This window comes from Neoarius graeffei, chromosome 2 (assembly GCF_027579695.1).
Source record: "Neoarius graeffei isolate fNeoGra1 chromosome 2, fNeoGra1.pri, whole genome shotgun sequence".
Lineage (NCBI taxonomy): Eukaryota > Metazoa > Chordata > Actinopteri > Siluriformes > Ariidae > Neoarius > Neoarius graeffei.
Window position 1 is genome coordinate 66,175,566 of NC_083570.1, and position 71,671 is coordinate 66,247,236.

At 41.0% G+C, this 71,671-nt stretch overlaps 2 protein-coding genes across 5 annotated transcripts; both read right to left on the bottom strand.

Moving 5' to 3' along the window:
* Positions 1-4,145: 4,145 nt before the first annotated feature.
* On the bottom strand, positions 4,146-28,448 carry api5 (apoptosis inhibitor 5). The gene is made up of 14 exons (XM_060914733.1): positions 28,156-28,448; positions 27,129-27,290; positions 26,931-27,024; positions 21,401-21,466; positions 21,062-21,213; positions 15,182-15,388; positions 14,933-15,037; positions 14,647-14,736; positions 13,441-13,619; positions 13,255-13,348; positions 9,721-9,777; positions 9,534-9,622; positions 9,129-9,268; positions 4,146-4,935 (listed from the first exon to the last, which is right to left on the bottom strand). Exons 1-14 carry the CDS (start codon positions 28,225-28,227, stop codon positions 4,859-4,861), a joined length of 1,584 nt encoding a protein of 527 aa, XP_060770716.1. The 5' UTR covers positions 28,228-28,448; the 3' UTR covers positions 4,146-4,858.
* Positions 28,449-36,284: 7,836 nt separating this feature from the next.
* Positions 36,285-46,551, bottom strand: prr5l (proline rich 5 like). Of its 4 annotated transcripts, none has more exons than XM_060914735.1 (9): positions 46,382-46,550; positions 43,506-43,658; positions 41,546-41,626; positions 41,278-41,326; positions 39,552-39,609; positions 39,237-39,328; positions 38,953-39,087; positions 38,508-38,628; positions 36,285-37,583 (listed from the first exon to the last, which is right to left on the bottom strand). In XM_060914735.1, exons 2-9 carry the CDS (start codon positions 43,616-43,618, stop codon positions 37,237-37,239), a joined length of 996 nt encoding a protein of 331 aa, XP_060770718.1. In that variant the 5' UTR covers positions 43,619-43,658; positions 46,382-46,550; the 3' UTR covers positions 36,285-37,236. The 4 variants fall into 4 exon arrangements, 3 of the variants coding, with proteins under 3 accessions (XP_060770718.1, XP_060770719.1, XP_060770717.1); XM_060914736.1 differs by having other exon boundaries at positions 36,285-37,586; positions 39,237-39,325; positions 46,382-46,549; XM_060914734.1 differs by having other exon boundaries at positions 36,285-37,586; positions 46,382-46,549.
* Positions 46,552-71,671: the final 25,120 nt, after the last annotated feature.

Below are 71,671 nucleotides of genomic sequence, written 5' to 3' on the forward strand. Positions count from 1 at the left end.
GAGTGGCAACACTTTCGCCTGTAACATCATTTGATTTGCTTGGACATAGGTTATGATATAGTTGCGTGTAAGCATCTAAAAGGGCCTTTTGTCTCACCTAACAGCTGACCAAAAGCATAATCAGCTCCTAATTTATTTCTGTTTTCATTATAAGCGGCATGGCAAGAAACTTTGTTTATTTCATATCATCGGCCTGTCTTGTGTCTTTGGAAGGGAACATCGAGAGTTGTTATCAACACAGAATGGACACCACCTACTGTTTTGCTCGCTTAAGTAGAACAGGTTTCGCCGTTTTTTTTTTTTTTACAAGTCCCATTAAAAACATCATCCAAAATATTTGCACTGGGTTCCTCACACATGTTCCATTTTCCTTTGTTTGATGTCCCCGCTCCCTCCACCCCCCATCTGTTCAGTTGTTTCAGTTCCTCTGACATGGCCATGGACGTTCTAGGAGACGAACACGAAGCTCTGGTGCTTTCAGTTGGGCAGGACGAGGGGGAGGGGGGGGGGAGCAAAATTGATGAGGGGGTTCTTTGAATTTCAAGCTCAGATTAAGAATCTCCGCCCTTATAGCCATCTCTCTCTGTTTATTTTTCCGTCTCTCCTGCCTAAATGATGTCAATGGAAGCCGAGCTATAGAGCTATTTATAGAATCTCCCCCTCCCACCAGAATCACATGATTCAGAGCCCAAGCACAATAAACTACCTCAAGAGGAGAGTGTGCATGAATAGACAGAGACGGTGAATATTTATGAACGGGCAGACGGGTGTCACATAATGTTCCTTGTCCATAACATGTTAAATTTTGTGCTGGAAACTGATAACAGCGACTGAAACACTGGGTGTTCCCACAGTCATTTTCCTCATCCCTCTTTGTTGCATATGTTCCATTAATTGTTCATTCATTCATTCATTCATTCATTCATTCAATGGTACAAGCGATGTGTTATTTTCTCAAGCAGATCAGCAAAACACATAGAGCCTTCTTAGGGGTGATCGAGAACTAGAATAATAAAAAAAAAAGAAATCCCAGGAACTCGCTTCCATTATTGATCCCTTGGTGTGCCATTGTTGGAGATCCTTCCCAGTTAATCCAACCTGCTCTCCACATTCACATGCAGGCCTACTATTACGTAACAGATCTAAGTCTACCATTCCTGTAAAACACACACACACACACACACACACACACACGTTTTTAGTAGAGACAGTCCTCATTCCAGATTAGAAATCGTCGTCAAATAAGATTTATCACAGAACATACCCACCTTTCTTTATTTCACCGGTACACACTCAACATCGGAACATGGAAGTAGGTTGTGTATACGTTAACTTATATCTGATTTACGACACGAACGTGAATCTTGAATGTACTGCAAGCATGTTTAGTATAATTACAGCACTAGTAGCTTGAAAGGCCATACGTGTTTAGACCACCTCTTTTTTTCTGGTCCCTGGTTGACATGTTAACACTCACTGGTTTCTATGTTTAGTAAGCCTGCCAGTGCTGTTACTATTCCAAGCATTGGACTTGAGGGGGCGGATGCTATTCGTTCGCGAAAAAGAAGATAACATAACATAGCCTATACTCTTCCTGGTGGATCTTATAAGCCATACTCTTATGTATCGTGTTTTTACAGGTTGCAGCAGTAGCCTAATGAACTGCTGTGTTTCATAACGGTGCACACAAGCAGTGCTGCATTTCCATCTTCTCCAGCTGCCACTGGGATGCTACGAGGATGGAGTTTGCAATTTGACAGCAAACCACAGTGTCTAGTAAATACTGTGAGCTGACGAAAAAGCAACTGGGCCATTAGGTGTGTGAAATAAATAAAAATAATAATAAAGATAAAAATACACATGGGAGTATTGCCTAAGCACCAGTATACACTCAGTGCCATACACATACTGTTTAGTAATAATGTAATGTACTCTCGCCTACATCTAGGCCTACGTATCCTATGCTTTTTTGTTGTTGTTTGGTTTTATTTTTGTTTCATTAAATTTTTAAAGCGCAGTTGCTGTTAAAGCTTGAGAGTAGACTCCATGTTTGCCAACATCTGAGCCTGTACCCACCTGGGATAAGCAAATCGAGTTCAACAGGGTTAATAAACTGTAAAGAGGGATAATCTGTAAAAATCATTTTCATCAAACATTACTCCAGTCTCACTCACAACACAGGGTGATAGGATTTTTGTTTTGTTTCATGTACCAGTTTGAAACATGCTTTTCTTTGAACATTTCCAGACTGGGTGTCAATGGTATTTATGAAGTGCTGTGGGAAATACCTTGTGTACTTTAATAAGCGCATACTAGCATGCTTACACACACGCATGTGCTGTTTAGTATAGTAGGATGCGGTTTCGGATGTAACTATGGTCACGAGTCTCCATGGTAATGTTTCAGTTATCACACAGCGCCACCTACCGCCATCACACCACATATGCTAGAGGAGACCTGGAGAGAAAACCTGGACAGAACTGGGCTGATTTTTTTTCTTTGCTAATCAACAGATTAGGGGGAGAAAAAAAAAAAGTGACAAACGTAGTCTACTGGAAGGAAAAGCTAGTGGGCGAATTATCTCACAGTTCCAGTGAAAAACAATGAGACAAAGCGTGTTTGTTTACTATGTGCAGCCTACAAGTCCCATTTTTTATCGAACGCATGAGACTAATGATTTTTAAAATCACCCACTGTACATGAAAATAATAGCTACAAACCATGATACTGGGTCTAAAAATAAACACATCCTTTCTTAGCAACAAAAGAGACGTCGTGCACAAGTCCTGGTAGGCCATCTAGTGGTGCGAGGTGGGGATTTCTCCTGCTTAAATAAAGTTGAGGGTCATTGCAGGGCCACAGTTATTCAACGTGATGCTTTTTTTTTTTTTGGTACTTTGTAACGACTACTTTGTTTGCTATAGCATGCTTGATCATGTTAGAAGCAGCAGGTGCATTGATTTATTTTTAAAGATGAATAAAATCTAAACCTCCTGAGAAGATAACATATGCTAGAAGAGACCTTTATTTATATGCTAATTTAATTAGTGAATAATATGCAACTCATCAAATAACCTGGTTAAAAATCCTGAGCTTTAGGAGCAAATTGTGGTCCAATACGGGAAATCTGTGACGCAGGGGAATGGTCCCCCCCAACTGAGCATTTAGCAGTTAGACTGGACTTAAGAATGAATAGCTAACTCTGCCTCTGGTGAAAAAGACCTCCCATGGACTTCCACAGGGAATAAAACAATGCACAGCAAGTCAGACATGATTATGCCAAAATTCAGTGATACATCATCAGCCACCAGTTATCCAATCATTTGCAATACTGATGAACAGCATGATCATGATTTTAACAACATGCCAGGAAACTTATGTTATCCATTCAGCACAGATCTGCTTAAATCTTCAAGCTCCCCCCCCCCAAACCAGCACTACATAAATTTAGCGCCAAAAAAGTGGTGTAATGGACATTTGCATTTCACCTTCAAGTCTGCTCCTCAGGAAAACAGAACACACCACTTTCATTTAGGGCCTAAAATAACCGGTAGCTTATTCCTGTAAATAGATAGTTCCAGCTAGCAAGCTAAGGCAAATACAGCCTCTAGGAAATGTTAAATCTGTTAATATTGTATTTCAAAAAATATCCCAAGAATTTGTGATTGGAACATTGTTTATTCTTGTGGCTGTAAACAATTTTGAACATTAAAATGAGTGCATTTCTATTCATCGCAGAAGCCTATGAGAGGTCAGTTTTGCCACATTTTACCTTATATGCACAATGTTTTGAAAAATAAATGTAAAAATATTGCTTGAGAAAACCTTTAAACGCCCATCTTCAAAGAGCAAAAATAGACAAGAACGCAGCAACATATCTTGTACGTTTTAAGCTCAGTTCGCATGTTCATTACTTCTTTTTGAAAAAAGGTGGAACAGAAAAAAAAAAACACAACAAAAACGAGAACCGTGGACTTTGTGCCTGCAAAATTAAGTACACAATTAAGCAGTGCTCATTACAGAGCAAAGTTTAAATTTTTGTTTATGGTGGTCAACTTTTGCACCCTTATTACCAAGCAGAACCTGCCACCGTCAAGAACAAGCAGAACAATTCAGCTGACGTCAAGCTTATCAGTTATAAAAACTAGAAGTACCAATAGTTTTTATTCAAAATACTTAAATAACTATTCCAACTGATGTAAAATATGCATGCAAAAAAGTGAAATTCAAAATAGAACCTCAAATTTGAAAAAGTTACCTGAACATTTTAAGAAAATCAGTCAATATTTGAAGCTAAATTATGGCAACTAACATCCATCAAGACAAATATCAAGGATTACATCACTAAAAATACTAGGCTCCCTTTCCTTATACATCCAAAACTGCAAAGCCCAAAGTGACGGCATAGGAGGAGATCTGGTATAAATGTAAATAGCAATTTCCAAAAATTACCAGTGACAGGAAATTTTTTTTTGACTGGACTGGTTTATAATAAAAATGCAGATCAAAACAAGTGTATCTTACAAAGTCATTTGAAGACAATATCCAACAAAACACTGAAAAACTACAAAAAAAAATTACAAAAAGATCTGCCACCATACAAATACAATCAAAAGTACATATTACACATTTGCCTTATTTAACTTCCAAAAAAAAAAAAAAAAAAAAAAGCACACAAACTAAGTATGATTTCAATACCATATTAAGAAAACAGAACAAACCTGGGAAGGGATAAAATACAGTAAGTGGTAAATGGGGAGAGGAATAGGACTGATGCTGTCAGAACAGTAGAGATGCTGGCATGTGGCAGACCTGCAGCTGTGTAGATGGATGTCTAAAAATATTATATAGTCCTCCTTCAGTAGATCCGTCCTCGACTTCTGTTTCCTCGTCCAAAACCTCTGCCTCGGCCACCTCTGAACCCACCTCTTTGCTCTAAGAAGACAGGATGAATTGTACAGCTTTCAGTGCACACACCAACTCTGATCTGCTGTCCTCAAACTCTCATTCAAGTCACTGTTCACTGCATGCAGCCCTGCAGGTATTTACTCGGGTATGAGTCATTTGTTTGGTACAGTTTGTTTAACTCCGACAATCAAACTTGACCCCCATGATGCCCAGTACCTTTTTTTTTTATAAATAATTTTTTAAGTGACATTTTGACCATTTAACAGGCACTAGTTAACTGATACTGTACTAGTGCATCTCAAACAGTTAGAATATCATGAAAAAGCTTAATATTTTCCATCAGTTATTTAAGAAAGTGAAAAATGAATGTATTCTAGACTCATTGTGGGTAAATTAAAAGGTTTCAAAAATTTTTTTTTTTAATTTTGACAATTATGGCTTACAGTGGAAAAACCCTCAAAATAGAGTATTTCATTTCGAGTTTGAGTAAAACAGTAACCAAAAAAAAAAAAACCCCACGCGGCGTCTCTTTTGATTGAGTTCAGTACGCACAACTACAATCATGAGGAAGGCTGCTGACTTGACAGTTGTCCAGAAGACAATTGACACCCTCCACAAGGACGGTAAGCCGCAGGTGGTCATTGCTGTAAAGGCTGGCTAGAAAGGGAGCATAAGCAACAGGGATGACCGCAGCCTTGAGAGGATTGTCAAGAAAAGTTGATTCAAGAACTTGGGAGAGCTTCACAAGGAGTGGACTGAGGCTGGCGCCAGTGCATCAAGAGCCACCACATACAGACGTCGTCAGGAAAGGGGCTACAACTGTCACATTACGAATATAATCAAGACACTTCTGAACCAGAGACAATCTCAGAAACATCTTACCTGGGCTAAGGAGAGAAAGAAATGGACTGTTGCTCAGTGGTCCAAAGTCCTCTTTTCACATGAAAGTAATTTTGCATTTCATTTGGAAATCAAGGTCCTAGAGTTTGGAGGAAGAGTGGAGAGCACAGAATCCAAGGTGTTTGAAATCCAGTGTGAAGTTTCTGCAGTCTGTGATGATTTGGGGTGCCATGTCATCTGCTGGTGTTGGTCCACTGGGTTTTATTGAGTCCAAAGTCAACGCAGCCATCTACCAGGAGATTTTAGAGCACTTCATGCTTCCATCTGCTGACAAGCTTTATGGAGATGCCGATTTCCTTTTCCACCAGGACTTGGCACCTACCCACAGTGTCAAAACTACTACCAAATAGTTTGCAGACCATGATACGAGTGTGCTTAATTGGCCAGCCAACTCACCTAACCCCCATAGAGACTCTATGGAGTATTGTCAAGAGGAAGATGAGAAACACCCGACCCAAAAATACAGACAAGCTGAAGACTGCCATCAAAGCAACCTGGGCTTCAGTAACACCTCAGGAGTGCCACAGGCTGATCGCCTCCATGCCGTGCTGCATTGATGATGTAATTCATGGTAAAGGAGCCCTAACTAAGTACCGAGTGTATAAATGAACATACTTTTCAGAAGTTGGACATTTCTGTATTGTAAATTCCTTTGATTGATCTTAGGAAATATTCTAATAATCTGAGATACTGGATTTCTGATTTTCATGAGCCATTAGCCATAATCAAATTTAAAACAAAAAAAGGCTTGAAATATTTTCACTTTATATATAATGAATATAGAATATGAAACGTTTACATTTTTGAATTAAAAATGAATATCGTGGATGCAAAGTTGAAAATGGGGGGGAAAGAGCTTTCACAATATTATTATTGTTTGAGATGCACTGTGTACATATGTCTAAAAGTTAGATCTGATGGATTTTCTACTTCACATCAAGTCAACTTCATTTCCAGTGACAGAAGTGAGGGTGCTGCATCAGCACATGTCACCAGGGGGGTGGGGGAAAAAGAGAGAGGAAAAAAAAAAATCCACTGGGAAAAGAGGGCACCAGCCAAAACATTACCAGAGTGATATGAAGTAAGTGGGCAGGACTGTCCATTATTCCAGATTTGTACATCAGTTGTCTCATCTGCTGCTTTTTTCTTTTTTTGGGGGGGGGGGGCAAACATTTTGGAGTATTACTGAGGGATAACATGCTAGCATACTCCAATTTTAAAATGCAGAACTCTTACTCCAAGTATGTAAAGGTGTGTCATTTAAATTTTTTTTTTGTATTTTCCATCTCATCCCTCAGCTGTGCAATTACAATTCCACAGTTTGAAAAGCTCTGGTTTAATGGTTTGTTTCCACTGTAATCATCTTTGTGTACAAACATGACCGACCGGGAAGCAGCTTTGAATTCTCATAACATTAACAAATTAAAATGGGTTAGAACACTTAACTGTGGTTTGGTTTAGTGTCATTCTAGCTTTTTTAATAGTGGGAGCTATCATCAATAAGTCACTCATTTGAACATTGATCTATTTAGCATTTTGGAGGTTTTCGTGTAATTTTGCATTAATTTTATCTTTTACTTCTTACCCTAGGCTGACACTTGCATGACTTTTGGCCATGATTTTGTCGTGGCAAGTCGTGCCATTTTGGGGCACGAACTGGGAGGCTCCCGCACGGTTCACGACTAGTTCACGCATAGTTCACGACGAGTTCACAAATGCATGCCCGTCCACATTCACGAACTGGCACGACGAGTTCACGCATGGTTTGCGCATAGTTTACGCACTTCCCGCATTGGCACGATGAGTTTGCGCAATTCGGACGGTGTCGTGCCGACTTGGGCATGCCTGTGTCATGCACAACCTCATCCTCATCAGATACCCACACGCAATTTCAGAAGTGGACCGCGAAGATCCGGACACACATGATCTGATCCCTGGTGGATGGAGGACTGACCGACACCTGCAGGGGCTGCTGCCTCTAACCGGCCATCATACCCAGAAGGATGCAAAGGATCAGCGAGACTACCTGTCACATTACTACATGTCCCCTGCTGGTGCTGTCCCTTGGCAAGAAAGAATGGTAGTAGCTTCATGAGCTGCATCCACAGTTGTTCCATTTTTCTCCCCCCCCAAAAAAAAGTCATGAAGGAATAGAAAATAAGAGACATTAAAGAAAAAAGCAATAAAAAAAATTGCGAATGGCGAGAAGTGTCCGGGAAGCCCTATATATACACCCCCGCACCGACGCGAGCGCCACTGTCGCGCAGTAGTCGTGAACTGCTCGTGAACTCGTCGTGAACTACTCGTGCCATGCGCAAACTGTTCGTGAAGTGCGTAAACTAGTTGTGAACTGCTCGTGCCATCAATGCGTGACCGTGTCAGTGGGAAGGCACGGCCACGCTGCGACGCGCACCAATTCGTGAACTACTCGTGAACTCGACGTGAGCTGTTCGTGAACTATTCGTGGCAATTCGTGACAGTCGTGGCATGGCGCGCACTTCCACGCACTGGCACGCATCCTCCCGCATCGTCCCGACGAGTTCACGATGAGATCATGAACAGTTTGCGCATAGTTCACGACCCGGTCGTGAAATTTTGTCGTGACCAAAATTTTGAACATTTCAAAATTCTCGTCCCGACATGGCACGCAGTCACGACGGGTTTACGCACACTTCACGCCAGTTTACGACTAGTTTGCGCACTGGCACGACTCGAGTCGTGCCAATGCGTGCCACGGAATCGTGCAAGTGTCAGCGTACCCTTACATTGTGCTGCTAGACCTCCTGACATTCACCAAAGTGAACAGCTGTCTTTTGAGTCTAGTTTTCTAGTCCTAGATCGTCATAACCAACACTTTATATAGGTGTGAATATAAATACGTATGACAAGTCCCATACTGTGAAATTACCACAAAAAATGCTGAATACTGTGGCTCCAGGTTGTTTTATAGCTGAGTGAAGGTACCATTTGCTTAAACACTGAAGTAGTGCCACCTTTTTACCCTCATCTGCTCTAGGTTGTTACATATTGGATGGCTCAGCCAAAAACATTTAGAAGTACAGTAGCATATTCAGGTCACAATTCACATCTCAGTTTCTGGTACACCTAAAAGCAGAGACACTTAACTAGACTTGAAGACATGCATCAGCAGTAAGTAGTAGCACGCACTCGAGATGGGATTCACAGTTGATATGAAGCCAGCGCTGTAATTTATTTCAAATTACATAAGATGCACTGAGGCAGGACATCCTCCCATTTTTTTTTTTGTGTGGTTACAGTTCACAGCACTTAAAGTGTAATGTGCAGGTCGCCAAACTCACCATAAGAAAAGTTCCCAATACTAGCACTGTATTTTCCACTTGGGGGGTTATATATTTGCCGTGCATCCCTCCTGGGCAATGGGGAAACTTTCTTTCCAATGGCTCCTGTAGCCGGATCCTCTCCAGAAGAACGTTTTTGTCTATGGGATACATTAGAGATGTGTCGGACAATAAGCCCTGATGTCTAGCATTGCGCATATATATCTGTGAGTGTTTAGTCCATGTCTATTTCTTATCTAGTGTGTTTATACTGTTTATATTGTTGATTTCAGTTATTCTATTTTTTTATTTACTGCATTGCCTGTTTGCACCGTGGGTCAGAGAGGACTGAAATTTCATCTGTGCTGCATGTCGAGCATGTATAGCATATTTGACAATAAAGTTGACTTGACTTAAGAAGCTTACCCCACAACAGCTGCTGCCTCAGTCTTTTGCACTGGTTTCCAGGACAAAGTAACAGTGCTCTTGTAGGATGGAGGGTTGTGGAAGAGATCCTAAAACAGCAACGAACCAGTGTAAAAACCAACAAGGTACAGCAATAGCTTTATTATTTCCCATTTACTTATCAGCTTTTGCCCATTTAAAGCATTACCTTGATTAGGACATTGATGTTGTTGGTAATTTTCAAAGCCACCACTTTGATTTTATTCTAAGGGAACACAGCACAAGTTTCTGAAAACCTGCAACCATGTTAAAACTAAAACACTAATTTTAATAAAATGTACAACCCTGCTTCCAAAAAAAGTTGGGACACTGTATAAAACCAAAACAGAATGCAATGATTTGCAAATCTTTTTTGACATATATTCAATTGAATACAACAGGGAAAATAAAAAAGTTAATTAAATGTTTAAACTGATGTACTTTTTTTTTTTTTGTAAATACACACTCATTCTGAATTTGGTGTCTGCAACAAGTTCCAATAAAGTTGGGATGGGGCAACAAAAGACTGGGAAAGTTGTAAAATACTCAAAACACACCTGTTTGGAACATTTTACAGGTAAACAGGTCAATTAGTACTTGGAAAGGCTCAGTCTTTCACAAACAAGAATGGGGCAAGGTTCACCACTTTCGGAAAAACAGCACAAGCAAATAGTTCAACAATTTAAGAACGTCTCTCAACGTAGAATTGCAAGAAATTTTGGGATTTCACCAGACATGACTATATAAAAAGATAGAAAAGAAAAAAAAAGAAATCCAGAGAAATCTCTGCATGTAAGGGCCAAGGCAAAAAAACCCCAATACTGAACACCCGTGACCTTTGATCTTTTAGATGGCACTGCATTAAAAACTGATGAGATTGTATAAAGGAGATTATATTACATGGACTCAGGAACACTTCAGAAAACTATTGTTGATGTAAACAGTTCATTTCTACATCTCCCATCGTGAAAGGCATATCAACAACATCCAAAAACGCCACCAAATTCTCTGGGCCTGAGCTGATCTGAGATGGACTGCTGCAAAGTGGGAGAGTGTGCTGTGGCCGGACAAGTCCACATTTCAAATGTTTTTTAGAAATTATGGACATTTCTTCTTTAGTCCAGAGGAAGCAAAGGACCATCCAGATTGTTATTAGCAAAAAGTTCAAAAGCCAGCATGTGTGATGGTATGGGAGTGTTTGTGCCCATGGCATGGGTAACTTGCACAACTGTGAAGGCTCTATTAATGCTGAAAAGGTACATACAGGTTTTGGAGCAACATGTGCTGCCATCCAGATGATGTCTTTTAGAGACATTTTCGCTTTTTCCAGCAAGACAATGCCAAGCCACATTCTGCATGTGTTACGATGAAGTCATGCTGATCTAAAAGAGTGCAGATGCTAAACTGGCCTGCCTGCAGTCCAGATCTGTCTCCCATTGAAAATGTTACACACATTACGGAGTGCAAAATAGGACAGCGGAGATCCTGAATTGTATTTAAAATAAATAAATAAACAAACAAATAAATAAATAAAAATCACCCAAGTCATATCAAGCAAGAATGGGAAAGAATTTCACTTTCATCCATCCAACCATTTTCTGCCGCTTATCCGGGCCTGGGGGAAGCAGCCTAAGCAGAGCAGCCCAGACTTCCCTCTTCCCAGCCACCTCCACCAGCTCCTTCTGGAGGAATACCAAGGCATTCCCAGAGCCTAATCTAGGAATTTGAAAATAGGGGACAGATCCCTCACTAGTTGTAGAAACAGGGGACAGAAAATATTAACATGGGTAAAAATATCCCTCATTTGTTCTAGTTAGTGGGGACAGAAAAATAAGTAATACATTGGTAGATATTTTCAAGAGTACATCTATAAACAGAACAGTTTTATTAATCTTTACTTTTAGAATATCATTAACATAATACTAAATTGAACTTTCAACAAGAAAAATTAAACAAATTACTCAAACAAAACAAAACAAACAAACAAACAAACAAACAAACAAACAAACAAACAAACAAGCAATCATGTAGAATGTGTAAGATTACCAGGACTACAAAACTGCAGAAAAATAGGCTTTACTTATCCAAATGCACCTGTTGGTTCAAAAGTTAAAGTGCATAGAACCTCACAGCACAACATGAAGTTACCTTAAAATATAATATAAATGCCTCAGCTTTCATGTAAGAAAAAAAACAAAAACAAAACTTAATACTAGTACTGTGTGCAGGCAGTCTCTCCTGAAGACTAAATTAAACAATAATTATAAACTAATAAAATAAATGGCTCAGGCTTCATAGAAGAAAAAAAAAATTTGAACAGAATCTCACAGTATGATGCTGAAGCTGCCTAAACAATGGAAAATAAAATACCATTTTGGCAAAAATGTTGGCATCCATTAATTTCTTGTATTAAGTAAAAAAAAAATAAAGTGCACACAGTCCTTCACTGTAAACACAACACACTTTCAGTAACAGAATTTAAGCCTATATAAACACTGACTCGCACATCATGCAATGTTGCCAGATACTGCTGACGTTTTCCAGCCTAAATGTGTTCAAAACCCGCCAAAATGCACTTAAAACCGCCCAATCTGGCAACACTGCGCACATGCTGCTTCTCTTGAACGTATACACGGAAGTAAGGCGGAAGGTAGTTTGTCGACGTCACCGCAAGACGACGCCAATGATTGGTCAAATTTGCGGGAAAGTTGCGGTGATTGGATAGAATTGCAACACCGCCTGAATTCACAGGGATTGGTTGAATTTGCGTTGATGTTGCAAATCGCGAAATCCTGGAGGGTCTAATTGTTATGTTTGGATGAGACAGAACGATATGCCATGTGCTTTTGGGTATTTTTAAAACAGTTCACACGATTGGTTGAGATACACTGTCTTCCGGTTCAGTGACCAATGATATAATAGTTCACAAAACTGTTTTACCCACTAAATAAACCATTCGGAATACTTCGGTCCTTTCCGATTGGTGTGTAAACAACGCTATATTTACCGCAGTGCTTGCTAGCGGGTGCTGACAAATTGATACGCGCAAGATTCAGTAAAACGTGACTACACGCTCTCTACTTATAAATGCGCGACAAAATGAATAGATACGCGATATCACTCTCGCGCCCAAAAAGTGGATGTGCGACAGACAGATAAAAAACGCGTATTACGCACCCTAGATTAGGCTCTGCATTCCCAGTCCAGCCGAGAGATGTAATCTCTCCAGCGTGTCCTGGGCCTGCCCTGGGGTCTCCTCCCAGTGGGGCATGCCCAGAGAACCTGATCTTGAAAAATTAAATGAAACAAACCTTATCAGAAAGAAAAAAAAAATAACATCCGGGTGTAGAACACTCGTCTAAACCTCTAAACTTTCAAAACTTCACAATTAGTGTCTTCAGTTCCCAAATGCTTCCTGAGGTTGTTAAAAGAAGAGGTGATATAACAGTGGTAAACATGCCCCTGTCCCAAATTTTTTGGAATGTGTAAAGAGGCATCAAATTCAGAATGAGTATATTTATTTAAACAGTTTGAACATTAAATATCTTGTCTTTGCATTGTATTCAATTGAATACAAGTCAAAAAGGATTTGCAAAATCACTGCACTCTGCTTATTGACATACAGCAATACCAATTTTTTTTTTTTGGAATAAGGGTTGCACTAAGCTAAAGATGAAGTAGAAGTTTAACCATTTAACAGTACCTCTTCAGTCTTTAGAGCATCACCAGTTTTGCCTTGCAAGGCCACACGGAGTTGGCGAATGTACACCTGGAGTCCTCGTGCAAAGTACTGCAGCCTATAGATCAAACATCATTAGTGAAATCACAACTTGCATGAGATAAATTACATGATTGTCAATTTAATTTGGCAGCCAGGACACAGACAGACCTGATCTTGAAGTCTTTTAATTTCTCAGCATTGACCTTGTCAATAAGAAAGTCTGGTAACTTTTTGCCAAGCTGGTGGAAACTGTACAGCAAGCACTCCACATAGCTGAACTGGAGCTTGGGTTCATCATTCCCAGCATTTTCCCCATTCTCTTCCTCAGGAGGCAACGGCATGAACTCCTAAACATCAAGTAGGAAAAGTAGCCCATCATCTATATGTTCTACTATTAAAGAAGAACTGAAGTCATTTTTAAACTTGCTTTATTTCTTAATTAATGTGTTATTCAATTACGTTTTCGGTTTTAGTAACCTTATATCGTGACTCATATTGGCAACCAATTGCAATTAAATATTATACTTATCGGCCTATTCGGTTTTTAGCCATGTTGAATTTAGTTCGTTTGGTCCGTGGCAGGCGTCATTTATCCGCGCGATCTTCACGAGACTTGTGCGAGACTTCGAAACGTGAAGTGTCAGCCAGGTGTCAGTGCCGCCATTTTGAAAACTGTTTCCCAAACAAAATGTTGCACAAAAACGAGTTTAAATGACGATTACTGCCTACTTTTTTCAAACTTTCCTGATTGCTATCAAAGCAAACAAAACTTCCAGCTTGATTACGTCAGCATTCAAAAGAGGGCGCGCGCGTCTTTTGACAACGTTGGCAGATGTTGGTCACTTTGATTTGCGCTGTACATTTTACTTCCGTCCTACGAAGTCTCGCACAGGTCTCAACGAATCTCGTTTACGGACATTGCTTTGACATATGGACTGCTGTATTACAGAGCATATTTCAAACTCATAACTTGCTGTAGCAGTGACAAAATGGCCATCAAAAATTAATTCCTATATTTAATAAAATGAGAGAAATAGAATTGATAAAATTTGCCTTAAGTTATCCTTTAAGAACATGCAATTTAAAAGTTTAAATTTCACAGATAAAAAGGTGTCTACAAGTATCCAATATTTAAATGCAATATTTTATGCCCTCAATGCCTCTTCAAATTACAATTTAAGACCCAATTTATAGTAATGTATTAAAAACAAAAACATTTTTAAAACAACTGGTCAGGAAAACTATAAAAACTACAGCAATAACACCATGTTAACACATCTTTCTCATCTGAGTAATCTTGTAAAATCCAATGTGAGGTAAGGCGATACTTAAAGTAATTTCACACTTGAGTTCTACAGTTGATTATGGTTTTACCAGAAGTTTCTCAAACAGCATCATGAGGTTGGACTCGAGTTTGTCCATGTCACCACAGAACGGACTCATCTCAGCCAGCAATTTCAGTACCTGGAGAAGAATGATATCAGTATAGAAATAAAATGGTTCATTTTGTTTTTTAACCATGCATATATTAGTTACTACATATTGTAGAAACAAGTGTAAGAAGACAAATTAGTGGAATTGTAATGACACCATGCTTATCAATTTAAAAATCTGAAATAATTCTTTAAAAATCAGATTTGCTGAGATATATGATGCTCACTTCAAGCTGGATGTCCAGTTCTGCCACTGGGCTGGTGAGCATGCTGAGGTTAGGCAGAACATGTTCACAGAAGTACGTCACAAATCGAGTGGAATGCACATTTTTCTGTGGGGATAAAAAGAGAAACCAGCAATTTTAAACAAGACAGTAATATGACATTTCTGGTAATTGGAAGGGGGGGGGGAAAGCAGCATAGTACAGAATCTACTAAGATTTTGAAGTGGTCATAATTGTGCTATAGTAGCTCACCGAGAACAGTGGCAGTGCCTGGCGTGTGCACTGTAGCAGGCGGTCCACACTGTCAGCATCAGCAGGGTTGAGGGCCTGCTCCAGGAAAGCCTGTTCCACCACCAGCTCCACCAGCTGCTGCCTCCCGCTTACTGTCTGCAAGCTCTTCATGCCGGACAGCACCCGCATCAGAAGTACAAACTCCTCTCCAGTTACATCCTCCAAAACCTGCACCGCAACACAGTATGAAATGGCCATCTGACTTGGGTCAAAATGCCTCTAGAAATCCAAGACCAGTTTGCAAATCCAGACTTCGCACTCCTCACTCTCATAACTGCAATAATTTCCTATTAATTTCACTGTAGTTACTGAATAAATGAAAGATGAGGAACACCGACAGAGCAAGATGCTGCCACTACCATGCTTCACCACGAAGACGGTATTAAACGGGCAATTGGCAGTACCTGTGGCGTTCACCCTAAAAAGTTACATTTATGCCTGATCACACCACAGAATGTTTTTCCTCATGCTCAAAAAGTCCTTAAAGCTCCTCCCACACGCACAACTCGTAAGTGGCTTCAGTCTCATCACTACCATAAAGGCCTAACTGATGGAGCATTTCTGAGTTGGTTGTCCGTTCAGCAAGCTCTCCCTTATCTTTGGAGGACTTCTGAAGTACTTTTAGTGAGACCACTGGGTTCTTGTGCACCTCCCTGACCAAGACCCTTCGGAGTTGGGCTGGACTAGCTCTAGGAAGAGTCTGGGTGGTTCCAAACTTCTTCCATTTCATAGTCGAGCCCACTGTGCTCATGGGAACATTCAAATGTTTAGAACTATATATACACACACAGCTCTATGGAGAGGTCCTTGGATCTCAGAGCTTGTTTTTTGCACCCCCCCACACACAGGTGTGTGCCTTTCTAAATCATGTCTAGTCAATTAATTTGCAACAGGAGGACTCCAGTCAGGTTCTAGAGACATCAAGATATTCAAAGCAAACAGGATACAGCTAAGTTCAGTTTGAAGTGTTTAAGCAAGATGTCTTAATACCCATCTCAACATTTCAGTATTTGAGTAATAAGTTGGCAAAAATTTAAAAAAACATTTTTTACTTTATCAATTCCTGTACCAAACGAATTAATTGCCAAAAAAGTAAATTTAAAAGTAGACGGACTTTCAATTTCATAAAATCGGTGACATTTAGTTCCCTCTGCAATTTGGTCATTGTAATACATATTTATTTCTGTAATATCTTTAAAAACAAACAAAAACAAAACACACACCCCAGGCCATTCTGTGGCTGGGAAGTTATTTAATTTGGGATTCCCTAGCAAATAACGTGCATGAAATTGCTCGCTTCAAGTAGTCAAGCAGACGGAGGAAGTCTGTGCGCACATGCGCAGGTTTACCTTGACCACGCATTGACAGTTGCATCATTCGGTCATTAAACGAACAGCTGATCACACCGAGGTGCTCGCTGACCGCAAATATTTATTAGTTTGGTCCTGCGTTTCCTTTCCTTCGCAACATAACGTCTTTTCTTCTCGCTTTCCGTTACTGTAGTCAGTCTTTCGCGTTTCATTCGCACACTCATTCTCCATTTTTCTCTCCTGTTTCAAATTTGTATCCCACAATGCCTTGCGCGAACAGGGAAAGCCCACCATGTGATGCATGATGTAGTATCTTGTATTGTGTCACGGTGAAGCAAGAAAAAACAAACAAAAAGCCCCGAGGATTTAGAGCCATGTGACCCTACATTCATTAATTGTTCTATAAAAAACAAACCTTATAAAATTGGAAGTCTGTGATTTGAATTCAGTAGCTTTCGGTCCACAAAGCAAAAATAAGTGGGTGTCGGGGAAAACTCTTTTTATGACCTACACTTAATCTGAAAGTCAGTCTACCTTTAAGCCACTTTTAATTTAATCCAACATGCTAACGTGCGCAAAAACTGAAGGGATCCAGCCCTCTCAATATATTTCTGAGAAAGGGGCAAGTAAGAAAGAGCAGTAGGCAGAGGTTAAGCCAGGGATCCCAGCAGCAGAGATGCCTACCCCAAATTTTGAATTTCAGTATTCTTGAAAACATTTTTCAGTATTTTGGAATGACTTTCAGTAACATTAATTTATGCGCATTTCCATTATAAAAGAGGTGTATATACCAATATGTTTAACATTTAAATTATTAAAAAGAACTGTTTTGTGTGAATTGAATAAACAAAACGCGAGCAGCCATCTCAACTGAATTTCCACTCAAATTTCTAGAGCATACAATATATCACATTTTTATAAATACAATAGTGTTCCCTGTTTGCAGACATTACGGTTGACTACCAATCATTGGTATTGAATGTAACTCCTCAAAAGTATTATATTATATTGCCTGGCAAAATGTTCTACCTGTTAACGGATTCTAATAAAATTAAAAAAAATATTTCTTATTTCATGCCAAAGAGAGTCCGACATTGTTATCTTAATGTCCCAATATATAAATACTTCAGCATAATGCTTCAGAAGAGACGTTGAATAAAATGACATTTATAATTGTATTTAAAACAGTGGAATGATCAATTTTTTGCCACAATCCCAACAGCACTAATCATAAAATTCTGTTTTTGATCATACTACATGTACATTTGCACTTGTAACACTGAAAAGACTTTGAATTAAAGAAGTACAGCCAGTGTTTGATATTTCAGTGAATAAAAATCATACATGTAAAAAGAAACTGAATAAGTTTAACTCACATTTCATGGCACTAATTGGCAAGTTCAACTCCAAGCATAGGTCAACCATCACCGCTTCAGCACGCGTCACGTTCCGTGTCTTTTCATCCACAGATTTCGTAAAAAACTGCTGGATACCCCCAGATTTACTTTCCGCCTGACACGCCATTTCAGCATACTCCATACGTTTTTTGTAGTTGACATGCCGCGTGCAGTCATCGCGACCACCATGAGTGATGTTAATGTCAGTTCTACACAGTTTGCAGTGCGCGTATCCATTGCCCTTTTGACTGGGTGTAATGCACGGCCATTCTACCGTATCGAAAATAGCGCGAACAAATGTGCGGAATCTGCGCATGTCACACACAGCATGTGTGGTTGTCGTAAAAATAAATAGCCGTGAATCGCGCATGGATTGAAAAAGTCGCTTGGACATTTAAAAACAACTCACTGGAATTTTTTAAGACTTTATAATAATTCCGTACAGGATAACACTGTTTGCCGTAACATCGTATTTACGTAACTTTTCCGTACAAAATACGGCCAATCCGTACTAATAGGCATCTCTGCAGCAGTAATTGAAAAAAATAGAGGAATGTAAGAAACTATCAGCATGGGGGGGCTGCAAGCCCTTTGCGGGGTGCAGGGGCAGTGCCCCTGCTTGGGGGTACAGGGGGCAAAGCCCCCTGAAGCTGTTGAGACTTTAACATTTAAAGATGCTATAGAACATTTTTTTTACATAGATTTAACATAGAAAAGCAACAGAATTTAACAATAATGTGTATATTTGATGCCATATTTTGTAATCTATGACATAAGTGGCAAAATTTTTTTTATAAAAATTAGACGAAAATGTAGCTTTGAAGAATATACTTGCCTAAATATTCCACTGATTTTGTTATAACAATAGATAGTTCATCTCATTTGTTTATTTTTTTGTTTCGAGTTAATGTCAATACTAGTCTAATATAAGCCACATTCATTTTTCAAAAATCATGAATATGAGCAGAAATCAAGGATCCAGTAATATTAGATATATACATATGTACAGCAAATATTGGAGATATTTGATTTAAACCTCTCTCTTTTTGAAAGGTTTCACTGCAGAGGAATTTAATGCTCTTTTCTGGGGTGCACTCTGATCTTTCCTCCAGTTTTCTCTGCTTTTGTTTCTCTGATCTTTCCTTCTGCTTTTTCTGATCTTCCTGCAGTGCTCTTTTGGATGGTTTCTTGGCTACTCTGTTCGCATGAGCTTTTGTTTCAAGTTCTGTATTCACCACATTCATTAATTTCTTCTTGGATCCAACTTCCTCTCTGGCTAAGCGCAACTACGCTTTCCACGACATATTGAATCAAGTTCAACGCATTAGAAACAAAAGCATGAACGGAGTTAAAACACGTTTTCTAGCAAATGGGCGCAGCCATATTGTTTTCTCATTCTATCGCGTACAGTAGACCCCCGCCTATTCATGGTTCAGTATTCGCGAATTCACATATTCGCGGGATTTTATATAGAACATATCTCCTATACATTCGCGGAAATCTCAGCGATTCGCGGTCATTTGCGGCGAACATATCGAACGTTTACGCACTGCTACATTCTCGGAGCTGAATGCTCGCTCGCTATTGGCTGAAGTTTGAATGGCGGGCTGCTGCTCATTGGCTGATACGAATGAGCGCATTGTACAGTACAGTCTCGCGGTTCCCGTAGTTCAGACTTGTTCACGTGTTGTGCGTTCTTGGTATTTTTGAATAACTTTTACGCCCTACAATGGCTCCTAAACACTCTGCATCTTCTAAGGCTCCTGCCAAGGAACCTAAGCGCCAGAAGAAGGTAATGACGCTGCAGGAGAAGGTAGGACTTTGATATGCTAAAGGAAGGGAAGAGTTTTGCAGCAGTGGCTCGTCACTACAGCATCAACGAGAGTACTGTGCGCTACATAAAGAAGAAGGAACAAGCAGGTTTTTTTTGAGGGGGGGTGTTTACAAGTATTCGCGATTTTGGCTTATTCGCAGCCATGTTCGGTCCCTAACCCCCACGAATACTGAGGGCTTACTGTATTTACATCAATTTAACTTCCGAGTGCTCCCGAATGTCAACGAGAACAAACGAAGCCAACGAAAACATCACTAAAACAAGCAAACCAAATCAGAACATATTCTGCTGGTCATTTTACTTGAACATTATTTTTAACGGCTATACAAGAAATTAAAAAAAAAACAAAAAAAAACAAAAAAAAACACTTTGGCTAGAAAAATAGTGGAATTCCGCTAAATAGCGGATGTCTGGGATCCATGTTAAGCATAAGCTGAGCGGAGGCTGCGTTAGCCGCCACCGCGATGTATATAAAAAAAGCGGGGGGTCCGGGGGTCCTCCCCCAGAAAATTTTAAAAATGTAGATGATAAATGGTGAATTCTGAGTGATTCTGAATGCAAAATTTTATTTTTATGAATTATAAATTATGAAGTAAAAACTTATGAATTTCAATTCTTTGAAAAACCACTGTGAGTAGCCGGCAATGGAGCGTTTATAGGCGGCAAAATCGCCGGTTGCCTGCAGTTATTGAGAGGACTGGGGATCTGAATGCTTTTTGAACCCACAGTATATACTTTCCACATTTCTTTTAACCAAGTCAAACATGTATTGAGATTTTATTACACATTAATGGACTAAATATTCTCCACTAACAGAAAGTGATGGTGTGAAATCAACTTGCCCTTGTGATTGCACACTAACAAGAATCTTGGGCGCACAGATCCAGAGACAACCTGAAAAATTTTTTTGTAGAGACACAAAAATAGAAAACTGAACCGAGATGATCGCACTGGCCAAAAGATTACTAACGTGAGATAGGAGCAAAGAACCAAAACCACCTATGCAATAGTCACTCACTCCATATTAATATTTCAACTGGCTCATCTGCTTTTTTTTTAATTGGGAGGAAAGAGAAAGAATATTTGAGTGATAACTTGTACTAGTGTTCCCCAATGTTAAAATGTGGACCTCAAGGTAAATTGCATGAAGATAGGCAAGCCTGCCATGGTTGAGAACTGGGTGATGATTTTTCTTTTTGCTAAGGTATAAAGGCCCCAAGAGCACAAGCATCCATCTCAATCCAACTCAAGGAATACTTTCTGAAGACAAGTCATTTAAACTTGTACCAGGTTATTCTACCTTTTTTGTCTCTGTGAGGATATAGTCCTCCACTTCCTTGGTCAGGGTTTCTTCTGGCAGTGTCTTCAATTTGGTGGAGAGGAACTTAATTGCTCTCTCTCGTACAACATCCTCTCCCTGTAGAATTTGGCTGAAAAGACCTCCAAGGGTTCCTGAGAAACAAGATTAGGGAAAGTTGGTACAATGCACTATTTCACAAACTATCAATAGAAGAAAGTAAAACAATACAGACCAACTATTCACCTATTTATATTCTTATTTACGAATTTAAAATTTAACCAGGATTTTACAACCCGCAAACAGCTTTCTATCAACCCCAAAAGAAAACTTAGACAATACCTCTGGCTTCGATTTTGAATATGGAAATCAGTGCACTGTTTACTTGGTTGAATTCTGCTGCATCATCTGGAAAGGGGAAGAAAAAGCCCATCATCAAAATGGCAAATAAATAGGGCACACAACAACATGACCTTTATGCGATACTGTTAAAGGAGAACTGAAGGCAAATTTTATCATCAAAATTCTCTCATTTTATAAAATGTAGGAATGCATTTCTGACCGCTATTTTGTCACTGCTATAGCAAGTTATGAGTGTTTGAAATATGTTGTGTAATATCTCAGTCTGAGTGTCAAAGCAACGGCCGTAAACGAGATTCGTTGAGACCTGTGCGAGACATCGTAGGACGGATGTAAAACGTACAGCGCAAATCAAAGTGACCAACATCTGCCAACATTGTCAAAAGATGCGTGCGCCCTCTTTCGAATGCCGACGTAATCAAGCCAGGTTTCCGTGTCCGAAATCACTCCCTTCTCACTATATAGGGCACTGTCCGAAACCTTAGTGAGGATTGTGTGTGAAATGTGCCCAGCATAATATGTATTTATTATTTTGAAAACCCACCAGCCGCCTGATCTGGCACGGTTTAATTGTGCCACAGTAATGACGTAAATACCAGCATGACAGACTAGTCCTTATCCTGTTGTCTTTCCAACTCTTCTCTATTTGACGTTGGTTCGAAGTCGTATGGAATAATCTCCATCGCTGATGAAGCTGGCAAACCTTGAAATTAATCTAAATTGGAATGATATGGCAGTCTGGCTGCTGTGTAAACAGTTTTCAAAATGGTGGCGCCGATACTTCACGTTTGAAGTCTCATGAAGCTCGTGCAGATAAGCGACGCCTGCCATGGACCATACAAACTACATTCAACATGGCTAAAAACCGAAAAGGCCGATAAGTGTAACATAATATGCCAATACGAGTCACGATATAAGGTTAATAAAACCGAAAACGTAACTGAATAACATGTTCATTAAGAAAAATTACTTCAGGTCCCCTTTAAAGTGCATATCACGAGTAAATTCAGGAGCAAGATCAATGTAATTCTCCTATTTTATATTAAACTTTAGTCAAATATCTGTCACATTTTGCACAAATTTTTTTTTACCTTGCGCAATACCAGAAAAATTCAGTTGAAATCAAGCCATTTGAGGCGAACTGGTCCGCCTCTGAAAAAACTTGGCATTTGGATTTCCCGGGAAACATTGATTTTCGTGACATCACGTGCGGGACGCCTCCTTCTGAATCCTACGTCAGCGCTGGTTTGTTTATGAGAAAATGACCTGGTGGTTTTCTGCAAATTTCTTCAACGTTATCGCGTAGTTATTAAAATGGTTAACAGATGTATCATAGGAGGGTGTAGCAACATTACATTCTTCATCCAAAGGTGAAGTAACATTGCACTCAGGTGACAATTCCATTTTTCAATGCAAAATTGCTTGCTGCTAAACTTGGTCTACACAGGCTGTGCACTGAAACCATGCAAGCTCGCGCAGCCTGCTGGCGCTTCTGCACGTGACGTCACGAATCTGGCTCCTGACTCCCTTGGGATTTTTCCAGACATGTTATTTTATTTTTTTTCTTGTAGACAGATGCCCTTGTGCAAAATTACCCTTCTGGATGAGTGTGTAAAGGGACATTCATATTTAAAAAAAAAAAAAATTGGTCCAGGATATGTACTTTAAAGTCTCAGATTATACAATACAAATAATCATTCCATGCTCGATCTAAATCACAGTGCTTTAGTACACCTTCATGTTGCCTACAATAGAAAGCACTCATCGACATGATAAAAGCAGGGACTTATTATGAAACCATGACATACTAATACACTTGTATCAAGGACACCCACCAGTTTCTCAAGTGGCACTGATAAAGTGGGCATCAACACACTACCAGTCAAATGTGCAAGTATACATCTATAAAGGTTTCTTATGTGTTCGCTGGACTGGCTGTAAAACTGCTGCACAAGCCTGCTGGTGGTGGCAGAAATTCTTTACACTTGCACAACACAGCATTGAGCAGCAACAAGGGAATGACGTTCCTGACCCCCTAATTATGCCCTTTTAATCATGCAGCCCAATGACGACATATTCAGCCACTGTATAGCAAAACCGAGTGGCTGGGGGTGTCAATTCCACAAGACAAAATTATAGTCATGAAGAGAAACATGTGTAATCAGTTTGGCACGACTGATAGGAGACTGACAACACAAGGTCATTTTTTTCTACCTTGCTGTTAGACTGGTTTGAGATAAAAGTCCTTTTTTAGTAATTTTATTGTCGGATTTGTTTCTTTTGCGGTTTAGGTGAATGTTTATATATATATAAAAAAAAAACCAAAATATTTATGTGAAAACTTAAACCTGTAGAAAAAAATACATACAGTAATGTGTAAAACGATGTTTTTTAAAAAAAGCAGATGTTTAAAATGTGTAAAAAATGTTTTAAAAAAGCACAGATGTTTAAAATGTGTAAAAAATGTTTTAAAAAAGCACAGATGTTTAAAATGTGTAAAAGAAAAAATAAGTGTACAATCTTTTTTTTAAATACGAATGGAACATTAAGTATAGCAACAACAAAAATTGTAAGGGGGGGGGCTGTTGTTTATTTGCTCTCGGGGGGGGGCTGACTCTCCCACACTTTGAAAACCCCTGATTTAAGCAGAAAACCACGTGATCGATGAGACCTTTGTGATTCACTAAAAGGTTCATTACTTGAACTTTCATTCAGCAGAGTTCACTGTTAACCTACTGCTAAAAGAAATGTACAGCATGTTTTTATTGCTTCAGCACATCAGTGTTCTACTACTTTGCATTATTATTTGCATGCACTTTGCACAATGTTCCATTTTAAACAACTTGTGTAACCATTTTTTATATTATATGGATGCAAGTGGGGCGGCACTGTGGTGTAGTGGTTAGTGCTGTCGCCTCACAGCAAGAAGGTCCGGGTTCGAGCCCCGTGGCCGGCGAGGGCCTTTCTGTGTGGAGTTTGCATGTTCTCCCCGTGTCCGCGTGGGTTTCCTCCGGGTACTCCGGTTTCCCCCACAGTCCAAAGACATGCAGGTTAGGTTAACTGGTGACTCTAAATTGACCGTAGGTGTGAATGTGAGTGTGAATGGTTGTCTGTGTCTATGGCCAAGTTTACATTAGACCGTATCTGTCTCGTTTTCTTCGCGGATGCACTGTCCGTTTACATTAAACCGCCTGGAAACGGGAATCCGCCAGGGTCCACGTATTCAATTCAGATCGTGTCTGGTCCGGTGCTGTGTAAACATTGAGAATACGCGGATACGCTGTGCTGAGCTCTAGCTGGCGTCGTCATTGGACAACGTCACTGACATCCACCTTCCTGATTCGCTGGCGTTGGTCATGTGACGCGACTGCTGAAAAACGGCGCGGACTTACGCCTTGTATCACCTTTCATTAAAGAGTATAAAAGTATGAAAATACTGCAAATACTGATGCAAATACTGCCCATTGTGTAGTTATGATTGTCTTTAGGCTTGCCATCCTTCCACTTGCAAGTGGTAAGTGATATGCGCTGGGATCACACACACAGCGGCTCAGTCCCGAATCACTGCTCGTGCGCTCCACTCGCGCGCTCTGTGAGCTGCGCAGGGCCGGAGAGCGCACCCTCCAGAGGGCACTCGCTGTTCAGGGCGGAGTGATTTGGAGCACAGGATGCCTGCAGAGCCGAGCATATCCGTGTATTGGCGTTGCTGTGTGCATGCAAATCGTGTATTGGCGTTGCTGTGTGCACACTAATCGTTTTAAAAACGTTAATCTGACGATCCGCTGATACGATCTAATGTAAACATGGGCTATGTGTCAGCCCTGTGATGACCTGGCGACTTGTCCAGGGTGTACCCCGCCTTTCGCCCGTAGTCAGCTGGGATAGGCCCCAGCTTGCCTGCGACCCTGTAGAACAGGATAAAGCGGCTACAGATAATGAGATGAGATGAAATGGATGCAAGTGTTTTACTGGGAAATACACCACTCATTTTTTATACGAGTGGCATCTGGGACACGGAGAACCAAAACCGTGACATGAATTTTTATGTGCCACTCATGAGAAAATCAATTAATTATTTTGATAAATTTGCACAGTGTTTCTGAATGTGTCTAAAAAGAAAATCACACACTGGCTTGAAGATAGGAAGTTTATCTTCTTGTGTTGAAAAACTTTGATTTTCCATATGAAATACATCACGGATCTGAGTGACACATTCTGATATTTCACTCCGATGACCTCACTCCCAGTGTTTCCCCACTGACTAGACGCGTGTTGTCAAAATGCCAAACCAGTTCAAAACTAAAATTCTTTGGATTAACTTGCGTATTTTTGTGGATGTATCCATATAAAGAAAATTACACATTGCCACGAAGATATGAAGTTTATATTCTTGTGTTGAAAAATATTTTGCTCACTCATGATATATACATTCACCACTCAAAGATAAACTTCATACCTTCACACCACCATGTAATATCCTATACTTGTGTAACATTGTTATTTTGTGTCTACTCTTACTCTCTCTCTCACACACCCACAGTCACTTTGCATGCTTTTATGCTCAGTATAATAGTGTCTGCACAAGAAAGGGGGAAAAATGGGTACATAAACAGAGGGGTAACATTTATGTTTGTGTTCAGTATGTGTGTGATGGACTGCGAGTGCTGCCACCACCGTAACCACAGAGTAACGTGAGGAACCTTTATTGATTTTTGTTCCGGAACAGATTTTTTTTCCTCCCTACTGTTTGGATTGAGGCAGTTCCTTTTCCTCACACATTCAAGATGAAACGCTGATGTGAATCAAACAAACAGAGGCCTCATCTATCATCAGTCACGTCGTTTTCTGCTACATGATACACGCCTTGAAGCGGGGCTTCGTCCGAAACACTCCCTTATACGTGATACACACTTCAGACCCTCGGCTTCAGATGGCTCATCACTAACTGGAAGTCGTTCATGTGAGCCAGTAGCTCTTTGCAGCAAGATTGCTGGTGGTGAGTCTTGGGCCATGAGGGTGTCGGAATAAAGTTGAAGTCCAGGCAACTTTATGGCAATGAGCCATGACACGGTTTGGCAGCAACCAATTGGAATTTAGAAACTCTCCGCTCTAAAGAATAGTAGAGAACACAGTCGGGTAAATTTTGGTTCCATTCAAACGGTTCCCAAGTAGCCTGGCATGGCAGAGAAATGGATAATTGTGGTGACGGGTTTCCTTATTATTTATGATGTGCCCCTCACCCCTACCCGGGCTCCCTGATGGTATTGGTTAGCAAGTTTTAATTTTTAAGTTATATAATTTTTCTTAAGATACAAGTTACAGGCTGACACACGTTTCCTTTGTGGCCCTTTTAAAGTTTGCGAGACGAACCATTCTGAACCATCTTGTTGCCGCTTATTTCATCTATGTCACAGAGCATCCATGAATTTACCAGCGTGGTCGGCAGGGCAGCCAGAGAGAACTTTAACACCCTCACCGCGTTTGGTGTGAACATATAACTTCCTACAAATACCTGTCTGCAATAGCTGTGTGAGGATGTCTGCTACTCTGGGTAAATTCTCTCCAGCTGCAAAGCGGGGCAGTTCTTTGATGGCCTGCCGGCGAATCTGCAAAAGACAAAAATGCAACAGTTAGGTACTGATGTGTGTTGCTTATAACAATTAGGGATTTCTCTCTCTCATATAAATTGAAGTCAGAGACACAAACTCACCGATACATCTTCGTCTTCGCACAAATCCAACTGTGCATTAATTGCTGCATCTGCCAGGTCTGGAAAACTGCTGAAGAATTTTGGAATGAACTGCGCAGCCAAGCGCTTTTCCTTTGGGCCTCCTTTCACACCATCGAGAATAACCTGGTAGGCATCTTTGTGCTGAAACGGAATAAAACATGCATGTATTTACGTTACAGAACTAACATTTTGGTTAGCACAATAATGCAGCGGATAGAACTGCCACTGTCACAGCATCAGGGTTCCCAGTTCAATTCTGAGCTTTGGTTATTGTCTGTGTGGAGTTTCGGTGCATGCTCTCCTCTCCCTGTGGATTTCACCTAGGTTCTCCTGCCTCCAGTCTAAGACATCTGAAGATGGGGCTAATACACTGGGGTCTAAACCACCCTGACTTGCAAATGAAATGCATTACTAATAACAAGTCACTCATTACCATGCTTACTGAACCAAACAAGAACATGAAACAACTCACCTCCTGATAACTTTTAGACAAAGTTCATAAAATACCAGCTCTAGCTGGGCTACTTGGTCATGTTTAAAAAGCCCGAGCATGGCTTCAATCCCCACACAGAATGTATGACTTTTCATTATGTTATAATTCTACTGTTTGGATAAATGTGACTGAGTAGGCGATCAACTTTCACCACTGAACATTACAGCTATACAGGGGGCTGAAGCTAGCTCAGATCAGTCACTTGAGCTCAATCCCTAAATGCCCCAGGTTACAGATTACACTACAGAAGCCACTCACACCCTGCAATGCACTTTTAATAAATGGTGCACAGGAGCACTGCTCGCTCCATGACTGCTAACTCAGGTTAACGTTAGCTTAGCTGTTAGCTTAGCTCACTGCTGTAGGCCGTTTGCATCTTTCTGCAGCAAGAAAGATGAGCAAAACAGAGGAGTAAATAAGCGAATCAGTGAACTACTTGTGTGTGTTATACTAAAGTACAGATGTATGGCTGGTGAAAATGGCGGTGGCTCGAGCCGCTGGAGGAACACAGACCTGGCTCAGGTCCTCCTTAGCATCGGCAAGAATGCCGTAGTTACGGTACAGCTCCTCCACTGTGGCCGCCATCTGCGTCAGTGAATCCGCGAGTACTGGAAGCTAAACGTCTACTTTGTTTTTTCCCCTTAAGACCCCTCCCGGTTACCGTGAGCTGATATCGGGTGTCTGAAAATATCGCAACATCAGACTTCTAATACCGAATCCGGAGCTAAACGCGTCCTTTCGCGCGCTAGCTTAGAGCTCGTGCGCTAACCCTTCTGACGCGCGGGGAATACATCAACTTTCTGTGTGACGTCAGTTTCCCTCGACTGCCCGCACAGACAGCTGCTTTTGTTATACTGCCCTCTGTGGCATGGAGTGGGATTTACACACGACTGTCTGTCTGTATTTACATTTACAGTACGGCATTTATCAAACATTCCCAAGCGACCTACATTGATCTCGTATGGAGTTAGAAATCTGCCAAAACGTTTTATAAATGCCTCTTCTTCTTCCCCATAGCCACCAAGGGCTGTAAAGGCACCAATGGTGGCATTTTAACAGTCCATCTTCGGTGTGTCTAGAGCAGGGTTTTCAAAGTGTGGGAGAGTCAGCTAGCTAAGAGTCAGAGAGCAAATAAACAACAGCCCCCCCCCTTACAATTTTTGTTGTTGCTATACTTAATGTTCCATTCGTATTAAAAAAAATGGTTGTTGTACACATTTTTATTTTTTTTTCTTTTACACATTTTAAACTTCTTTGCTTTTTTAAAACATCTTTTTTTAACACATTTTAAACATCTGTGCTTTTTTAAAACATTTTTTTACACATTTTAAACATCTGCTTTTTTTAAAAAAACATCTTGTTTTACACATTTTAAACATCTGTGCTTTTTTAAAACCTCTTTTTTTTTTTTTACACATTTTAAACATTTGTGATTTTTAAAACATCTTTTTTACACATTTTAAACATCTGTGCTTTTTTTTTTAAACATCTTTTTTTTACACATTTTAAACATCTCATAGCATCGTTAGCTAGCACCTCTTGGCTGACAACACACTGTGGCAGTGGAGCATCTTCAGATCCAGTCCATGAAAATCCAAACTTTAAATAATCGTGGTCATACTTCCTTCTTTTGGCCCAGACTCTGTCTCCTCACTCACTGTAGCTTTACGTACTAAAAATCAATCCATTTTGTCTCTGGCAAAGGCTAGCTGAAGTTCGCTAAATGTCCGCAGTAATAACTTCTCATCTCATCTCATTATCTGTAGCCGCTTTATCCTGTTCTACAGGGTCGCAGGCAAGCTGGAGCCTATCCCAGCTGACTACGGGCGAAAGGCGGGGTACACCCTGGACAAGTCGCCAGGTCATCACAGGGCCGACACATAGACACAGACAACCATTCACACTCACATTCACACCTACGCTCAATTTAGAGTCAACAGTTAACCTAACCTGCATGTCTTTGGACTGTGGGGGAAACCGGAGCACCCGGAGGAAACCCACGCGGGCACGGGGAGAACATGCAAACTCCGCACAGAAAGGCCCTCGCCGGCCACGGGGCTCGAACCCGGACCTTCTTGCTGTGAGGCGACAGCGCTAACCACTACACCACCGTGCTGCCCCGCAATAGTAACTTATTCTGGTTTATTTTTTCTCACGTTGCGCCCCCCCTGAAGAACTCTGGCGCCCCCTAGGGGAGGCGCACCCCACACTTTGAAAAACCCTCGTCTAGAGCATTTTAAACTTGGCAGGGCCCATCCCTCTCCAAACTTGATCAATGGACAATTTAGTAGCCAGTTAGCCTAACTGCATGGCTTTGGACTGTGGGGGAAACTGGAATAGGCCATTTGCAGGAATTGGTCACGTGCCAATTTTCCCCATCGCGACAAGCCTGTGGTGGGCAAGCTAACTTGACATTCCTTGACAACCATAAGAGTTTGACTGGCGATGCGAAGCAATCCATTTTTGTGTGTACTTGGAAAAAAGTTTGTGGTTTTAACTTCTGTCGTAAGTTAACAGGGGCGTAGCTTGGATTTTTCAAAGGGGGGGTGTCACACACTGACTGGCAGCCTGAGTACATACCTGCAGATTTGTAAATGAAAAAATACATTGAATACATTTGAGAAAATAACGCAGTCTTTGCATCATTCTTTCATCTCATGTTGCGAGTTGTTGAGATGTCGGACAATGATTAGGCCAAATCAGCTTTATCCGGCAGTGTATGGATAGCGGCTCGACATCTTATCCTAGTCAACCGATGCAGATCTCTCTATTCTTGTTGTCTTACTGCTCATCGGCCAAAATGTTTCTAAGTAGAAGGCGTCGTGGATGACGAATGGCAAAGATGTCAACGATCTTGTCAATGTCGATCGCTCTGCCATAATGTATTCTTCCACGTTTTCTTGATGTTGTGTTCTAGGAACGGCACACTAAAACTTAGCTTCGAAGCCATAAAATGCAACTTTGATGGAAAAAAAATATAATAAATTGCTTACCTCTCTTCATGTTGAAAGAAGGAAGAAAGTTTCGCTTGTTTTGACATGGCAAATTATTAACACAAGAGCAAATACTCGTAATTCGCAACTAAAAAGACTGTAGCTACACTGGCAGCTTGACCATGCTTTCTAGTGTGATCGTGTTGCGCTTGCGCAGAACTGGGTTTTCGCACCCAAACCACAGGAAGTCCATTCAAGGTTATACTGTAGAAACCCTAATGAGGCTGAGGTGACAATCTAATTTAAAAAAAAAGTTAGAAAAATTACAGTGGCCGCTTTTCTAATACTCTTATGCGGCTATTGAAAAAACATATGGTCCGACAAATGGGGGGGGGTCACGGGCACCCCAGGACCCCCCCCCCCCCCCAGCTACGCCCCTGGTTAAAGCGAATCGTTGACCGTAAAAGAGAGTTTTTTGGACTCAAGTTGGTCACTGCTGAAAGAAATTCATGTGCGAAATGGCAGATTTCTCAGGTATGTTTATAACTTATAATTTCTCCTTTTCTACCTTTATCATTTGCTTAATGTGTGAAGATTCTTGAAAATAAATACAGATATATCTGTAGATGTGTTTTTAACCGATACGAAGCAGATTTATTCGCATCATGATTCGCTTTAACTTATGACAGAAGTTAAAACCACAAACTTTTTCCAAGTACACATGAAAATTTGGGTCAAAAAAGACGGTAGAAAAGGTAAAAACAGCTATAATAGAAATTGCTTCACATCGCCAGTCAAACTCTTATGGTTGTCAAGGAACAGGGGTGTCACTAGGCCTTTTTTACTGGGGCACGTGCCCCATTAAAAATCAGCTGTGCCCCAGTAAGAAAATGTTGAAAGATTTTTGGAACAAACTAGTTTCTTTGGCAGATCATTTATCTACTGTAAGTTGTAGGACAGAGTGTGTTTCAAACTTCTATCGCCTCTTCTTTCTAACTAATTTTCTGATTGGTCTGGGAGATTCTCACTGTAAACATAGCGTGCGTGCAGCGTGCCATGAGTCCATTTAGCCTACTGGAGAGATGAGTCTACTCTTTGGATGAGTCAGAGAACGGGCTCTGGATGAGTTAAGGTAGCGCGAAGTTTTTGCAACAAAACTAAGCAAACCATATTCTAACAAACCCATTAAACTACATTGAATTAAACGATATTAAATTACTTTTCCAGATGGATATCAGACAGTTCTTCTCACGAAGCAGAGACAGGGGCAGGGAAACAGTGACAGATGAGGAGGAGGGTGAGAGAGGTAAGATTAAGGTTGTAGGCTATGTGCTAGTCAGTCATAACTAACCAGCTAAGTTAGTGAATCGTGAGAGTTGAGGTGACACGTTTAGCATCAGCATGCATTAAAAGCCCAAATGCCAACAATAAATTTTTTGGGGACTGGGATGTGTTTTCCGTCTCGTTGACCTATTCCTCGCATAACTTCATCCACGAGAGCATGAGAATTATCCACTTTGCATAGGTTGGGGACAGGAACGTTACGGTGCATTGGGCAGGGGGGGCATTTTGTGTGTGTGTTGGGGGGGGGGGGGCAGTGCCCCAGTAAAGCTTAATTCCTAGTGACGCCCCTGTCAAGGAATGTCAAGTTAGCCTGCCCACCACAGGCTTGTTGCTATGGGGAAAATTGACACGTGACCAATTCCTGCAAATGGCCTATACCTGGAGGAAACGCATGCAGACATGGCGAGAACATGCAAACTCCACACAGAAAGGCCTCCGTTGGCCATGAGGTTCAAACCCCGAACCTTCTTGCTATGAGGCGACAGTGCTAACCACTGTGCTGCCAATAAATGCCTCACGATTCACAAATATACACACCATGCTTCACAAACACAATACGCACCTCTCAAACATTGTGCTTTGTGAATACGAAACACAGCTACAGTAGAAAATAACAAAACAAAAATGCGTTGCACAAATACAAATGCTACTTACAAACAAATCCAGGCCAGATTCCACAAATATAAAGAAAGAATGCACAAAATGCATAATTTTTCATGTCTGTTTGATTGGTTTTACAAATGCAAGATTTTTTTTCCAACTATGACACAGCAACACAAGTCATTTGTTGATCATGTGACTTTTAGTGCCGTTATTCTGCTTGTACAAGTTGCAAATGCAAATACCCCGATTCGCCAAGGCTGCATCCCCATAGTCCTTCCTATACCCTTTCCACAATGAAAAAAAAAATGTTGTTTCTCTGTCTAAATTGCAAAAAACACAAGTATAGTCTATATTTAGCTTAAATCTTTCTGATACTTCAACATTATAAATTCAATATGAAATCTTGAAGGATATTTTGTTCACTTTTTTTATTAATAAAATATTTATTTAGAATACAAGAAACCTTTTTCCACTGTAAATTCCTCATGATAGAAGACCAAAGGGACTTTGCTGCAGGAGGTGTAACACAGTCCAAAGCATTTCTGATGTCTGTTACTGCAGTTTATTCTGAATATGAATATCTCCAATAAAAATATGCTTAGAATTAATAATGCTACTTTCTGTGAGGTCACAATTTTGAGGAGACCCTGTATGCATGAATGATGCGCCGATGGCTCATGTTGTTTTAAATGTTTCTGCCGTAAAGAATTGTGGGACGGCATTACATAAACAACGACAGTTCGAGGGACAGGATCGCCTTTCCTTTTGAAAAGGATGGTCCAGTGTCCCCTCTGTTAAAGGAGATAGAAAAGGAAACACTGAAGCATTTTTCTTTAGCATTTAGAGAAATCAAACATCTCTTATCATGGCTGCCACTTAGATACTTCTGGGTCTTTTCACTCAGTAACGAACCTTCCTAAGGAAAAATTCAGTGGAACCCAATCACAAGTACCCCTCGATGGAAAACATCATGAGGTCAAGGAAAGATGTGAAGGACAATTCAGTAGGAAAAGACAACTGCAGTGCTAAGAGAATCAGACTGCACTTACACTAGACTACGCAATTATATGACGGTGCATGTTATTGATGTTATTGATGTAGGACTGCCATATGAAACTCCAATGTTCTGAAGATAGACTACAAAAGCTACATCTTCATCCTGTGTGTTCTTTTCATGTTGTTTCATGCAGGCTATATAAATGTGGACAACGCAGTGAAAAATATTACTTCATTACCAAGGTTGGAATTGAAATTAAAAAGGAATATAGGCTAGCAGTCACAAATGACACAGAAACAAAATGATTGTCACATTAGGCACTTTCAGACCAGAGAAACTTTTTCATAGTTCTTCGAACTGTTGGAGGAAATTCCCTCTTTTTTTTTTGCTTATTTTTCACTACAGGAACTGAGAATGATCATAGTTCATAGAATGCTATTTTGAGAGACTTTGTTAGCTTCTACTTCAGGGTAGGTACTCTCCCAGCACAAGAGGAACCATGTGTGATGTAAGTGTACATTGATTGGTCAAACACAAGCCAATGCAGTAGCAGCATCCATCCATCAATTATCCGTAACCGCATATCCTGTACAAGGTTGTGGGCAAGCTGGAGCCTATCCCAGCTGACTATGGGCGAGAGGTGGGGTACACCCTGGACAAGTCACCAGGTCATCGAAGGGGTGACACATAGAGACAAATAACCATTCACACTCACATTCACACCTACAGTCAATTTAGAGCCACCAGTTAACCTAACCTGCATGTCTTTGGACTGTGGGGGAAACCGGAGCACCCAGAGGGAACCCATGCAGACACGGGGAGAACATGCAAACTCCACAGAAAGGCCCCTGTCGGTCACTGGGCTCGAACCCAGAACCTTCTTGCTGTGAGGTGACAGTGCTAACCACTACACCACCGTGCCGCCCCGATTTTGACACGTCTAAGCAAAATATAAAAATCTTCAATAGCATTTCCTGTCATCATGCTACGTAGCAAGCCAGTTTACTTCACTTCAGCCTTCCTACTGGTGGTGCAAATGCAAACAGAAAAAAGGCACTTGAAGGTATATAGTTCTCAGGGGAGCTCCTCAGTGGGTAGCTCCTCTCAATACAGCCCAAGAACTGTTTTGTCCAAAAGAGCCTATTGAGAACAGTTGCTCATGCTCTCCTTCCTGTCCATTCATATTTATTGACATGAATCCTACTTATTGTATGATTCATTATGAAATGTTTAATTATTTATATAATTATTTGTGTGATTGGTGCACTGATGTGTTGCTTTAAATGTTGCTGCTGCAAGGAATTGTGGAACGGCATCATCTTTCCTTTTGTAAAGGATGATCCAGTGTACCCTATGCTAAAGGAGATAGGAAAAGAAGCATTGAAGCATCTTTCCTTCATGTTTAGAGAAGTTGAACCGCTCTTATCATGGCTGCCACTTTGATACTTCTGAACCATTTCACTCAGGAACCTTCCGAAGCAAAAAAGACTATTGGAACACAGCCAGGGTTAGGGTTTGGGTGCATCCTGTAATTGTCCTTATATAGCAACTGTGTGACATTTCACTCTGCCCACACACCCACCCCACCACATCCCGCAGGGTGCAGCAATAGGCTGCCCACCAAAACAGCAGGTGGCACCAAAGGAACATCTACCTTCCATTCAGCCTTCCAAAGATTTCTCCAGATCCAGTAAACATAGCTTTTAGTTTTAATAACATGGAGTTTAACATAAGTTTTTAAAGCTAAATTCAGCTGTGGTCCAGAGAGCAATGCATTATCTGTTTTATTAATGTTGCTAAACACATGATGTCTAATTTGGGAAGAAGAACATTTTGAAACATTTCATGCTCTGCACAAAAAAACAAAAACAACCCCCCCCCCCAAAAAAAAACAAAACCTAAAACAAAACTGTAGTGTCCACTAATTAATGCTCTTGTCTCCTCTTACCCTGATACTTCCTGAGCTTCTTGTCTTATCCTACCACATAGTGACCTCTGTGGGAGGTTGATCATTCAATGCTGAGGCCCCCAGACCCTGGAACATCTGCTCAAGACTTCTATTCACAATAATTTTTTAAACACAGTTTTTACTTCGACCTGGCGACTTGTCCAGGGTGTACCCCGCCTTTCGCCCGTAGTCAGCTGGGATAGGCTCCAGCTTGCCTGCGACCCTGTAGAACAGGATAAAGCGGCTACAGATGAGATGAGATGAGTTTTTACTTCTTTCTTTTTCATTGTATGTCTGATCAAAATCTCATTAACTACATTCACTCAGAAGACACTGGAGAAGACAGTGGTGGGTGTTCACCTTGGTTTTTAATTGATTTATAAAGCTTGTAAAACATCAGTGTATGAATGGCATGAAATCAATACAAAGGAAACTTTCCCCTCATTAGTATGAAGAACAAAATCAATTAAAAAAACCCCAAAAACTAGTACTCTTATCTGTGGTCATACTCTTCTCAGCAGGGTCATACTCTGCAACACTCCCACACAAAGATTTTCTCTGCAAGGATCAGCATTCAAATAAGGCCACTAAAGCTCCTTAACTGCTTTTCTATTCTAAGACTACATTGCTTAAGGGTTGCTTTTAGTCCTAAAGAAACAACCTGACCTGTGAGTGTCCCATATTAGATTGGAACCATAATATGCTATGATGTTCAGAAAGTTGATGCGTGTTCAAATTTTTGAAACTGCAGTCACGATTGCATCTATTAAAAGTACAGTGACTAACCAAAAATGACTAACCAACCAAGAATACAGAATTACACAAAGTAACACTTTATTACTACAAACGTATACAACACTGCACACTGATGAACACAATATTTGTCATAACATTTAAACTGAAATTATAATTAAGACTCTGAAATATTTCATGAAATAAATTACTCTGTAGACCAGTACATCAGCAACTCCACGACAAACAAATTGTACAGTACATACTAAAATGGCTCAAAACAAGTGTCACACAGTGTATTCAAGTCAATAATCCCAAACAGCTGAAAGCGCAGAAAGATTTTGCCCAATACTGCATCTGTGTAAACAGTGTTAGCTCAGCAGAGCTGAAATTCCACATAGCTTTGCCACTCCAACAGCAGAAAAAAGTGCATGCCTCTTAGAGCACAGCACAAGACAGGGTTCAGCTAATTCTAGTTTTTTATTTTAGTTTTTAAAGTCTTCTCCCACATACTTTAAAACATTCAACCAAATAATAATGTCATCTCCAAGTAAGCATTACAGCTGTTTATGTAAATGACAAACTGTGGCAGGAAGTTGAAAGTAGGCTGCTTTGAACAGAGGTAAAATTTGTACAGGTTACAGTTAAGCATTGCTTTGTGTACACCTGATAAATTACTACTTGTGTAAATATATGGTGAAAAACTAGTACACAAACATCAGTAGACTCAACTTCACAGATTGTGTGTCACCCCACTGGCTGATTATGAGGAAGGGGAATGGTGCTGAGCACTAAGTAATCAAATAATACACTTTAACTGCTGTGTTAATCCATATAACACCACTAATGTAATTAATGTAAATACCTAAAATAATGACAGTTCTAGGGTTGGGGTAAATTATTATTCTTACTTGCCCAGTCTGCAACATGGTGCCTTTTATCAAGCACTGCCTCTTAGTGCTCATATTGTGGGTAATTGGTAGACAGTATCGGTTTTTGCTTAAAAGCATACTCCATAATTCACCAGCAAACAGCTTTCAGCTCATCTTGGCAGTGTTCTGGCATATTTGTGATGTTGTAGTTGATGGAGTGTCCAGGATTACTAGTTGATGGGGGAAAGGCCTGGGAGAAGCAGTTTTCTTTGCTTTTGTCACCTGGTCATTATCACTACCATCAGTTCTGTCTGTCATGGAGAGAAACTGGATGTCTGAATGAACATTGGCGACTGTGTGGCGCCGTATTCCACCGGTCCTCTCCAGATATGCCTCGCCTTCTTGCTCCACAAGAGGCGTCAGCAAAGATTCCGCAGCAAAGTGTGTGATTGTGATCTCTGGCTGGCCAAAGAGCTGTGTAGTCTCTAAACTGGAGTTTTTCAATTGACACCCTGCTGCAAGAGTAGAAAGGACTGGTTACATCATGTCGTACAATGAATGTGGCAAGTGACTGTGACAGTCTAAAGCAGGGGGTGTACAAACATACAGCCTACAGGCTAGATCTGCCCCGATGAAGCTTCTAATCCAGCCTGCCAAATGAACTGAGAATCGGTGTTCTAAACTAAAATGGTCTTGTGGACCATAATTGAATTGAAAGATTAAAAAAGAGCTAGTATCTGTTATCCCACTAGGGGGCGGAATAGAGCAACAAGCTAAGCACAGACTCAGCTACTGACAAAATATGATAATTATATTGTATAAAATTCTTCATTAGGAAGCTAATGTTTTTATACACTATAACCATGTCTTTTTTCCATAGGAACAAATAAGAAAAATAAAGCTAATAATGAATTAGTGGCATCACAGCAATGGGGTTCCTTACACTTATGCAATAACATTTTTTATTTGTAAATAATTTGCAAACTACATTCATTTTCTGTCCCACTTCTATATTAAGGAGCATTTTGTTTGGATGCATGCAGTATAATCTCAGTTGAGTAAAACCATAATTTTTATTTTTTTTTTTGTAATGAATTGCAGTCTATTTATTTGTTCTGCAGGTTATGTACATACACTCACACTCACTTTAATAGGAATATCTGTATACCTGCTCATTTATGCAGTTATACAGTCACGCAAACATGTGGCAGCAATGCTATAGGAAAAAAAAAGGTCATGCAAATACAGGCAAGGGTTTAATGGTAGAAGATAAGATAATTACATGAACAAGCAGGTGGACGGAGAGTGTATGTGCAATTCATTTGTGCATTCAGAATGCAGACAGATGAACACACTTTAGAGACGTTATTGCTTTATTAAACTGATTTTTTTTTAATCCGGCCCATTACACCCCTGGTGTAAGTTTAAGATCTTACCTGAAGTGGAGTCCCTGTGGCTCATATAGAGGTAGTTACTCAGGTAAGGTGAAATCACCATATCCACTAGTCGCTCTAGAAGGCAGTATTCTTTACTAGGCCCACTAGGCTCATGAATGCCCTATGGTTTAAAAAAAAACCCAAAAAAAACCCCCATTAAATATGTAGCTGTAGAGGCTATTAACTTGTTTTGAAAGTTGATAAATACAGTAACTGAGTGTTGAACTTGTGCAATGTGTGTGCATAAATATGTGGGGCATGACAGTTTTAATATTTGTACAGGGTGCTTGTAGCACTTGTAACACAATATTGTATGAAAATAAGTGTAAACAAAACATTGGGCTACCTTCATAGAGATATTCAGATATTTAGAAATGTCTAATATAGAACAGGAGAACAATAATGTTCTTAAGTAAAATCAGGAGCAGTAGAATAAAATTCCCACCTGCAGTATGAGAAGCATCTGTACTATGGCAGGAGGATATGAGGCAGTATGCAGCATGTTCTCTAGAGAAAGTTTCAACAAGACCTGGTCCCTAAAACCCAGCAGAGCCATCTGTCTCACAGTCAGCTCCTGACCCTGTGATCATTCATGTGCGCGCGCACACACACACACACACACACACACACACACACACACACACACACACACACACACACAATCACCACATTGTCTAAGGACTAAGGCTGGCTAACAACATTCTGTAGTGAATGACACTACTCAGTTACCTGCACAGGATAGAATATAGCTTGAAGAGTTGGCAGGATCTCTGTGAAAAATGTTACCCACATCTCAGACAGAGCCTGGAGACAGTTTTCTTCTAGGACGGGGGGGGGGACCCAGAAGAAGTGAATCTCAGCACATATTCGACACGCCACAATAATTTGTTCAAACTAGAGCATGGGCCAGAAAGGTACTCAACATTCACAATTATAGAATATTTTGGGGCATATAGAACAGTCCTTTGACAAACTATATAAAAATGCAGTGAGGACCATGCTAAGCACATCTGTACAACTACAAGTACATATGTCAGTACTGACCCTCCTGAAGCTGAATCTTCTCCAATATGTGTGCCAGGCCTTTGCTCAAGAGCTGATCCTATGTCCAATTAGAATGAAATGATGTTAAAGCATAGCAAGATTTACTGAAATCAACAAACAGGAAAAGTCCAGAATTATTTGCACCATTCATATATATTTGAGATTAAGCACATGGGGAAGCTATATAATATACTGTTTTTCCAAACAAAAAGCTTTAAGTAGTTATTTTCATTCAGCAGAAATTTTTAAATAATAATAAATTTCTTTATTTTTTTCGCGGTGCGGTTTCCATCAAATCCTGCACTCTGATTGGCTGGCGAGCGGGTCTGTATCCTACGATACGGACCCTGGTTACGGACCTCTGGCGACTCGCTTGTTCACAACAACAAACTTAGCAGAATTTTTTTGTCAACATTTATCTTTTTTTTATAAGATTTATTTATAAGATTATCAAAAATCTTATATATTTTTGCCAGCATTTCTCAGGAGAATAGCATTAATTTTACAGCATGGATAGTGATAACGACGGTCTTCACAGCGAAAGCAAGTTTTACTACCCTGAGGAAGAAGAAATAAAATAAAACATTTCAGGAGAAAGCTAAAAACCTCTAACTTGGTAACGCCGAGCAAAAACATGGCTGAATCCTGAATGACTCAATTTTGTATAAATAGGGGACTACATAGGTGGCAAAATGTAGTTTTTTCCCTGCCATGGAAGTGCACTTGTATACTGAGGAGGAAGCCATTTGCATGACAGCCGTGAATGAGGATTCAAAATAGCGGCTCGCCTTGGCTCGGTTTTCCCTTTCGGGCGCTCTCGTTTTCTGTTAGAATTTGGTAAAGAAAAAAATTAATATATTATTTACCAGCTTAAGGTCGGTCCGTATGGTGAAATACCGTGACCTCGGCCTTGAATACTGACCTCAGTCACGGTATTTCACAATACGGACCGACCTTAAGCTGGTAAATAACACACACACACACACACACACACACACACATATATATTTCTAAATTATTAATTAATTCTAATTGATTTCTATAATGATTTGGATGCATGTTTGAGGTCATTTTACAGGCTGATTGTGTACTTGGCCAAAAAGTGTTTTTTTTTTGCCCCTCCACATCTGACCGTAACACATGGTTCCCAATGTACTTCTTTTGAAATTTTTTATTTTTGCATTACTGATTATATCGGTGGCATATTATTGGATTGTTCTCAAAAAGGGATTTTTTTCATGCTACCCTTTTAAACTGCTTGTTATTATGCAGGTGGCTTCTCACTGTTGTTTGTGAAACTTAAAAATCCAAAGGATCAACTAAACTGCCCAATTTTGAAACTGTGATCTTTTAGTTGTTCTTAGCTTTCTCACCATCCTCTTCACTATACAGGGCAGGGCAGTATGGCCCATGTCCTCCTCCTGGCAAAATTTCAACTAAATTTTTTTTTTTGAAACGATGGACCTGATTTTGCTTAATGGAATTTCCTAGAGACTGAGATAAATTAAATATTTTATATTCGTTTACATTTAATTTAAATACTTTTTTAGGACATCACTGTCGTGTTTGTTTTTAAACACTATTATAAAAAATAAAAATTCTCATGAGAATAATTTTCTTAGAAGAAACAGAAATAAAATATTTGAATTGAAATATTTAGTTTAAATCTTGTGCATTATAACTGTTTTAGGCAAACATTTTAGCTTATTATATGAACATGTAACACCTGAAAGTATTCTGTAATGAAGGAGCCCAATTCTGTCCTTTGAAGCCATCTGAGAACACACAGATATAATGGAGCAAAATGAGCTAAAAACAACCATCACGATATCCCTATCAATATTAAACGTGCACTATAAAACGACTAGCAGCAAGATCTTCACACTTTACTAAATTTTACAAATGCATAATTATACAGAATCATTTCAATATCAAAAACTAAACTGAAGTATCTGTCAGTGCAGATTTGAAATTTATTGTTTATTTCCCCCCACCTGATGCTTTCATTCAGACTGTACAGCTCGTTGGTCTGCAGCCCTCCGCCTTGAAATACTTTGATGACAGCAGATTGGACACTGCAAAGCACATCAAGTGAATCAGCTTCTAGAAACCAAATGTGCTCTCACTACACCATTTCTGTATGGAAATTTTAGCACACAACAAGCAGTGAAATTGCATAGTCATGAATAGATAATAAGCAGAACTTCCTCATGAAGTGTGCCACATAAGCATTTAAAAATTTCTGCGTAAATCCTTTCTGACTAAATGAGGATATGTGTTTCCGTCCAAAGTCACCATACCCTCCCTTTTCGGCCCTGAACCCCTTACAAATGAATAACATCCTGCTCACCACTTCCTGAGAGTGGGGCAGCAGCAGCCCTATTTCCAGACAGATATAAAGAGGGTAAAATGTGGAATGGCTTGGGTTCCCCCCCATACATATACACAGTCAGCATAGGTCCAGTTTTACATAGTATAAAATATGTACTGTGCATAAATATCATATAACATATATACCCAGGATAGATTTTTATTATGATCATGTTTCCTTAGCAATGATGTACGGTAACACTCTACTAATTCACAAACTAGCTGTTTTTCATCAAAGGGGAATTATACCAATTTTTCAAGTATTTATCTTTAAGTGAGAAGTAAACAAATTGAGCAACCATCAGTTGTAGGATCCATCAGTTACAGGATCTACGAACACACATTTAGCAGTGTTCCCTTCTGCTGGACGTCCTCTCTGTGGTTTTATACGCAATTTCACAATAAATTGGTTTTTATTAAAGTACTAATTTCCCTTACAAGGTCCTGCATGTATTTTACCTGGCTAAGACAGGCAGAGTTTTGCTGCCTTAGATCAACAAATAGCAAAATAGGAAAAGTTGTGGCTGCTGGTATTCATCAGTGAAGCTGCAGGAAGATGCATGGAACTCAACATACAGTAGGCTACATTTGACAAATAATAGCATACTGTATAGTGGCAAGCTATAGAGAAAAAAAATTACAAATCAGATATCTTGCATATTCCATGCTGGAAATCAACATTACCTACCAGGAGTCAAGTTTGCTTATTTAACCAACATCTGGCCATTAGCTTTCTTTGATCATCATCTCTTCCAATTCAGTTGAAGTAGACAGAAAAAATTTCCAAAATTGCTGAGTTCATGTGAGCCAGAAACTGTTCATCATGGGTGATACACAGGGCTGTCATTTTCTCATCTCCAGACACATGGGGTTATTGAATAAGCAGCATTGTGAATTGCAAAATTTGGCTGCACAGACATTCAATTTTGGTTGACATTTGTTGCAGCAACACCCCAGTTTCCATCTGCCCTGGACTGTTTCTGATTCTCTCTTCTGTAGAACCCAGTTCAAATTCTTATAGCTCTGACACATTTTGAAAACAATAGACCTGCTGGGAATCTTAGTACTTTGAGAATCTTCACAGTAAGTAGGCACAGTAACTAAACACAAACCATAAATGAAAGAAAAGCTCATAATAGTGGCGTTGACTGATTCTATGTATAGTTTACTGTAACAACACCAACTGCCGCAATGGTTTAGAGGTTGGACTTGCACTCACTCAATGTATATGAATCACAATGACAACAGAATGTAAGCTCTTAAGTATTTCAAATCCCCACTTCAAAACAACGTCACTGTATGCTCTGTAAAAGGGGGTAGTTTTCATCAGAACAATGTGAATCATTTTGTGTTACTTCTCACTCAGTATATGATGCCACAATATTACAAAAATTAGTACAATTTCCCTTTAAAAGTCCTTCAAATATTTTATATACTAAGCTGAACAAAATCTGGTTTAAATTGTTATTTTCAAGTGTTTGTCAAAAGGCATCGTTCTATATTATTTGAGATAAAATTCCCTAATTAGGACCATAAGTAGGACTTTTCAAATACATGTGTGTGCCTGTAGAGGAGTATACCCACCTATTCCAGATACTTGCATTGGAGAGTTGTAGAGATGGTGAACTGGCGTGAAAGCGGGCCAGATCTGACAGCACTGGTGAGCTCATAAAGCGAGGACGCCGAAAAGATCCCATTACGCAGTGGAAGTGAAGGCCACCGGGTAACAGATGAATGCTAGTGGGTGCAAACGAGTTCAAGTCAACTTGTACTTCCTTTGTAGAAATGTACTCACGTGAGAGAAAGTGAGTGCAAAAACGGTTACAAGCGTGTTGTTTACCCCATATTTATCTGTGGTGACTCACAAAGATATACATGTATGTCATAGTGAAAGCCACATACAGCGTCTGACAGAGCCGAGCTCATTTCCTTTAGTCTGAACTCTTCCTGCCTAAACCCTGCACGATGGTGTTTCCCACATGATTAGTGTCTATGGCACGGAGTCTAGTTTTTTATTTTATTGAAGTAATGGACTTTAATGGACTGTTAATAGAATTCTGATGCTGCTGATGCATGTGAATATGACAGCTGTCTCCCTCATGTCATCCCTCCATCAACTCATGCATGCATATTTAATGAATGTGTTGTACATTTCTGACTCAGACCATACTGCTCACACATAGAGGCAATGCTCCATCCCACACACATCTGATACCGTCACTGTATCAAAATTCTAAATGTAACTGACTTTATAAAAAAAAAAAACATTTCCTGGACACATGAATCTGGTTGTGAGTGGCTGGCTGGCAATCATTTGGGACACTGGAACTTTGTGTTGTTTAAAAACAAAAGCTACAGACTAGACATTTCCAAGAAGCCAATTTCCTTTAACTGTGATCAGATTGATGTATTACACAGCTTAAGTAAAGGCACAACAACATGACTCTAAACGAAAATGATATGCACTCTTGCTTGCCATCTGGTAAACATGGGCATGTAAGCTTGGCAAACTTATGCCCAGTTCTGTTGATTCATGAGCAGCTTTTGGGCTCTTGGAAACACACTATAAAAAGATAGCTTGCCTACAAAAAGGCATCAACATGATCTTGTATTACAGGACTCCACTTATTATGCAGTGCCTTCATACCAGTCAAAAACTAGGATTAGTAGTTTGTTTACATCCGGGCCTTTATTGTGTCAAGGCATTTAGAGAGAGCATTTTGAACATTTTCTGCTGTCCTGTGACAGCCCTGTCATGTGAAGCCATTCATGAGAGTTAAACTAATTAATGTAATTAAAACACACAAACCCGATAACTGAGCATGGACTTGATTAGATCATGTCAGCTTAACTCAAATGAGAACAATGATATTTTAGGAAACTGAACTTTGAATAGGATTCAGAAAACAAAACATTCATGCTGAAATGTTCACAGCTATGGCTGAAACAACAACAACAACAACAACAAGGAAGTATTTTCACTTCCCTGCTGAAAAAAAAAAACAGTTTAGTCTGACTAGCTACCAGTTGCCAAAACACAGAAAGAGCTGGTCAAACTGGTAGACTATCCTGACCAGCTGCTCCATGCTGGTGGATGGAAACAGTTTCTGAATTACTGCTACTGCAGCATTGTAGACAAATTATTTTAAGGAAAATTACACAGCAATAAGGCAATTAGGAACCCCCCCCCCCCAAAGATTTGTTTAGCCAAGTAACCAGGAAACTGGAAAATAGCCTGGTTTAGGCCCACCTGCTTGACCAGTTCAGGCTGAGTTTTGGGAGCTGGCTGGGTATTTTAAGAGGGTATGCTCTCAGAAATAGGGGTACAGTAGGAGCCCATTTCTGTCCCCCAAGGTACAATATACACTAACGTACCTGCTAGGGCTCATTATTGGACTTCAAGGTAACCATGTGTACCTTTTTAGGGTCAAAAAGTTACACATATACACTACCGTTCAAAAGTTTGGGGTCACTTTGAAATGTCCTTATTTTTGAAAGAAAAGCACTGTTCTTTTCAATGAAGCTCACTTTAAACTAATCAGAAATCCACTCTATACATTGCTAATGTGGTAAATGACTCTTCTAGCTGCTGGTTTTTGGTGCAATATCTCCATAGGTGTATAGAGGCCCATTTCCAGCAACTCTCACTCCAGTGTTCTAATGGTCCAATGTGTTTGCTCATTGCCTCAGAAGGCTAATGGATGATTAGAAAACCCTTGTACAATCATGTTAGCACAGCTGAAAACAGTTGAGCTCTTTAGAGAAGCTATAAAACTGACCTTCCTTTGAGCAGATTGAGTTTCTGGAGCATCACATTTGTGGGGTCGATTAAATGCTCAAAATGGCCAGAAAAATGTCTTGACTATATTTTCTATTCATTTTACAACTTATGGTGGTAAATAAAAAAGTGTGACTTTTCATGGAAAACACAAAATTGTCTGGGTGACCCCAAACTTTTGAACGGTAGTGTATGTTCCCAATCAGTATATAAATGGTACAAGTAAGTACCAGAGGGTACTGTATCAGTGAGAAGCCCTTGTACCCCTAAAGGTACAGTAGTGTAGGCTACTTTGTTTTCTGAGAGTGTAAACAGAACACAGCACCACTTAAAACAATAACGTTAATTTAGAATTTTGTCTTAAATTACATTTCACTTTAAGTTTGGAAAATGTTCCAGCCTCTTTTATTTTTTAAGCCTTTAGTTCATAGCCTAAGCCATGTCAAGTCAACATCAATGATGGTTTGAGCTTCCCAGACTCAGAGCATCACAGCACTTTCACTTTGAAGTAACAAAAAGGCGGTTAGTATACAGCAGCATCTCACGTAGCACTTTGCTTCAGCTTTTAAACGACGTATTTATTTACAACAGCAAACATGAATAAGTTTTCTAGTGCATCTCGGACAATTGAGCTCTCTCTCTCTCTCTCTACACACACACACACACACACACACACACTCACCAAATCTTGGTCTCAGCCAGGATAAAGTTGCCTTAGGGTTTCTCTCACACACGCCTCTGCTAGAATAGCGACAAAAGCACTAATGCCTGTCGAAGTCCTAACATCACGGATACAGCAATAAAATTGAAAGGTTACTGGTTCGAAGGCGATGAAGGGAGCTCTGAACTAGCTGTGTGTGCGGGGGGAGGAGTTAGTGTGTCGCGCTCTATTGCTTCACTTGATCCGCACACAGGCGGCACTTTTCATGACAGAAAACGCGTTATGCGTATTAATTTGAAGTTTAGCTTCTGTGTCCTAGCCAGCAATGTTGCATCCCATTCCGCCACACTGTCTCCTCAGACTTTACAGCAGTACATCTGCATCGATTATTTTCAATGAACGTGTTCTCCTTCAGTAATTATTACTGTAAACAATGCTGTTAGAAATAGAGCTCCCAAGTCCTGAAGGCATGTGTGCACAGGTGCGAGTGTAAATAATTATTCTGCTAAACAGGAAAGGCAATAAAATCATATTTAGCCTGGATTTACACCAGCCATTTTTAAACATTTTTATTTCACCTCGTGACCCTTGTCTCTAAGGCTCCACAAGGGCCAATCAATCAATCAATCAATCAATCAATCAAAAAAGTAGTCTCTTAAATTTTTTCCATAGCTGATACAGTACAGAGAATCACAGTTGAAAAGCTTCAGTTAATGTGCACATGAATCTCACATCAGAATGGGACAAAAAAAAAAAAAAGAAGTGATCTCAGTGATGGTGACTATGGTGTGGTTGTTGGCACCAGACAGGATTTTCACAGAAAACTCTCCAGAGTTTCCAGTGAGAAAAATCCAAGCAGTTCTGTGGGGGAAATGTCTTGTTGATGAGAGAGGTCAGAGCAGAATGGCCACACTGGTTTGCACCCCAGTAACACTGGGGAACAATTTGACAAAAATTTCTGTTGAGTTAGATTTTTATGCTGATTAAAACTAAAATTGGCAAGCTGATTCCAAAATTGCAGTCAGTTTTTTTTCTAGCACGTCAAGTTTTTTCTCCACAGCTTACCCTCCAGATAAGCAAAATTCCACTGTAGTAAGACTATTTGAAGGTTATGGAAGAACGTTATCAGGGTAGATGGGATGTACATATGATGGCTGACTATTGTTGGAGCATCAAACGCGATAGTCCTCAAGTTGAACACTCCAGAAAGAGCTATAAATGTAAATTTTTACCTTAACTACTTGCACAGGTGGCACGGTGGTGTAGTGGTTAGCATAGTTGCCTCACAGCAAGAAGGTTCCGGGTTCGAACCCAGCGGCCGGCGAGGGCCTCTCTGTGTGGAGTTTGCATGTTCTCCCCGTGTCTGCGGGGGTTTCCTCTGGGTGCTCTGGTTTCCCCCACAATCCAAAGACATGCAGTTAGGTTAACATGGGGTGGCTTTGGGCTGAGGTGCCCTTGAGCAAGGTACCTGCTCCCTGGGTGCTCTGGTGTGGCTGCCCACTGCTCTGTGTGTGTGTTCACTGCTTCAGATGGGTTAAATGCAGAGGATGAATTTCACTGTGCTTGAAGTGTACATGTGACGAATAAAGGTTTCTTCTTGTACACAATTATAATTACAGTAGCCATATCTTTTGTAAAAACATAAGTGTTAAATAAACATTGCAGTCATGCCTGTTTCTTTCATATTTCATTGTATGTCAATATTTGTAAATTTTTATAAAACAAGCACATATCTGTTAAGTACAGTATTTTTCATATTTTTTAAGAAAACGGGGATCCTATAGTTCAAAAACTTGACATGATAGAGAAAAACTGAGATCAGTTTTGGATTCCGCACCCAAAAATTAGTTAAAAACAGCTGTCAGACCTAACTCAACAAAAATTGTGTTCCCCAGTGTAATCATTTGAACAGTAACAGTTTACTTATTTCACATGATTAATTATTTGGAGTGGTAACAATAAAAAAAAAAAAAATATTCCATTTTTTTCAGTGGTTCATTGTAGTTTGTTTTTGTTGTATGCAATACAGCTTTTTTTTAATCAGTCACAATAAGATAAAGTATTAAGACAAAGTGACCTAAATTAAGACAGTAGGTTTTAAAAATTCTGCACTGGATTATATTTGAACCTTCAGATTAAGACTGTGTCTACTAAGTACTTAATTTTTTTCCCTTCATGTTCTAACTTTAATCCGTTTCACCTTCCTGTTTCATTCCTGCATATACAGTAAATGTAAGTTTAGAAACTCTGCTGATTCATTACTGAATTTATAACATCTGGTTCTAGGCTATTTATTCACAACTCTGATGATTTTTCTGTTATCTGCATCACCAGCTGTACTTGTTTTATGCAGATGACTTGGTCTGAGCCAAAAAATTTGAATGATTTCCTTCTTTCTTACACATCAACAGCTAGTTCACATTTCCTGAATCAAACAGTAGTTTTAGATTTAGCGAGGTCAATGGATCAATGTTAGCTGAATAAAAAACAAGAATATTACTAAAAGTTAACTTTTATATTACATAGAAAAAGTTAAAGAAGTAAAAATACTGTGTATGCACTGGGTAGAACAGGGAACCCAGAAAACCTCCTCCAGGTTCTCTGTGCACACTGTCTAAATACAATTCCTAAATAATGTTAACATTGCTTGTCCATGTACAGTATTTTGTATATACAAGTGTTCAAAGTGTTTGTGAATGCCATGATCATGGCCTATTAAATGTCGTTGATAGACTTTGGCACAGCTGGAAAACACCCCCTGACATTTTCAAGATTCCTGTATAGCACATTTAGTTAGCACACCAAATCTAAAACATAGCTGCACAGGGGCTTGATAAGTGACAGATAAGTGAAACAATCACTTTGGGTCAAAAACAACAAAATAAAACAAAAAAACAGAAGCACTGCACACTGGTGACATCTAGTGGTCAAACCCCTGTAGATGCATCTGGAAAGCCACAAAACAAAACATAATTTGTATTTCTGTTTATTTGCATGTATTTTCATGTACATGTAGCCTACCCTGTATATCCTGAAAAAAGATCCATATTTATTAAGGCAAGGCAAGGCAAGTTTATTTATATAGCACATTTCATACACAATGGCAGTTCAATGTGCTTTATAGAAGCAAAAACAAAAACAGTAAACAATAGAGAAATAAAATTACATAAAATAATTTTATTTTTAATCTAAAACAATTAATTAAAAGAATTAAAAGAAAATAATAAGAATTAAACAACAGTAGAAATAAAATAATAAAATGCCAAAAAGAAAAAAGAAGAAAAAGAAACCAGCGGAATAAAATAGAATAAAATTAAAGTAAATTTAAAACATGCAGAGAAATTAAAGATTATAAAAAATGTAAAAATATTAATTATTTAACAGAAAGCATCTGAAAACAGCTTGGTCTTTAACCTAGATTTGAAGCTGCCAACAGCAGGAGCATTTTTAATGTCCTCTGGGAGTTGGTTCCATAGATGTACTGCGTAGTAGCTAAAAGCTGCTTCACCACACTTTAACAACTGGTTTTAATAGTAAATTTTTCTGTTGCAATCTGGTAGATCTGATTGGGTGAGGCCGCTGCAACATATCAGAGAGGTAATTGGGCCCTGTACCATTTAGAGATTTATACACCAGCAGCAATGCTTTAAAGTCAATTCTGTAGCTTACTGGAAGCCAGTGAAGGGACCTTAGAATTGGGGTAATGTGCTCTGTTCTTTTTGTTCGTGTGAGAACCCTCGCCGCTGCATTTTGAACCAGCTGAAGTCGTTTGATGGTCTTCAAACATACAGGTCTTCATATATGCTTAATTTTTATGTTTTTAATTTTATGGTTAAGTTATAGAGGGGCGGTGTAGTGGTTAGCACCGTTGCCTCACAGCAAGAAGGTCCTGGGTTTGAGCCCAGCGGTCGACGAGGGCCTTTCTGTGTGGAGTTTGCATGTTTTCCCCCTGTCTGTGTGGGTTTCCTCTGGGTGCTCTGGTTTTCCCCCAAAGATGTGCAGATTAGGCTAATTGATGGCTCTAAATTGACCGTAGATGTGAGTGTGAATGGTTGTTTGTGTCTAGGGGCCCGTCCACATGAGTACGTGGCCTCACCCAATACGCTGTCATTTTGAAAAAAATCTCTGTAAACACGGCGTCGTTTCCAGAAATATCTGCGTCCACACGGATTCACTGGAAACGACCCAAAACTCTGTAGTACATTTGCCAGGCCTGTATGTGGCGCTGTGACGCCGCCACACCAATACACTAAAACTGGAAGAGAAGCCATGGAGCATGCGTATAAAGGTCACGTGCTGTTTACAAACAAGCTCATAACACGAGAAGAGGACGATCATGGCCAGCGCAACTCTGAGAGGAAGAGGAGAGTCTTTTATGTGGACCGACAATGAAGTGGAACTTCTACTTCGTGTCACATTGGACGTTTCTGCAGCACGAGCACAAGCCTGTAGTCTGCCATTGTTGTTGTTATGACGTGTCTAGTGGCTGAGGTTAAAGGTTGGAGAGGCGGGGCTTATACGTCATTGCTTCTGAAAAAATCCGCATTCGCCATCCAGACGACTCTGGGCTATCCGGCGTTTTAGGATTTTCCCACTCTGGGACCCGTTTTCAAAAAATACCGGTTTCACACCTTGAAAAAGCTAGATCCGTCTGGACGCGAGGCCGAAACGATAAAGTATTTATGCGGATTCGACAAAAACGTACTCGTGTGGACGGGCCCTAATATGCTAGCTGTTTAAACACCTATTTGTATTCCATGTACTGCAGAGTATGACTGACCAGCTGACCAAAAGCAAGTACAATGGGAGCAGCATCTGCAGGAGTTACAGTGGTGCTTGAAAGTTTGTGAACCCTTTAGAATTTTCTATATTTTTGCATAAATATGACCTAAAACATCATCAGATTTTCACACAAGTCCTAAACACAGATAAAGAGAACCCAGTTAAACAAATGAGACAAAAATATTATACTTGGTTATTTATTTATTGAGGAAAATGATCCAATATTACATATCTGTGAGTGGCAAAAGTATGTGAACCTCTAGGATTAGCAGTTAATTTGAAGGTGAAATTAGAGTCAGGTGTTTTCAATCAACGGGATGACAATCAGGTGTGAGTGGGCACCCTGTTTTATTTAAAGAACAGGGATCTAGCAAAGTCTGATCTTCACAACACGTGTTTGTGGAAGTGTATCATGGCACGAACAAAGGAGATTTCCGAGGACCTCAGAAAAAGCGTTGTTGATGCTCAACAGGCTGGAAAAGGTTACAAAACCATCTCTAAAGAGTTTGGACTTCACCGATCCACAGTCAGACAGATTGTGTACAAATGGAGGAAAGTCAAGACCATTGTTACCCTCCCCAGGAGTGGTCGACCAACAAAGATCACTCTGAGAGCCAGGCGTGTAATAGTCAGCGAGGTCACAAAGGACCCCAGGGTAACTTCTGAGCAACTGAAGGCCTTTCTCACATTGGCTGATGTTAATGTTCATGAGTCCACCATCAGGAAAACACTGAACAACAATGGTGTGCATGGCAGGGTTGCAAGGAGAAAGCCACTGCTCTCCAAAAAGAACATTACTGCTCGTCTGCAGTTTGCTGAAGATCATGTGGACAAGCCAGAAGGCTATTGGAAAAATGTTTTGTGGATGGATGAGACCAAAATAGAACTTTTTGGTTTAAATGAGAAGCGTTATGTTTGGAGAAAGGAAAACACTGCATTCCAGCATAAGAACCTTATCCCATCTGTGAAACATGGTGGTGGTAGTATCATGGTTTGGGCGTGTTTTGCTGCATCTGGACCAGGATGGCTTGCCATCATTGATGGAACAATGAATTCTGAATTATACCAGTGAATTCTAAAGGAAAATGTCAGGACATCTGTCCATGAACTGAATCTCAAGAGAAGGTGGGTCATGCAGCAAGACAATGACCCTAAGCACACAAGTCGTTCTACCAAAGAATGGTTAAAGAAGAATAAAGTTAATGTTTTGGAATGGCCAAGTCAAAGTCCTGACCTTAATCCAATCTAAATGTTGTGGAAGGACCTGAAGCGAGCAGTTAATGTGAGGAAACCCACCAACATCCCAGAGTCGAAGCTGTTCTGTACGGAAGAATGGGCTAAAATTCCTCCAAGCCGGTGTGCAGGACTGATCAACAGTTACCGGAAACGTTTAGCTGCAGTTATTGCTGCACAAGGGGGTCACACCAGATACTGAAAGCAAAGGTTCGCATACTTTTGCCACTCACAGATATGTAATATTGGATCATTTTCCTCAATAAATAAATGACCAAGTATAATATTTTTGTCTCATTTGTTTAACTGGGTTCTTTTTATCTACTTTTAGGACTTGTGTGAAAATCTGATGTTGTTTTAGGTCATATTTATGCAGAAATATAGAAAATTCTAAAGGGTTCACAAACTTTCAAGCACCACTGTAGACTAAGCACTAGCACACAGGAGTACTACAGCACTAATAACATAGCAGTAGTCATCTCATCTCATTATTTCTAGCCACTTTATCCTGTTCTACAGGGTCGCAGGCAAGCTGGAGCCTATCCCAGCTGACCACGGGCGACAGGTAGGGTACACTCTGGACAAGTCGCCAGGTCATCACAGGGCCGACACATAGACACAGACAACCATTCACACTCCCATTCACACCTACGGTCAATTTAGAGTCACCAGTTAACCTAACCTGCATGTCTTTGGACTGTGGGGGAAACCGGAGCACCCGGAGGAAACCCACGCGGACACGGGGAGAACATGCAAACTCCACACAGAAAGGCCCTCGCCGGCCATGGGGCTCGAACCCGGACCTTCTTGCTGTGAGGCGACAGCGCTAACCACTACACCACCGTGCCGCCCCAGCAGTAGTCATGCTACAAATAATCACGATACCTAATAATATACATTAAGAATCTTGGCTTGATTTGAGAAATATACCATTCACTGTCAGAAATAGGGGTACAGTAGGAGTCCATTTCTGTCCCCCAAGGTACAATCTACAGTACACCAATGTACCCACTAGGGCTCATTATTGGACCTCAAGGTAATTATGTGCATGTTTTTTTTTTAGGACCAAAAAGGTACATATATGTCCCCTAGCAATATTTAAAGGATACAAATACCTTAGACCTTACCTTAGATCTAAGGGTACCTTAGAGGGTACTGCTCCAGTGACAAGCTACCCCTAAAGATACAGTACAGTAATGTACTTTATTTTCTGAGAATGCTTCATCAGCATATCAATCATTCAGAAACATCCTCCTTGTAAAACCTCCATGCCACTGTCCATCTCATTTGGATTAATGTTATTAGACAATTTAAGGTGTTCATTATTATTTATGTAATTCCATCATATTTACACATAACATTACATTGGATACATTTGGAGTTCCCTTATCAGCCCTAGAAACTATAATCAGGACAAAGCACATTTGCACCTACTGAGGAAATGGTCAAATCTGGCAGTAGAGTTTGGAATATGAATTAACACTGGGGAACACAATTTTTGTTGAGTTAGGTCTGACAGCTGTTTTTAACTAATTTTTGGGTGCGGAATCCAAAACTGATCTCAGTTTTTCTCTATCATGTCAAGTTTTTGAACTATAGGATCCCCGTTTTCTTAAAAAATATGAAAAATACTGTACTTAACAGATATGTGCTTGTTTTATAAAAATTTACAAATACTGACATACAATGAAATATGAAAGAAACAGGCATGACTGTAATGTTTATTTAACACTATTATGTTTTTACAAAGGATATGGCTACTGTAATTATAATTATGTGCAAGAAGAAGAAACCTTTATTCATCACATGCAAACTTCAATTCATCCTCTGCATTTAACCCATCTGAAGCAGTGAACACATGCACTCAGAGCAGTGGGCAGCCACACCAGAGCACCTGGGGAGCAGTTAGGGGTCAGGTACCTCGCTCAAGCCACCCCATGTTAACTTAACTGCATGTCTTTGGATTGTGGGGGAAACCAGAGCACCCAGAGGAAACCCACGCAGACACAGGGAGAACATGCAAACTCCACACAGAAAGGCCCTCGCCGGCCGCTGGGTTCGAACCCGGAACCTTCTTGCTATGAGGCGACTATGCTAACCACTACACCACCGTGCCACCTGTGCAAGTAGTTAAGGTAACAATTTACATTTATAGCTCTTTCTGGAGTGTTCAACTTGAGGACTATCGCGTTTGATGCTCCAACAATAGTCAGCCATCATATGTACCCTGATGTTCTTCCATAACCTTCAAATAGTCTTACTACAGTGGAATTTTGCTTATCCGGAGGGTAAGCTGTGGAGAAAAAACTTGACGTGCTAGAAAAAAACTGACTGCAATTTTGGAATCAGCATGCCAATTTTAGTTTTGATCAGCATAAAAATCTAACTCAACAGAAAATTTTTTTGAAATTGTTCCCCAGCCTATATTTTAACCTTTTCTGACATTCTTACAGAATAGAGAATACATGGTCTGTGCTCATATTTTACGACATAATATTGTTGAAATGCTGGTAAAAATAGGAATGATTTAAAAAAAAAATCAAACAACACCTCATATATCTCTGTACAATGTCATTCTCTAAATACAGTATATGTTTAGTGTGGGGCGGCACGGTGGTGTAGCGGTTAGCGCTGTCGCCTCACAGCAAGAAGGTCCTGGGTTCGAGCCCCGTGGCCGGTGAGGGCCTTTCTGTGTGCAGTTTGCATGTTCTCCGTGTCCGCGTGGGTTTCCTCTGGGTGCTCCGGTTTCCCCCACAGTCCAAAGATATGCAGGTTAGGTTAACTGGTGACTCTAAATTGACCGTAGGTGTGAATGTGAGTGTGAATGGTTGTCTGTGTCTATGTGTCAGCCCTGTGATGACCTGGTGACTTGTCCAGGGTGTACCCCGCCTTTCGCCCGTAGTCAGCTGGGATAGGCTCCGGCTTGCCTGCGACCCTGTAGAACAGGATAAAGCAGCTACAGATAATGAGATGAGATGAGATGTTTAGTGTGGTCCTACTAAGGGAACTCAGAACTCAGTGTTATAGGATGACCTACCCTATAATGCACTGTAGATGGCAATATAAGACCAGTATATAAACTGCTTAAGCTTTCAAACTGTTTGTTGTTGCTGCATATCATAACAATCAGATAATAATTTATTAGCTTTCTCCACTGAAAGAAATAATTTCTTACAATATATCAAAGGAACAATTTGCATCTCTACTCCACCATTTCGGGTTTTTTTTTGTCGTCACTGTGATACAAACATAGTTGTATGTCTTTCTCCATCACTGATGGATGTACTCCTTTCTGACATTAATGGTGTCGTGTGGATGGTATCTGAGGTGGCAGATCACTGGGAGAGCACAACAACAAGGAGTGCTGTGTGTAACAAGATACATAGACAGAAATAAGTGTCAGTGAGCTCTAGTTAGAACCATCTATGGCTTCTTAAGCTTGTTCTTGACTGCAAAGAGTTTCTTGCCTATCTGTCATCAAATAGGATTATTGCTGCCTAGCCTTGCAGAAGCATACTAAGTCCTTAGAGACACACTGCACTGAAGACCTTATTTACATATTTTCCTTACTCTGCTCGATTCAGTTATTTTACAGTTCCACAGGGACTGGGATTGAAAACCCTTACTTTAGGAACCACTCAGCAGCCAGAAAGGATTGTATTCAGAATATCAACCTCATCAGAATTTATAAAATATTGTACTTGGCTTGGATCAATAGGAATACTTGTTTTAAAAGATAAGAAAAGTGCTAATTCATAGTCATCAGAATGTGAATCAGCAAATCAGCAAAAAAGATAACATTTATTGGATTTAAAAAAAAAATCCTACTGAGCAGATGCTAAATAAATAAACAAACAAACAAATGAACAAAAAATAAAATTATCATTTTCGCAATATAACCCACCTCTACCTCTGGTCCTGGGTCCTGACTGCAGGATTTATGCTAGCTTTGCACATGAGAGGCTTGCTCTGGACAGGAACAACATCTTCAGCCTTCAGTGATTAATGATGAAAGCATTGACTCTAAGGGACAACATGGCAAAAGCAGTATTTTCCTTTCTCTCTTTCTCACTTTGTGTCTCTCTGATGCTCTGTATAAATTGCTTTTTTATCACATCTGGGTTTTTTTTGGTCTACAATCTATACCATTATTCTTTATTCTTGGACCTGCAACTTACATTGTATAAATAAGATTTGGTATTATATATATCACTCCTACAGTATAATGCCGACATTTTCAGTATTCTTTTTCCAATATTCATTCATTCATTTATCTATCCATCCATCCATCCATCCATTGATTGGGTAGTGGGGGTAGATCTGGAGCCTAACATGGGACCAAAATCCCAAAACCCAAATACAGGTCAGGTGATGTAAAAATGAGCAAAGTGAGGCAACAGCAAGACTCAATGTACAAACAAAGTTGAGAGAACCAGGAAACAATGCAAAGATGGCTTGGAATTGTCACTAGCTTTGTGGTAGGAGCTAACTTTCACAAAGTGTGTTTGAGTGTCCATGTTATTTAAAGGGTGCTTGTAATTGAGTACAGGTGTGTGTGTGTTTTCATGGATTGCCTACATCACACTAAAGACTCAAAAAACTTTATATGGCCAAAAGTATGTGGAAATCTGACGAACGCACCCATTATCCCAAAGTTATAAGTTCAGAATTGTCTTATAATGTCTTTGTATGCTGCAGCAATATTACTTTTTTTCATCACAGGAACTAAAGGGCCCAAACCAGCATGACAGTGTCCCTGTGCACAAAGCAAGGTCCATGAAGACATGTTTTGCCAAGGTTGGAGTGGAAGCATTTGAGTGGGCAGCACAGAGCCTTGACCTCAAGTCCACTGAAAATCTTTGAGATGAACTGGAATGAAGATTGCATGCTAAGCCTTCTCACTCAACATCAGTGTCTGATCTCACTATTGCTCCTATGACCAAATGGGCAAATACCCACAATTGTGTTTTCTTGTGAAGTCAACTGGTGACACAGCTGTCTGGGCAGTAAATGAAAGATTATTCTGCCACTTTGGTGGCAGTACAGAAAAGAATCTTGATGCACATCTTATATGTTGAGATATGGCGGCTCAAATCAAGCCATGCTTATAGCTTGAAAGTAATGTGGTACAGGGTCCTGCATTAATCAGTGCCTTTAGGTAAGTGGGGCTGGTAATGGATAAGAGACTTGCTCAAATCCATAAGGGATACATGAGGGATTTGACTAAATTACCTACTACTTTCCAACAGTTACAGAGGAATAACAAATGCTGTCAGGCAAAGAAAACTTCACCCAGCAGCACTTATTTTATACCTATATGTTGATAATGGGGCGGCACAGTGGTGTAGTGGTTAGCGCTGTCACCTCACAGCAAGAAGGTCCGGGTTCAAGCCCCATGGCCGGCGAGGGCCTTTCTGTGTGGAGTTTGCATGTTCTCCCCGTGTCCGCGTGGGTTTCCTCCGGGTGCTCCGGTTTCCCCCACAGTCCAAAGACATGCAGGTTAGGTTAACTGGTGACTCTAAATTGACCGTAGGTGTGAATGTGAGTGTGAATGGTTGTCTGTGTCTATGTGTAAGCCCTGTGATGACCTGGCGACTTGTCCAGGGTGTACCCCGCCTTTCGCCCGTAGTCAGCTGGGATAGGCTCCGGCTTGCCTGCGACCCTGTAGAACAGGATAAAGCGGCTAGAGATAATGAGATGAAATGAGATGAGATGAGATGTTGATAATGGTAATATTTCTCAATCATCAGCTGTCAGGTTATAGTCCTATGAAAATCATGACCTTGAGTTTGACATTTCAAAGTCATTCAAGGTCAGAAGTCATGGTGCCAAATGAAAGCCCATATGGCACTTCCTATAAGTTGATAATGGTAAATATCTGTCTACCATCAACCATTTTCAAGTTATAGCCCTCTGAAAATCCATGACCTTGAGTTTGACCTTTCAAGGTCACTCAAGGTCAAAGATCATGGTGCCAAATGAAAGGCTATATGGGAGTTCCTATATGCTCATAATAGTAAACATTTGTCTATTGGCAAATGTTTTTGAGTTATAATGGAAAATATATTATTTTGACCAAAAGGTTGACCTTTCCAGTGACCTTGACCTTTACTTTGACCCGATTACCTCCAAAATTTAATCAGCTAATTTATGGACCATTGCCCACTTACCCTGAAAATTTGAAATCAATTGGTGCAACTGTCTAGACGCTAGATTTGTTAACAGACAGACACACAAACAAACCGCACTGATTACCATACCTCGCCCCGCTTACTCCGTTGTGGGTGAGGTAATAAAACAATCAATGATGTGGAGGTTAGAATTTGCGTAGCAAAGTTAATTTCAAAGGGGAGTAGTGTGAATTTGCACCCCTGAATGTGCATGTTCTTGTAAAGATCAGTTCTTTCCAAATGCTATCTATCAAGGACTGAATAATTGCATATTCTATTGGAGAGGCTAAAATCCATGCAGACCTACTGACAATATCTATTGTACAGGGGATTTTAGCTGAAATATAGTGGTGGAAAGTTTCTGTTGTATGAGCATGTGTCTTGCTTTCCTCGCATTCAGTGATGCTAAACACACAGTAACACAGGGAAAAGGATTGAGATGGACAAAAAGAGAAACTAATCTAGCCATTACCAAGGTTAAGAATAATCCTGCTCCACTTAAATGAGACTCTCTGATCCCCTACACAGACATTGCTCCTTATCAAAAGGGGTCTTTGCTGAGTTGCCAAGCATAGAGACTTCTTGTGTAGCACCATTGCATGTGTGATTGGGGGTGTGTGTCCAAACCAAGCTATCTAGTAAATGGTGATTTTATGCAAGTGGAATTATTTTTACAATTAAAAAGTATTGAACACAGGAAAAAAAACTTAAATCACCCACTTTGGTCTATATTTACCTGAGCCATACTATCATTTAACCATCAGATATAACAATGATGCGTGCATGTTCAGCTCCTCCGAGGCTGGAGAATTTCCCACAGAGGGTTGTAGTGAAATTGTCCACTCTGTGACATGCTCTTCTTTACTGGCTTCTCAAGTTTACCCACCTTTCCCTGGTTCTGAATGCTTAGCACCTCCAGGGTTACAGCGTTATTGTACAATTTTTAAAAGTCACAAAAATCTAACTTAAAACAGAATTATTAGACTCATTCTGCCTTTTGTGCTTCATGTCAAAGCTGAACGAAACATTGACACGCTTCCACTGACGACAAGGTAGGTGCATAGGGCCAAATCTATCTTGTGACTTGTTTGATGAACTTGATAGAAAATTAAAGCACTTTCACTGGCCTGCAAATTCACCAGTGCACAATCCCATAGGAAATAAATGACACATGAGACAATCGTTTCAGCTCTTCTGCTGACTGGGGTGCAATTCAGCAAGTTTGTGGGTACCTATTTTGGTCTGCTGTTACAAATAATTCCATACATTTTCTGTGGCATTGAGATCCTGTAATTTTGCAGCTCAGTCAGTGTGCCAGTGTTCCATCATCATTGTTGAATAAATCGCACACAGAGTATGCCCTATACACCCTGCAGTAATCCTTCAATGTGACAGTGCATACAACTCATTTTTGTCTGGGGAACATATCTTTAATGTGTACCTTCTTGTCTAAATTTGTCTAAATTGTTCTTGAAACATTATACAATACGAGATATGCATACTATTTCACTGATTCCATGGTTGTGCAGAAAATTAGACACTGCAAGTCAGTATGAATTCAACTGTTTATCCATAACACTCAAATGACCAGTATACAGACTTTTAAATATATGAGAAATTCTTACTGGTCATTGGTTAAGCATATTAGTATTATTATGTCATGGTAGCACCAAATGGGTGCTGAACTACACTACCCACCAGACCCAGCTCATTACATTCATTATCACTCAAACCTGATTCATATTTTGGTTTAATGAACACTAGTATTTACATCATTTACGTTGAGGTGTCTAAGGTTTATCTGTATTGTTTGTATTTTGTTAAATAAAAAACTCAGTCTGCATTTGTATCCGCCTCATCAACAAATCCCTGACTTTTTTTTTGAGGTTTGTGTGTAATGAGGTTTACATACTTCACTTCTTCCATCTATTCAAAAGCTGCTATAAAACAGCTGAAATCAGAAAAAGAAAAAAATCTGAATTTACTGTGTTATATACCGTGTCATCTTATTTAACCCTTCTGTCTGAAAGAGCTACTAGAGGCTGTGTTTTATGGAAACAAGCTTGGCTCCAGTTCTCAGTAACAGGCTGGATCATTCTGTGCAGAGCAAACTATATAAATATATACAGTGTCTTGCAAAAGTATTCATCCCTCTTTGTGTTCGTCCTGTTTCGTTGCATTACAAACTGGAATTAAAATGGATTTTTGGGGGGTTAGCACCATTTAATTTACACAACATGCCTACCACTTTAAAGGTGCAAATTGTTGTTTTATTGTGACACAAACACTAATTAAGATGAAAAAACAGAAATCTGGAGTGTGCATAGGTATTCACCCCCCAAGTCAATACTTTTGTAGAGCCACCTTTTGCTGCAATTACAGCTGCAAGTCTCTTGGGGTATGCCTCTATTAGCTGAACACATCTAGCCACTGGGATTTTTGCTCATTCCTCACAGCAAAAATGCTCCAACTCCTTCAAGTTAGATGGGTTGCATTGGCGTACAGTAATCTTCAAGTTATGCCACAGACTCTCAATTGGATTGAGGTCTGGGCTTTGACTAGGCCATTCCAAGACATTTAAATGTTTCCCTTTAAACCACTCCAGTGTAGCTTTAGCAGTATGCTTAGGGTCATTGTCTTGCTGGAATGTAAGCCTTCATCCCAGTCTCAAACCTCTGGCCGACTCAAGCAGGTTTTCCTCCAGAATTGCCCTGTATTTAATGTCATCCATCTTTCCTTCAATCCTGACCAGCTTTCCTGTCCCTGCAGATGAAAAGTATCCCCACAGCATGATGCTGCCACCACCATGCTGAATGGTGTTCTCAGGGTGTTGGGTTTGTGCCACACATGGCATTTCCCATGATGGCCAAAAAGATCAATTTTAGTCTCATTTGACCAGATAATCTTCTTCCATGTGTTTGGGGAGTCTGCCACATGCTGTTGGGCAAACTCTAAATGTGTTTTCTTAAGCAATGGCTTTTTTTCTGGCCACGTTTCCATAAAGCCCCACTCTGTGGAGTGTACAGCTTAAAGTGGTCCTGTGGACAGATATTCCCATCTCCGCTGTGGATCTTTGCAGCTCCTTCAGTGTTATCTTTGGTGTCTTTGTTGCATCTCTGCTTAATGCCCTCTTTGCCCAGTCTGTGTGTTTTGGTGGGTGACCTTCTCTTTTCAAGTCTGTTGTGGTGCCATATTCCTTCCATTTTGCAATAATGGATTTAATGGTGCTCCATGGGATATTCAAAGTTTGGCATATTTTTTTTAATCACGCAACCCTGATCTATACTTCTCCACAATTTTGTCTCTGACCTGTTTGGAGTGCTCCTTGGTTTTCATGTTGCTTGCTTGGTAGTGTTGCAGAGTCAGGGTCCTTCCAGAACAGGTTGATTTATACAGACATCAGGTGACAGATCATGTGACACTCTGATTGCACACAGGTGGATCTTAATCAACTAATTATGTGACTTATGAAGTGAACTGGTTAGACCAGCTCTTATTTAGGGGTTTAACACGAAAGGGGGTGAATACTTATGCATACTCCAGATTTCTGTTTTGTTCATCTTAATTATTGTTTGTGTCACAGTAAAACAAACAATTTTCACCTTTAAAGTTGTAGGCATGTTGTGTAAATCAAATGGTGCTAATCCCCCAAAAATCCATTTTAATTTCAGTTTGTAATGCAACAAAACAGGACAAACACCAAGGGGGATGAATACTTTTGCAAGACACCGTATTCAGAAGAAACAGGACATTTTAGAAAGATGTCCTTTGTCAGCTGCACTGCTGCACTCTGTATATTTACACACACACACACCTCCGCGACCCGGTCCTGGATAAGCGGAAGAAGACGAGACGAGACGAGACGAGACACACACACACACACACACACACACACACCGGCCACTTTATTAGGAACACACCTACAGTTTTATGCAGTTATCTAATCAGCCAATCCCTTGACAGCAGCACAATGCATACAATCATACAGATACAAGTCAAGAGCTTCAGTTAATGTTCATTTCAAACATCAGAATGGGAAAAATTGTGATCTCTGTGACTTTCACTGTAGCATGGGTGTTGGTGCCAGATGGACTGGTTTGAGTGTTTCAAAAACTGCTGATCTCCTGGGGTTTTCACAAATAACAGTCTCTAGAGTTTACACAGAATGGAGGGGGGAAAACTGAGTGAGCGACAGTTCTGTGGGTGGAAACAGCTTGTTGATAAGAGAGGTCAGAAGAAAATGGTCAGATTGGTTCGAGCTGCCAGGAAGGACATAGCAATTCATAGCAACTCTTTACAACCATGATGAGCAGAAAGGTATCTCAGCAGGCAACAAGAGAAGGACCACATTGGGCTCCACACTCCTGCCAGCCAAGAACAGGACTCTAAGAATCAAGAACAAGTTCCTATTAAAGTGGCCAGTGTGTGTGTGTCTGTCTGTATGTATGTATGTATGTATGTATGTTTATTTATTTATTTATGGCCACAGTATCATGGAAACTTGTTCGCCCCAAAAAGAGCCAAGGGTCAAGGAGTTGCAGAAAATAGACTTTAAACTAGAAAAGCACTCGGAGAGCGCAGACCTCCGCCAAGAATCCTTTAAAAAATTCCAGGATCCAGAAGGTGATCCGGATCACTGCCAAAATTTAATGGATTGTTACTTGTGCCCAGTCACACCTCTGGAAAAAATTTCAGAGCAATCCGTTCATAACTTTTTCCGTAATGTTGCTAACAGACAAACCAACAAACAAACAAACAAACGCCACCGAAAACATAACCTCCTTGGCGGAGGTAAAAAATAAAAAAGCTGAGTCAGTCTGCAGAGTGATCTCTTTAAAAATGGCAGAATTTCTCATTTTATACAGTTCTAAAACATCATAGTTCACACCTATTTTCTCATCTCATCTCATTATCTCTAGCCGCTTTATCCTTCTACAGGGTCGCACACCTATTTTGATTTCATCAATAATCTCATTGGCTGATGTTTCACATCAGATTTTGCCAGATTTCCACCAATATGTTCTATTGGTCAGTAGGTCTCTCATTATTCACACATTATATCCACCAATATTTACAAGCCATCAACAACATGATAACACTGACTTAATAGTACATGATTTGTGATACTTGGCAAAAGCAGTTTTTATCAGTAACACTCTTGTTAACTTTGATTTCTTTTACTTTTTAACTTTAATATAATCATTCTTAATTTATTACTTTAATCCAATCAACTTAATTTATTCTATTTAAAATCATTTCATCTCATCTCATTATCTCTCTCATTCCCCTCTCTCTCTCATTATCTCTAGCCGCTTTATCCTTCTACAGGGTCGCAGGCAAGCTGGAGCCTATCCCAGCTGACTACGGGCGAAAGGCGGGGTACACCCTGGACAAGTCGCCAGGTCATCACAGGGCTGACACATAGACACAGACAACCATTCACACTCACATTCACACCTACGGTCAATTTAGAGTCACCAGTTAACCTAACCTGCATGTCTTTGGACTGTGGGGGAAACCGGAGCACCCGGAGGAAACCCACGTGGACACGGGGAGAACATGCAAACTCCACACAGAAAGGCCCTCGCCGGCCCCGGGGCTCGAACCCAGGACCTTCTTGCTGTGAGGCGACAGCGCTAACCACTACACCACCGTGCCGCCATCTCATTATCTCTAGCTGCTTTATCCTGTTCTACAGGGTCGCAGGCAAGCTGGAGCCTATCCCAGCTGACTACGGGTGAAAGGCAGAATACACCCTGGACAAGTCGCCAGGTCATCATAGGGCTGACACATAGACACAGACAACCATTCACACTCACTTTAGAGTCACCAGTTAACCTAACCTGCATGTCTTTGGGGGAAACCGGAGCACCTGGAGGAAACCCACGCGGAGAACATGTAAACTCCACACAGAAAGGCCCTCATCGGCCACGGGGCTTGAACCCGGACCTTCTTGGTGTGAGGCAACAGTGCTAACCACTACACCACCCTGCCGCCACGTGATCATTATGTCATATGATAAAACTGCAGGTGCAGAAGTTAGAACAATACATGATTCAGAAAGACGTATGAAACTAGCACAACACATGATAAAATGTCATACATTAATGCAGAGTGAACAATACATGATTCAGAAGGAAATAGGTCAGTGATTTAGCAGAAAACAACCTTTCAGTATAATCAACCTCAACTCCTTTGAAAGAAACAGCGGATGAATACGCCAGTACAAATCCTGATTTTGTATGTGATTACACATGAAATATTCCATAACACTTATTCATCACTGTGAATTAATAGGTGTGTACAAACTTTTGACTGGTACTGCTGATGATTTGAACAGACAAATATCAAGCCAGCCAGTTTTATTAGCATATCCAAAACAAGGATACGGTTTAATATAATAAATAAATAAATAAATAAATAAATGTGACAACACAAATGTTCACTCTGAATCCAACTTCCTAACAAGCTGGTAAGCATGCTAAGATAAGAATTTCACTATAGTGTTCATGTGGCCAAAATTTTCTTTCTTTCAAATTGCGCTTTACCATAATTCCACTATCACACAGGGGAACTTGGATATTTCCTCTGAGTTTAATTTATTTTGCTCCCCCCAACTCAATGTTACAGCCCAGGGATGGATGGATGGATGGATAAAGTAAAACAAAGCAACAACATTGATCTTGCAAACAATGTGTACTCCACACCGTGATGAGGGTACACTATCTAAACACATACTCACTATGAGTAGTGAAGGATATTTGGAGGATGTGTGTGGAAAAAAAAATAGACTTGAGTGACAGCTGGGGAGCCCTGGAGTCTGAGATTCGTAGTTTGCACACCTGAGATGGGATATTGCAAGTGTGCAGATTGACAGAAGTTGGTGGACAACCTCTAGGGAGATTTCATTTCAGAATCGTATGACTAGAATAGGAACTATGACTGAAATGAAGAACTACAATGTGAAAATATGTATTTTTATCAGCAAATCTTTTTCTGTACACTATAATGATCTATAATACCTCTATTCTTTGAGACCCAGAAGAGGATGAGTTCTGTTTTGAGCTTGGTTCCATTCAGGTTGCTTCCTCATGCTATCTCAGAGTTTTTCCTTGCTCATTAGGGATCTATATTTGCAACTGGATACATGTACAGTGGTGCTTGAAAGTTTGTGAATCCTTGAGAAATGTCTATATTTCTGCATAAATATGACCTAAAACATCATCAGATTTTCACACAAGTCCTAAAAGTAGATAAAGAGAACACAGTTAAAAAAAATGAGACAAAAATATTACACTTGGTCATTTATTTATTGAGGAAAATGATCCAATATTACATATCTGTGAGTGGCAAAAGTATGTGAACCTCTAGGATTAGCAGTTAATTTGAAGGTGAAATTTGAGTCAGGTGTTTTCAATCAATGGGATGACAATCAGGTGTGAGTGGGCACCCTGTTTTATTTAAAGAACAGGGATCTATCAAAGTCTGATCTTCACAACACATGTTGTGGAAGTGTATCATGGCATGAACTAAGGAGATTTCTGAGGACCTCAGAAAAAGCGTTGTTGATGCTCATCAGGCTGGAAAAGGTTACAAAACCATCTCTAAAGAGTTTGGACTCCACCAATCCACAGTCAGACAGACTGTGTACAAATAGATAGTTTTCACATGACGTCACAGAGTCGGGGATTCCCTAGTGGCAGCCATCTTGCGGGTCAAGCTTACCGTATGGGTCACTGAGCACACATTGTAACGCGCGAGTACAAAGTCTCCAAAAGAACCCAAGCAGGCTATTTAAAGCTAGCAATGGTGCACACCTGTTATATTCACAGCTGTCGTAATAAGTCAGATGATGACGTCAAGTGGAGCTTTTATGGAATTCCCACTGTACGGGAGCACGAAGGTGAGCAAACAAAGAAACTCAGCATACAAAGGAGAAATCTATGGCTTGCAAGAATCAACCGCAAGGATTATCAGCCTTCCAAACACAGCAAAGTCTACTCCGATCATTTTATAAGTGGTAAGTTGTTTAAATAAACAATCAATTGTGTTTAAGTTTGTTTTTGGAAACCAAAACATCGTGTAAACAATCTGTGGAGGATGCCTAACTGTAATACCACTAATGGATGTAAAATTTGTCTTAAATCAACTCGATATTATACACACATATATTTATATGCAGTGTTGAGAGCTCTAAAATTCCAATGTTTACATACCTTGGCTGTAATTAGGACACGACTGTCACTTGTTTTTATATGGTGGACTTTGCGGACCCAGCCACAGACAAAATAATTGTATGACTCCAGCGACTTGTATGCTTTGAGGTCGTCAAGTGTGTAGGCACTTTTACTATTCACGAAATAGTTCACAATATCAGGGTACAATATGGATGGCAGCCCTGCATAGTCACTTGAAAATGCATCTTTGTCCACTTCGTAGGGGTCACTTCCCCCAATCAAGGCCAGTTTGGCTGCATACGTTGTCGTGAGATGTCGTCCAATGTATCCATATACTTCCGTTTGCTTGATTTTGCCGACATTGATCTTTATTTTAGAAAACTGACTATATAACTTTATAAATTCGTCCAAGATAACGTAGCCGGTAATAGCGATGGTCTGTTTTGTTAGCCCCACAAGATGGCGGCTGGAGGGCGTTCCCCGGAATGCCGTGACGTCAGTGAAAACTATCTATAGAGGAAATTTAAGACCATTGTTACCATCTCCAGGAGTAGTTGACCAACAAAGATCACTCCAAGAGCAAAGCGTATAATAGTTGGCAAGGTCGCAAAGGACCCCAGGGTAACTTCTAAGCACCTGAAGGCCTCTCTTACATTGGCTGATGTTAATGTTCATGAGTCCACCATCAGGAGAACACTGAACAACAATGGGGTGCATGGCAGGGTTGCAAGGAGAAAGCCACTGCTCTCCAAAAAGTGTTAGGGTTTTGCTGGGATTCGAACCTGGTTCGTTGGTGTGATAATCCAGCAAACCCCCACTAGGCCACCAGGGGGATGGCTCAAATGCAGAGGCGTGAGGCGGAAGTAGAAAAAGTATCAACAGGTTTATTTATACTATATACACTATATACAGGGCAAAACAAAAAAACAAAAACAAAGAGTATAATCCAATACTGGGAAGACAAAGGGAAAAATAAAATATCAAAAGTTCAAAGTCCAAAAAGGAAAAGGCAAAAATGCAAAAGCTCAGAAGATCACAAAAATAAAAATATCCAAAGGTACAAAACAAAAGCCAAAAAACCAGAAAAGCAAAGTGCAAAACAAAGAACACAGTACAGAGGAAACTGGAGATAAACATAACAGCACAAAGACTCCGTGACAAGAGGACTGAACTCAGGGGTATAAATACACAAACTAATTAAGGACACAGGTGAAGATAATTAGGACTAAACAGGCAATTAACAAAAACACAAAACACAGGAACAGTGGCGGCCTCTAGAGGCCAAAATAAACATGACACGAAAAGGAAATAACAGCGGCCTCTAGAGGCCAAAACAGTCCTAGTCCTAACAGGACCCCCTCCTCTAGGAGCGTCTCCTGACGTTCCCAGGGCGATCCGGATGGGCCGAATGGAAGTCCCGACACAGTTCTTTATCTAGGACATCCCGAGCAGGAACCCAGCAGCGCTCCTCAGGACCATAGCCCTCCCAGTCCACCAGATATTGCAAGCCGCCGCGGACCCGGCGGGAGTCAAGCAGGCGATGCACAGTGAACACAGTCTGCCCCTGGAAGATGTGGGGGGTGGGGGGTTCCTAGGGGCAGGGGCATACGTAGACGTCAGTACGGGCCGCAACAGGGAAACATGGAAAGTGGGGTTGATCCTCAGAGTCCGGGGCAACTGGAGCCGGTAGGAGACAGGGTTCACCCTGCGCACCACCTTGAAGGGGCCAATGTAGCGAGGAGCAAGCTTGCGGTTCTCCACCCGCAGCGGAAGGTCCTTAGTGGACAGCCAAACCCGCTGCCCAGGGCGGAAAGTGTGTGCAGGTCTTCTATGGTGGTTGGCCTGAGTCTGGTTGGTTCTGGAGGTCTGTATGAGGGTCTTCCTGACCTTGCTCCAGGTCTTGCGACACCGTCTCACATACTGGTTGACCGAGGGCACCCCCGCGTCCTCCTCCTGGTCCGGGAACAGAGGTGGCTGGAACCCGAATTGGCACTGGAATGGCGACAGCTTGGTGGCCGATGACTGCAGGGTGTTGTGGGCGTACTCTGCCCATGGCAGCCAGGTGCTCCACGATGTCGGGTTATCCATAGCCAGGCCTCGCAGGGTGGTTTCCAGGTCCTGGTTGAGCCTCTCCGTCTGACCATTGGACTGTGGGTGAAACCCAGAGGAGAGGCTGGCAGTGGCTCCGATGACCTTGCAGAACCCGTGCCACACTCGGGAGGAGAACTGGGGCCCTCGGTCTGAGACGATGTCCTATGGAAGACCAAAGACTCGGAAGACATGATTAAACAAAAGTTTCGCTGTTTCAAGAGCAGAGGGGAGTTTGCACAGTGGTATGAAGCGGCAGGCCTTGGAGAATCTGTCAACTATGACCAAAATGACCGTGTTACCTTGTGACTCAGGGAGACCCGTGATGAAGTCGACTGCCACGTGGGACCAGGGACGCCGGGGAATGGTCAGAGGATGCAGGAGACCCTGGGGACGCTGTCGTGGGTTCTTGGTTCTGGTGCAAACCTCACAGGACAGGACAAATGACCTTACTTCCTGCTCCATGTTAGGCCACCAGAAGCGTCTTTTCAGGAAGTCCAGGGTCCTCCGAGCTCCCGGGTGGGCAGTGAGAGGGGAAGAGTGACCCCACTGGAGAACCTTGGCCCGGGCTTGATGTGGGACGTACAAGAGGCCCGGTGGCCCCGTCCCAGGACCGGGGTCCTGGCGTTGGGCTCGTCGGACAGCCTCCTCAATACCCCAGCGGACAGGGGCCACAATCCGGGACACAGGGATAATAGGCCCGACTTCATTCTCCCTGTTAGTGGCAGAGAACAGCCTGGACAGTGCGTCAGGTTTGGTGTTCTTGGAGCCGGGGCGGTACGAGAGGGTGAAGTCAAACCGACTGAAAAACAGGGCCCACCTAGCCTGTCGAGGGTTAAGTCTCTTGGCTTGCTGGAGGTACTCCAGGTTCTTGTGGTCAGTCCAAACCAGGAATGGATGTTGCGCTCCCTCCAGCCAGTGCCTCCACTCCTCAAGGCCCAGTTTGACCGCTAGCAGTTCTCGATCCCCCACATCGTACCGGGACTCCGCAGGACTCAGGCGGTGGGAGAAGTAAGCGCAGGGGTGCAGCTTTCCTTCCGAACGTTGAGAGAGCACCGCGCCAACACCACTGTCCGAGGCGTCCACCTCCACGATGAATGGTTGGGAGGTGTCCGGGAGGACCAGAATGGGTGCCATGCAGAAGTGGTCCTTGAGGTCTTTGAACGCCTTTTCCGCCTGAGGAGACCAGACATAAGATCCACCTGTCCCTTTGGTGAGGTCTGACATGGGTGCTGCCACAGAACTGAAGTTCCTGATGAACTTGCGGTAGAAGTTAGCGAATCCTAAGAACCGCTGAACCTCCTTAACGGACTTGGGAGTAGGCCAATCCCGGACGGCCAGGGTCTTGGCAGGGTCCATTTGGAGTTGGCCTGTTCGTACAATAAATCCCAGAAAGGAGACCTCGGGAACATGAAATTCGCATTTCTGGGCCTTGGCGAACAGATTGTTCTGTAGCAGCCTCTGGAGAACCTGGCGGACATGGTGGCGGTGCTCCTGCATGGTCTTGGAGAAGATAAGGATGTTGTCGAGGTAGACAAAAACGTACAGGTTAATCATGTCCCTTAAGACGTCGTTGATTAGGGCCTGAAAAACAGCTGGTGCGTTGGTGAGTCCGAAGGGCATCACCTGGTATTCGTAGTGCCCAGACGGGGTGTTAAAGGCAGTCTTCCACTCGTCTCCCTGTCGGATACGGATGAGGTGGTATGCGTTCCGTAGGTCCAACTTGGTGAAGACGGTGGCGCCTTGGAGCAGGTCGAAAGCAGTGGACATCAGCGGAAGGGGATATCGGTTGCGCACAGTGATCTTGTTCAGGCCCCTGTAGTCAATACATGGTCGGAGCCCCCCATCCTTCTTGCCGACAGAGAAGAAGCCGGCACCAGCAGGTGAGGTGGAGGGTCAAATGAACCCAGAGACCAGGGCGTCTTTGAGGTATTCCTCCATGGCCTTGCGTTCTGGCTGAGAGAGGGAAAACAGTCTGCCACGAGGAGGGGTAGTCCCAGGGAGCAAGTCGATGGCACAGTCGTAGGCCCGGTGCGGAGGAAGAACGGCGGCCCTGCTCTTGCTGAATACCTCCTTGAGATCCCAGTACTCTGTGGGAACTTGAGATAACTCTGTGAGATCAGGGGGCTCGGCAGGAGACACAGGAGAGCTAGAGAGCAGACAAGAGGCATGGCATGCAGGGCCCCATTCCACAACCTGGCTTGTTACCCAGTCTATGCGAGGGTTATGGCGAGTAAGCCAAGGAAGGCCTAGAATAACTGGGAACTCAGGTGAAGGAATCAGGTGCAGGGATATTTCTTCCTTGTGACCTTGAGACTGGAGGAAGACTGGAGAAGTAACTTGGGTGACTCTTCCATCACCTAACGCTTGGCCATCGAGGGCAGACACAGACAGTGGAACTTCAAGAGGTGCAGTCGGAATATTGATGCTTTGGGCGAAGTGAATATCCATAAAGTTCCCAGCCGCCCCTGAGTCTAACAAAGCTTGACAAGAGTGGACAGACTCACCCCAGGAGATGGAGACTGGGATGTAGATTCCTTGGCCAGGGAGTCCGGGAGAGAGGGTAGGCCCCGTCACAACCCTCCCTCGGCTGGACGGGGCGGTCCTTTTCCCAAGAGTTCGGGACATTATGCTCGGAAGTGACCAGGCTTGCCACAGTAGATGCAGCACTTGTCCCTCCTTCTGCGCTCCCTCTCAGATGCGGAGAGGCGAGTACGACCCACTTGCATGGGTTCTGGACAGTCACTGAAGGAAGTAGACGGTCTCCAGGTAGAGGTAGGGAGGCTGGGGGGGCTCAAGGCTTGGTGGCGTTCTCTCATCCTGTTGTCCAGACGAATAGCATGTGAGATGAGGTTTTCAAG

What these genes read in the sequence shown, in the direction of transcription:
- api5 (XM_060914733.1), bottom strand. Translation starts at nt 28,227, where the DNA reads ATGGCGGCCACAGTGGAGGAGCTGTACCGTAACTACGGCATTCTTGCC. An exon ending in ACATCAATGTCCTAATCAAG is followed by an intron (nt 9,623 to 9,720) that starts GTAATGCTTTAA and finishes TTGCTGTTTTAG; the next exon opens with GATCTCTTCCACAACCCTCC. An exon ending in GAGGCAGCAGCTGTTGTGGG is followed by an intron (nt 9,269 to 9,533) that starts GTAAGCTTCTTA and finishes TGTATCCCATAG; the next exon opens with ACAAAAACGTTCTTCTGGAG.
- prr5l (XM_060914734.1), bottom strand. Translation starts at nt 43,618, where the DNA reads ATGGGATCTTTTCGGCGTCCTCGCTTTATGAGCTCACCAGTGCTGTCA. An exon ending in AGTCTGAATGAAAGCATCAG is followed by an intron (nt 41,327 to 41,545) that starts GTGGGGGGAAAT and finishes GTGTGTTCTCAG; the next exon opens with ATGGCTTCAAAGGACAGAAT. An exon ending in CTATATTCTATCCTGTGCAG is followed by an intron (nt 39,088 to 39,236) that starts GTAACTGAGTAG and finishes GAATGATCACAG; the next exon opens with GGTCAGGAGCTGACTGTGAG.